This window comes from Gossypium raimondii, chromosome 4, assembly GCF_025698545.1.
Source record: "Gossypium raimondii isolate GPD5lz chromosome 4, ASM2569854v1, whole genome shotgun sequence".
NCBI lineage: Eukaryota > Viridiplantae > Streptophyta > Magnoliopsida > Malvales > Malvaceae > Gossypium > Gossypium raimondii.
Genome location: NC_068568.1, coordinates 47,573,499 through 47,637,317, shown reverse-complemented (window position 1 = coordinate 47,637,317; position 63,819 = coordinate 47,573,499). Strand labels below are relative to the sequence as shown.

At 31.6% G+C, this 63,819-nt stretch overlaps 5 protein-coding genes across 7 annotated transcripts; 4 read left to right on the top strand and 1 right to left on the bottom strand.

Moving 5' to 3' along the window:
* The first annotated feature begins 3,637 nt into the window (after positions 1 to 3,637).
* On the top strand, positions 3,638 to 4,918 carry LOC105779316 (UDP-glucose 4-epimerase 2). The gene has a single exon (XM_012603072.2). The coding sequence runs from the start codon at positions 3,690 to 3,692 to the stop codon at positions 4,767 to 4,769; it is 1,080 nt and encodes a 359-aa protein (XP_012458526.1). The 5' UTR covers positions 3,638 to 3,689; the 3' UTR covers positions 4,770 to 4,918.
* A 14,642-nt stretch (positions 4,919 to 19,560) lies between these two features.
* LOC105779315 (protein PSK SIMULATOR 1) lies at positions 19,561 to 23,107 on the bottom strand. 3 transcript variants are annotated; one of them, XR_008195400.1, is made up of 3 exons: positions 22,923 to 23,107; positions 20,432 to 22,389; positions 19,561 to 20,229 (listed from the first exon to the last, which is right to left on the bottom strand). XR_008195400.1 is itself a non-coding variant. In XM_012603069.2 (2 exons), exon 2 carries the CDS (start codon positions 22,369 to 22,371, stop codon positions 20,614 to 20,616), a length of 1,758 nt encoding a protein of 585 aa, XP_012458523.1. In that variant the 5' UTR covers positions 22,372 to 22,389; positions 22,923 to 23,107; the 3' UTR covers positions 19,561 to 20,613. The 3 variants fall into 3 exon arrangements, 1 of the variants encoding a protein (XP_012458523.1); XR_001128956.2 differs by having other exon boundaries at positions 19,561 to 20,152; XM_012603069.2 differs by having other exon boundaries at positions 19,561 to 22,389.
* Positions 23,108 to 28,309: 5,202 nt separating this feature from the next.
* On the top strand, positions 28,310 to 30,202 carry LOC128040610 (uncharacterized). Its single transcript, XM_052629759.1, has 3 exons — positions 28,310 to 28,677; positions 29,278 to 29,385; positions 29,850 to 30,202. Exons 1-3 carry the CDS (start codon positions 28,561 to 28,563, stop codon positions 29,997 to 29,999), a joined length of 375 nt encoding a protein of 124 aa, XP_052485719.1. The 5' UTR covers positions 28,310 to 28,560; the 3' UTR covers positions 30,000 to 30,202.
* Positions 30,203 to 33,698: 3,496 nt separating this feature from the next.
* LOC105779317 (uncharacterized) lies at positions 33,699 to 42,836 on the top strand. Its single transcript, XM_012603073.2, has 8 exons — positions 33,699 to 33,842; positions 33,928 to 34,260; positions 34,367 to 34,430; positions 35,660 to 35,806; positions 41,694 to 41,798; positions 41,877 to 41,984; positions 42,124 to 42,228; positions 42,423 to 42,836. Exons 2-8 carry the CDS (start codon positions 33,929 to 33,931, stop codon positions 42,543 to 42,545), a joined length of 984 nt encoding a protein of 327 aa, XP_012458527.1. The 5' UTR covers positions 33,699 to 33,842; position 33,928; the 3' UTR covers positions 42,546 to 42,836.
* Positions 42,837 to 47,008: 4,172 nt separating this feature from the next.
* LOC128040612 (intermembrane lipid transfer protein VPS13-like) lies at positions 47,009 to 48,154 on the top strand. The gene is made up of 2 exons (XM_052629760.1): positions 47,009 to 47,102; positions 47,206 to 48,154. The coding sequence occupies exon 2, from the start codon at positions 47,313 to 47,315 to the stop codon at positions 47,562 to 47,564; it is 252 nt and encodes an 83-aa protein (XP_052485720.1). The 5' UTR covers positions 47,009 to 47,102; positions 47,206 to 47,312; the 3' UTR covers positions 47,565 to 48,154.
* The last annotated feature ends 15,665 nt before the right edge of the window (positions 48,155 to 63,819 follow it).

The window sequence follows — 63,819 nt, the reverse complement described above, 5'->3', positions numbered from 1 at the left end:
CATGATAAACAAATTTGATTTTTTTTCCATTTTAACATCATATATTATTATTAATTCGTTTCAAACCACGCGTTTCATTATCTATTTTGTGTTATTTTTAAACACATATTTATATTTTAAATTTGTTCTTTCCACATGCATACGTGTGGGATAAAATTTTTAATTTACTGATTGATTTCCTATTAATTTATATACTAAATCATGGGCTATTTTATTAAAATAATCCAAAAAAATTAAATATTTACAAGAATGACCCGAGTTCAAAAACATTAACAAAAATGACCTGGAGGGAATAATGCACAGTGGTGTCGGCAACCCATGTGTATTTTTTTCACCTGTATTTTGTAAAATAAATCTTGTACCTAATTTTTTTATAAAAAAATTTGGGTGCCGGGTAACAGGTGGCCGACACCCATTTTTAGTAAAAAAAATTTTGATCCCGTGAACTCATTGGCCGACAATGGTACATATGGGTATCCCATGATTAAAAAACAAAAAGAAAAAATATGTAAACTCATCTTCTGCAGCTGGTTCTCCTTCACTATTGCTTCCGAAACTCCTTCCTTTTCATCATCTCTTGTTTCATAAAACTAAAAAGAAAAAAAGGAAAAAGAAAGACTTATGATAGTTTATCTGTTTAAGAAAATGAAAAATAAATACACATCGGTGTCTGCTATTGCACTGCCGACACCAATAAAAAATATTATTTTAATCCTTTCTGACATGGGTGTTGGCCACGGGGTTGCCAACACCACCGTGCACTGTTTCTTCCAAGTTATTTTCGTTAATGTTTTTAAATTTAGGTCATTCTTGTAAATATTTAATTTCTTAAGGTCATTTTAGTAAAATAACCTAAATCATGTTCTGAGTGGGCTGTTTTAGTCCTATTATATTAAGAGTTGAAGTATTGAAAAATAGAGTAGAAACACAAAGTGGTGTCCCATGACATCATCACTGACTTAACTTATAGTAACGTGATTCTCTTCTCTTTCAATATATATATATAATGATTAAATGAAAATGTTTTTATAAATATTTAAAATTTATTTTAAGATTAAATTCAAATAAAATATTTTTATATATAATATATTTGAATTAAATTAAATTTTAAAAAAACACATGTTCAAAAATATAATATATACCTTAAACACATTTTTATGTTAATTTAAAATAATGGTCAAATTGACAAAATTTGTAAGTCTTAAGACCTAACAAATTATTTTATTTTATTTATAAATGCCACGTGACTAACAACAACAAAAAAGTTCGACAGAGCGATTGATTGGAGTAAAATTTTAAATTTAAAAAGTATAAGTATCCCTTGCATATTTAACCCCAAAATAAATAAAAATAATGTCAAAATTTTCTAGTAGTCCTTATACTATCGTAAGGTATAGATTTAATCCCTTTACCATAATTATTTAATTTTAGTTAATTTACTTTTCAAATTTTGAAATTTTAGTCCTAGCAAAAGAAGAGTAGCAATTAAATCCTTTAGGTCAAATCTTGCTTATAGATACGTACTATGTGTAAGTTATGGATTTATTCCTTATTCTCCAATTTTATCATTTTAGTTTCTATACTTTTGAATGTTGAAATTTCGCCATGACTCAAATTGTAGCCATTAAATCCATTAATTAGTATTATTTGGAAATAGAAAGATGACATCGGATTACACATGTGATAATATGCTTGCCACATATGATTTTAAAAATAACAAATTTAGTTTAACGAATTTAGCACCTACCATTTGAGTCATAACTAAAATTTCAAAATTTTAAAAATATAAAAGTTAAAAATAGTAAAATTAGAGTATATAGATTAAATCCGTAACTTACACATTATACAAGGACTAGTAGCAAAATCTAAGGGAAAAAAACTAAATAGGGAGATGTGGAAGTTTGGTAGATAATTTCAAGTATAGACAATTAGACTTTTCAACATCAAATAATCTTGAACTAATTAATAACATAATAGAATTATTGTAGACATTTTAAAAGTCAAATAAACTAATGCATAATATTACAACTCGATAATAGGATTTGAATATAAAATTACTATTAAAACAATAATTAAAAAGATACAAGTAGAATTTCTTTTCTAATAACTATTTATTCTTGTTAATATTCAGAATCAATAAATCTAAACCTAAATGTATGAATAGTTTTTATGATGCAAACATATAGGCTAAATTAGTCATATATGTCGTTATTTTTTATTTAATTGGCTAAATAGGCCAATTTTTTGAAGATTCAGAGAAATACGTTGATTTTGGAAAGAGAGTATGAAAAGTGAGTCCAGCTGAACACGCTTTCTGCATAGTTGGAAGAAAAGCGCGTCTAGATGGGCGACCTTTTCACACAATTGTCAAGAAAGCTCGTCCAGCTACACCCAGTTGGTAGGAAAGCACGTCCAGCTGGATGTGTTTTCTTTGGAATTTTCAGAAAACGCTTCCAGCTAAGCACGCTTTCCTAACATGTTAGTAAAACCTTTCATACACTCTCTCCAAAATCAGACTATTTCCCTAAATCTTGAAAAAAAGGGCATATATACACAATTTAGCCCAATATATAACTATTAATTTTCTTTCAAAAAATAAAAACCACTTAAGTATTTTTTTTAGTGTCTAATATGTCAAACACAATATTCACAATAATCGCACTAATAACTTCAAAATAGAAATGCTAAATTTTGTAATAATGTTTAACAAATTCAAAATTATAAAACAACCAATCCTAATTTTTTTTATGATTTGTATTAATCAATTTCTAAAAATTATTACAAAATCAAGAGATTTGAAATTTCATATAAAATCAATATCCCTAAATTCAATTAATAAAAACTTAATATTATATAAAATCTTAATCTAACACAATCAAAGCAACAATCTTATTTTTCTAGAGATTAATTAATAAATGTTGAATACAAAACGTGTGTTAAGAAATTAGGAGATTTGTTTGAAAGTATAATTATTATTTATGTTTTAAATATTCTAGAGAGTGCATGAGAGAGAATGAATGAAATTTGGGGAAAGGTGATGAATGTTGAAAGAATAAAAGATTAGATTTTAAGATTTTTAGTTGGTAGAGATACTTAAAAGTTGTTTTATACATATATATATATATATATTATGTGATTAAGTAAGTTCATATTAAGATTCAGGCTGTATTTTAGTTATTTTACTCAAAAATAGATAAACTAGTCATCATCGTTAGATCAAAGAGTAAATTGGTTCTTTTGGTAAAATTTCTATTTATTTCTCTTTTAAAAAGCTGATCCCTATAGTTAACATGAGGTACATGTGAGATGTCATTGTTTGATTATTCTATCAGTTACGTTAGTTTTTAACAGTATAAAGGAATAAATTTTTAATAAAAAAACTAAATTACTCTTTAATCTAACATATAAAAATTAATTTATCTATTTTTAAAATAAAAATGACAAAATACAATTTGATTTATAGTCTGACTATCTATCCAAAATCACTATCTCCAATTGTGGCCGCCTGAAACTTCAACATCTGCCAAAATAGTCAAGCATAAATTCCTGTCCTGACATAATCTTTTTAAACCAAATACTGTGTATGTAACACGTATTTTGACTAGTAACATATTCTATCATATCCTCACCCAATAAAGTTATAAACCAAGCGTGACTCTCTTTTCAAGTCATTGAGACAAAAAGTGGCTATGGCAAAGAACATTTTGGTGACTGGTGGTGCTGGTTTTATTGGAAGCCACACTGTGCTAGAGCTACTACTGGGAGGCTACAATGCAGTGGTGGTGGACAATCTCAACAATTCCTCTGACGTTGCCATCACGAGAGTCAAAGAGCTCGCCGGCCAGTACGGCAACAACCTTTATTTTCACCAGCTTGACCTTCGAGACAAACCTGCGCTGCAAAATGTATTTACGGAAAGAAAAATCGATGCTGTCATACACTTTGCTGGATTGAAAGCCGTAGGTGAAAGCATGAAGAAACCATTGATGTATTACAGCAACAATATCGTTGGAGCAATCACGTTGTTGGAAGTAATGGAAGCCTATGGATGCAAAAATCTAGTATTTTCATCATCAGCTACCGTCTACGGTTGGCCAAAGGAGGTTCCATGTAGAGAAGAGTTCCCTGTGTCTGCTATCAATCCTTATGGAAGAACCAAGCCTATAATTGAAGAGATTTGTAGGGACATACAACATGCAGACCCAGAGTGGAAGATCATATCGCTGAGATACTTTAACCCTGTTGGTGCACATCAAAGTGGCTATATCGGAGAACATCCCCGTGGAACTCCAACCAATCTCATGCCTTACATGCAGCAAGTTGCAGTTGGGAAACGACCTGCCTTGACTATCTTCGGGAACGATTATTCCACCAAAGATGGCACTTGCATACGTGATTATATCCATGTTGTTGATTTAGCACAAGGTCATATCGCTGCACTGCGAAAACTATCTGATCCGAAACTAGCCTGTGAAGTCTACAACTTGGGAAGTGGGAAAGGAACATCAGTTTTGGAGATGGTTGCTGCATTTGAAAAGGCATGTGGGAAGAAAATTCCTCTTGTTATTGCTGCCAGGCGACCCGGTGATGCTGAAATACTTTATGCTTCTACTGAAAAGGCAGAGCGTGAGCTGAACTGGAAAGCCAAATACAGCATTGAGGACATGTGCAGGGATCAATGGAACTGGGCCAACAACAACCCTATTGGTTACCAATCTCCTGAGAAAAAAGCCCACAACATTACATGCTTAAATTCACCCAACTTCTAGGAGTCTGCAGCGACATCAATTTTAATATACCAATAGCATGTTTGTCCTGCCCAGCGATGATGGTCGAAAGACTATGCTTCTTTGTTTCAAAGGCTTCTTATCTATTAACTAAACATATAATCGCACCATATATGTTTGGTGTTATGTCATGATCTCAGTTGAAAAGTCTTATGCTTGCTGTGTATAAATATAGAAATAAATAACTAACAACTCAACATTCCCAACTCATACACAACACTTGCAGAATTGCTCATGATGTTGCATCACTCTATGCAACACTTCACGAGACACATTCAATGTTCTAACAATTTTCTTCTTTGACATTTTTTACCAATTCATGTAGCAAATACTCACCTAACACCCTACATATATAAAAGAATAAGAAAACCACATTTTAGTCTAGTTGCATTATCAATAATCATCGAGCAACATTAACCTTGAGCATATATAGTAGCAGAGTATTAGAGCATTTGGGCAAGATAAGAATGATTCCTTGAACCTTTGTACCAATGAGCCCTTAAATAGAGCAGACACCCTACCCTAGATGGTATAGGACAAGAGTGTTGGTATAACAATAAATATATATTACCAAAAAAAAAATTCATAAAAAATTTCTTTATCCCTTAATCATATGGTCAGGAGTTCGTTCACACTCATGGAAATTGAATCCATTTTATGACCATTCGTTTATCTCTTAAAAGAGCATATGTAGCGAGGAGACCAATCACTGCAATTGGTGATGAATACTCTGATTTCACCATTCAAATTAAAATATTATCACATGTCACATTAAAAAATAGAATCCCCAAGAAAATTTATCAAATTATTTCTATTCTATTCCTACTTTTATAATTAAATTATGAAATGAAATTTTAAAATAAATAATTCACAAAAATTAATCACATATTTAAAAAATTTGAAAGAAAAAATTCTCACCCTCCCAATTTTTGGGGCATGATTGAAAATTGCCAAACAAGAACTAATAATAATTTATGCAAAATAAGCAAATATGCGTCGAAAACAGAAAAGTTGAGAGGGGAGAAGAGGGGAGGCAGCTCCACTTTGTTCAATCCCCATTCCTGTCTTCTCCTCCATCACATTTCTTATTTCTTCTTTTCTTTTCTTTTTCCTGTTTTAAAATTTCTAATCCAATTCTTCCTTTTTAGGGTATTTGAACTCCATTAAAGCTTATCATCCCTCATCTTCTAGGACAAATTTTTTTTTTATGTAAAATCTGCCTTCCTCAATGGTTTTCTTGATGAGGAGATCTATGTTGAACAACCTGAAAGGTTTCAAAGTAGTAAGCAAGGAAGATAGTGTGTACAAGCTGAAGAAGGTCTTGTATTATAACACCCCTTACCCGACACCGTTGTCGGGGTCGAGCTCGAGGCATTACTTTACTTAACTTATTAGTTCGGGCATAAAAATTTGCTTTTAAAATTTATCTCACTATTTATGATAAAGCTGTCCACTCGTGCAGTAGTTAATAAATTATTTATAACTCGAGCTACGGAACTCGAAATTTAAATCCGTAAATTTTTCCTAAAACTAGACTCATATATCTTCTTACCATAAATTTTTCAGAATCTTTGGTTTAGCCAATTAGTACAGTTTATTAGTTAAAGTCTCCCCTGTTTCACCACTCGACTGTCCTGACCTCTTGCCACTAAAAATAAGTTTTATCATTATAGGATTTTCATATGGTGTTATCACTTGTTTCTAAATAAAATAGACTCAATAAGGAATCTATACATATAAATTACAACTCAGAAATATTTTTGTACAATTTTTAGTGATTTTCTAAACTCAGAACAGGGGATTCCAAAAACAGTTCTGACCCTGTCTCACTAAAATTCACATATCTCAAAATATAAAATTCCTTTTGCTAAATCTTTATTTTTACATGAAAATAGACTCAACAAGATTTCATTATATATATCATACACCCTTAATTCATTTTATACTATCCTAAGTGATTTTTCAAAATCACGTCACTGCTGCTGTTTGAAATCTGTTTCTTTGCAAATTATTACTCTTTCATGATTTCTATGCATAATTTATCACATAGACATGTATAACAACAAACACCTTCATACTTAGCCATTTTGACGACCATTCATCATTAGATATTTACACATCATTCTTTAGCAAAATCATAATACAACATTCAAAATAAGTAAGTCCCTATACATGCCATAGTTCAAACATAGTTCATCATAAAATACCGAGTCGTTGTGGTTGATAGTGTGGACGATCTCTGACGTCTTTAGGATCATCGACTTTGATTAATAATTCTATATAAAAAGAAAATAAACAAAGTAAGCATAATGCTTAGTAAGTTTACAAGTAAATAAATAGCAACATTAAACACAAATAATAATAACCAAGTAACATAATCTTTAATTTCCTCTTTACTTGATCTCTTACTCATTCACTTGCTTGTTTACTTAGATAACTCATAAATTATGACTTACTTTTCTCTTGTTGAAATGTTGATTCTCAATGGGTAACGTAATATACTCTTATCTCTTATAACTCACTTGAACTTACCATTTATGCTTTTAACTAAACTTTCATGGACATAAGTTATTTACTAGCCCGTTGAACCATATTGGAATAATAAGGATACTTGGGTCTCTTTCTGATAATAACATGCCAAAGCCATGTCCCAGACATGGTCTTACATGGGATGTTTCATGTACTGCCAATGTCATATCCCAGATATGGTCTTACATGGGAGTTCTCATATCGGTGCCCATGCCAGACATGGTGTTACAGGGGACCTCTCATCTCGGTGCCAACGCCATGTCCCAGACATGGTCTTACATGGGACCTCTCATGATCTCAAGGATGCCAATGCCATGTCCCAGACATGGTCTTACATGAGATCTCTTTACCCAAATATCATGACATTTGTATCCGATACATTCCTTATGTTTCAACAGGACTTTTTAACACTGATTCTCTGTCATCTCATACTTGAGTCAACATTAAATAAATTATAAAATAAATATATAATTGTTAGAAAATAAGAGCATTAATAATAATTATTAAAATACTGCATTTATTTACCGTAAACTTACCTCGGTAGCAAATATAGCCAAATTTATCAATTTAGTCTTCAACTTTATTCTTTCCTCGATCTAACCTCGAATTCCATTCTTATTGATCTCAAATTTAACTTATTTAATACTCACATTCATTAAAACAGCCTTCGACTCTAACTTTGGCAAAATTACAATTTTGCCCCTAAACTTTTACATAATTACGATTTTGCCCCAAAGTTCGGAAATTAAACTTCATCTCATATTATTATGTTATGTAACATGCTGAACATTTTTCTCTTCTATGACAACATCAAATTCTCACTCTAACACTTACTTATGTACATGAGGGATTTTTACCGATTATGTCAACTTACTCGTTTTCGCTTAAAATCGGCTAGCAAAAGTTGTTTAACATAATTTCTAGCTTCATATTCTATCATAAAACATCAAAATAAACACTTTTCACCTATGGGTATTTTACCAAATATAAACCCTAGGTTAAATTATTGCTAGAATAAGCTAAATTAAGCTACCGGGATCTCAAAAACGTAAAGAACATTAAAAACGGGGCTTGGAATCACTTACTATGAGCTTGAGAAAATGTGAAAATCCTAGCTATGGCGTCCTTCAAATTTTGGCAGCAAGCTTTTTGGAGAAGATGATATTTTTGCCATCTTTTTCCCTTTTTTATTCTTTTTTATTATTCAATGACTAAAATACATTTATTAAAACTTTAGTTATTTTTATCTATGCATGCCTATTTTTTGTCCATGGAAATTTTATGGTCTAATTACTATTTAAGGACCTATACTTTGATTATGCACTTCAAATAAATCATTTATCATCTAAAACTCATATTTACCCATTTTTGCAATTAAGTCCTAATAGGCAATTTAGGCATGCAATCAATAAAATTTCTTATCAATACTCTAATACTTATATCTAATCACTCAATAAATCATAAAAATTAATAAAAATTTTCTCTTTAAATCAGATTTGTGGTTACAAAACCACTATTCCGATAACCTTAAATTTGGGACATTACATGTATGGCTTGAAACAGGCACCAAGAGTCTGGTATGACAGAATCGACAGCTACCTAGCTAGCATGGGGTTCGAGAGAAGCACCAGTGGGCCAACCTTGTATGTGAAAAAGGAAGGTGAGGAAACTGTGCTCATAGTCTCATTTTATGTAGATGACCTGCTGGTAACTGGAGGAAATAAAGTCATGTTGACTGACTTCAAAGACAAGATGGAAAACATGTTCGAGATGTCTAACTTGGGAGAAATGTCATACTTCCTTGGCATGGAAGTATCTCAAACACAACATGGAATTTTGTTGAGGAAAAAGGCATTTGCCTTGAAAATTCTAAACAGATTTTCTATACAAAATTGCAAGGCAACAAGCATACCAGTTGCTGTTGGAGAAAAGTTGTCAAGCCAAGGAGATTTCAAAAAGGTGAATGAATCAACCTATAGAAGCTTGATGGGATGTTTGCTCTTTTTGACAGCCACAAGACCAAACATCATGTTTGCTGTAAGTCTCCTATCCAGGTTCATGTTGTTGCAATACAAGTCGGTTCAAGCTGCTAAAAGAATTCTCAGGTACATCAAAGGTACATTGAGTTTTGGAATCATGTTCACCAAGGTTGATAGCATGAAGCTTCTTGGTTATGCTGATAGTGATTGGATTGGATTGATAGATGATATGAAAAGTACTTTAGGGTATCTGTTTACCCTTGGTTCAGCTATTTTCTGTTGGAGTTCAAAGAAGCAAAGTGTTGTTGCTCAACCGAAAGATGAGGTAGAGTATGTGGCAGCTGTAGGAGCTGTTAACCAAACTATTTGGCTAAGAAAAATCATGGCAGATTTGAATCTACACCAAAGGAAAGCAACAAAGATCAAATGTGATAACCAATCTGCTGTTGCAATTACAAAGAATCCATTGTTCCATGGAAGAATTAAACATTTCAAGATAAAGTTTCATTTTGTTAGAAAAATAGAACAATCTCAAAAAGCTAAACTGATTCATTGCAGTTCTGAAGATCAGTTAGCTGACATCTTGACAAAGCCTCTTTGTGTGTCAAGGTTCAAAAATCTAAGAGCTAAGTTGGGAGTTTGCAGCATGCAAGCCAATGAGGAGTGTTGAAGTTGGCTTCCATGCAGCACAAGGAGCAGACCATGCAGCTAGAGCCATGCATGTTGCAGCTAGAGCCTATGCTACTAATTTTGTTACTTCAAGGAAATGTTTTGTTATTTAGTTAGATTTGAACTAAGTTGGTAACATATTTGATGTAATTAGGTGCTGATGGATTGATAAGTCAGCTTTACTATGTGTGCAAGTTCTATTTATCAATTTACTAGGTTACTTAGTGGTGTTAGGTAAATGTTTAGGTGACATTTTGCTTATTTTGACCAGCTTATTGACTGGTATATGTAATGGCTTTATGCCTCATTTCATTAATAATGAAATTCTTCAGAATATTCTTCTTCATTCTCTGGTTTTTACTCAAGTTCTTAAGCTGATTTTGAATGCTTTGCTTAGCAAGACATTGAGCCTTCTAGCTCAAGTTTCTATCAATTTCTCATTCTGTTTTCTTAGTTCCAACAAGAATTTGTTTTTATGATCTCAATGGTAAAAAAAGTACAAAAGTTAACAAGCAAGAAGGTTCAGCTTATCCTTACCAACAAGCCAAAATTGATATATGTTGATCCTGTAAAATTAGTGGTGAAAGCAAACATTATTTGGTCCGACAATTCTGATGACCTTAGCATCCAAGTCTCAAGTCCATCACACTTCAAGCTTTGCACAGTAAGACTCTTAGCTTCTCCTAATAGGATAGAAATCAATCCTCTCAACTGCATTTAAACTTGCTCTTTCTGATCTATATATTTGGTGTTGTAGCCAAAAAAAGGCATTTTGGTTTGAGGATGCAAAACAAAGAGCATCCCAGTGGAAAATTGCAATAGAGGGCCTTCAAAGCCGGTGAATTGAGCTATCTCCTGGTGCAGGCTTCTGCTGCTTCATATTAAGCTTTCACCCCCACTTCTTCCAATTCTTGCATCCAATGAATAAACAATCTGAAATGCAGTTTTAAGAGGGGGAAATAAGGATGAAGGTTTTTTGTTGTTAATTACTTATTTATGTATTGAAACTTATAAATAGATTCAATAATGGAAAAAATATTTCACTAGTTATATCATATAGTCTAGCATAAAAATTATAAATACATTCATTCTTATATCTTCTTTCCCTAATTATAAGCTCAAAGATGTACGGGTTACTTTAGATGAGTGGCTTTGATGCCAAATGAAAAACAATGTCTAGTAATAGGTTGCGTTTCGTTATATTAGAACACGACAACTTCTTTATACAAAGTAATCATTTAAGTCCAACCCCCAATCACTCATTAGAGTTTCACCCTAGTTCAATAAAATCAAACTCACTCTCACTACTGAACTTACCAATTGTAGGTGAACATACTCTAAAGTGAATAACAATTCCTTGCAATGAACATATTTGCTCGCTGAATTTAACACCTTTCCCATGAAATATATCATCTATAAATAGACTTTATTTCGAGTTCTTAAGCTTAGAGTCAACTCATGCAAAGTGAAGTAAAATGCTACTCAATATATTTTAATTTAAACGAAGTATCACAATCTCTATCTGTCTTCAAGAGTCATACTTCGACTAAGACTCTTCAATGCTACCGAATTTCCTTTTAAATTTAGTGATAAATTTCTATTTTAAAATACATACTAAGTTTTTTTTTTGCTTGTAAAACATACTTCTCTTAATGAAAATAACATAGTCAAAAACTAAATCCAATGCATGGGAAATTAACATCTTGTTTCTCAAGTCAGAACACCTCAAACAAGTTGAGCAACAATTGTGTGCATCAACAAGATTCAATGATATTAGTATAAAATTAAATTAGTTTAAAACATTTGTATAGCTTTTTATATATTTATATTTTCTTTAATCATTTGACTATTGAATTTAATAATACAATTATATTTATTGTTCACGTAAAATTTTGAATCGATCCTATATATTTATATCATATTGATTAAGAATACCTTTTGTTTATATATATTGAACAATTAAAAATTCCTTAAACAAATAGTTAATAAATTTTAATTTATTCAAAATTTCAACAAATAGACATTTTAATTTGTTAAAATTTGAATATGAGATTAATTATACACTCTTAAGCAAGAAATTTACAAACTCTTCCTTTTGAAGGTACATGGAATTCCCAAAATTTTAGATCTATTTGGACAGCAAAAGTAATTGGATGAGAGTGTAATTATTAGGTAGTAATTAAACTCTCTTATAATTATAAAGAATTGTAATTTCCTAAGCGTGTTTAGATGATAAAGTGTAATTACATCGTAATTCTCTAAGTCATGTTTGGTAGTAAACATTATAATTTATATTTTTAAAAATATTAATTACTATAAGAAATTGTCAATTACAATTAAAAATTTATAAGCGAGTAACCAAAATTAAAATGAAATAATCATGTGTAATATGTTAGTACAAGAAAGTAGTTCATAACAAGATTACTACTAAAAATAACAAGAAAAATATACATTATATGCATTTTTTTTCTAATGGCTCTAGCATTTCATATTTATTGGGCTATTACCTCTTCAACATTTAAAATATACTCATTGTCATCATTAGGGGTGTAACAAGCTGAGCTCGAATACTACAAGCTCAAACTCAACTCAAAATTTTGAGCTCGATACTCAGCTTGAGCTCAATTGAACATCTATTTTTAAGCTCGAGCTTAACTCGAGATATAATCGAGCTACTCAAGCCTAAGCTCGATTAAGCTCATTTACCAACTTTCAAGCTCGAACTTGACTCAATAATTAAGCTTAAGGTTAATAATTTATATTAAAGGCAATAACTTAATTTAATAATATACAAATATGAAAAGCTCAATAAGACTCACGAGTCATTTGAGTCAAGTATTACTGAGCTCGAATTCGATTCAATTGGTAAATTACCAAATTGAGTTCGATTATTTTTTAGTCGAACTAGAGTAGCTTGTGAGCACTAGTGTCTCATTTACATCCCTACTCTATTGGTCCTTGATTGAGTTCTTCATCATCTAAATCTAAATCTGTATCATTAAGATTATCCAGATTTCTTTCTTCCAAGTACTTTTCAAAGTATGGACCATTCCAATTCCACCTACGAATGAAGTTATAAAGTATGCAATATGTTAATATGATTCAACCTTGTTTTTTGATGCTATACTAAAGTAATGTTGTTAATATGATAAATCTTTTTTTTAGAATAGCAAATGTCCTCTCAACCACATTTTGAAACTTTGAATGTCTCAAATTAAAAAGTTTGTAAACCATCTCTTGTACTTGTATCTAACTCCATTCTTTCAAACAATATCATACCCTCGATATGGTGCAAAAATCTATTTGCATTTGCATAACTAACATCTACCACATAATATTTAGATTAACAATGTAAACAATCATAGTTTTGATTATAAGAACTTGTATAAACTAAATTTGGATAAAGACTTATACTAGATTATCAAAATTTGTTATAATACGTAAATTAGGTAAAAATAATATAAAATTATAATATATAAACTTTATAAAAGGATTTTATTAAGTGTCCAACATCTTTAATAACATTACTTATAAATAATATAATTTTTACCGTATCGAGAAAGTTATTTTTATAAATAAATTATGGTAAAAAAAGTATAACCCTTTTTTTTTGTAAATAAGTAATTTATTTATAATATATAGCATGGAACATATGCAACACCGCTCACCCGTCCCAACGTATGGTAGGAATGAAAGGTACTGCTAGAGAGTTGTTAACATGGCAAACACCTTTGATTTATATTAGAAATTTTAAACTTGAAAACATTTTGTAAAATTATAGAAAATATTTAAATTCTATACAAATAAGTTTTATGCTTTTTCAAAACAAAGTTAAAAATTCTTATAGTGCCCATTTGAAAGAAAAGAACTAAGTAATTTGCAAAGTATAGGAATGTTAATATGTTAAAGGTTACTCAAATTTATAAGGGATTTTTAAGAAATTAAATAATACCATCGTTAAGCTGCCGGCCAAGCAGCCAAAGCTCATGCCTAGGCAATACTGGAGTTGATATTTTTTTTGCTAAGGAGTCGTTAGGCGGCAGTGTAGTTAATACTAATATTGTTAAGCTTCTGCCTAGGCGGCATAAGCTGTCGCTCAGGCGGTACCGTAACCATTCATAATTTCATACTTCCATAAACATTGTCATATCATTTCAATGTGTTTCTAAACACTATAAATCAATTTCTAAGCTCATTTAAAACACAAAAATGCATGGTATACTTGCATATGAAATGAATGGCGAAATAAAACTACTCTAAGTCCTTATGTACATGCTAAAATTCTCATACTGTAACAAACATTATAAATACATAACAACCTTTAACAAAGGGTGATGCGAAGCTCCTAAGCTCATATCTTAAACTTCTCATCGAATCTTTTACCTACATGTTTTAAACCACTAACATGTTAAGCTCAAAGAGCTTATTAAATACTCAAGAAAGATACCCAACTTACCTTTGTCTCATGGAATGATTTATTCATATTAAAGACTTCTTGCTTTTATTACCAATTAAGTCTATCATTAACGCTATTAGAGACATAGTTTACCTACCAATTTGCATCTCCCTTGCACTCAATTTTTATTTTTAGCAAACAAACTAGCCTTTAGAATTCATTTCTTCTTCTTAAATTCATGTCTTTATTATTAACTTACTTTTAACATGGCCTGCCGTAATGTAAGCCTTAATCCCTTAGAGCTCATTTCATGCTTAAACTTGAATTTTATAATCTCTTATAAATTTGATTTTATTTACTTATAACTTATGGACTCTAGATTTCATTATAAAATACATACTCGATTCATTACTCACATACTTTTCTTTTTCATTTATTTCTACCGTATTTTACAAATTTTAAATTTATGCCCACTGTAATCTTAGTAAAATAGGAATCGGACACTATGGGACTCCACATACTCCTATAAACATATAGCGGAATGCCTGAAGGCAACAAAACTCTAGATCATATAAGCCCAATGGTCAGCAACAAATGCTCGATGTCACATCCCAAAAATAGGGCTAGAAGAAATAGGGATAAATTTTATATTTTTTTAAACATAGGGTAAAAGAACTTAGAATGCCTTAAAAATTAATTTTGTTAAGGAACTTTTACAAGAATAAGCCTGCTGGTTTAGTAGTAAAGCCTTAAATTTCCCTTAGATCCCAAGTTTGAAATCCTTTATGCACTTTTCAGCCAAAATATTTTATTTTCTTATTTTTACCCCATAAAGTACCGAATTTTCAAACTAGCCCAGCCCAAAAATTATTTTTTATTATTATTATTTTAGTCCTTAATTTAAATCAACTCTAATTCTAAACTAATTCCTAATCCTATTGCAATTAGGGAAGAAAATTTTTATAAATAGCCAATCTTTTCAAAACCTAGAATTCATATTTAGAAGATTTCTCAAGAAAAGCTCTCAAAATTCTCTCTTCTTCTTCTTCATTATCAAAACCTTCATTGCAATTAGGGTTTTTAAAAGATTTCAAGATTTTTCAATCACATCCCTCTCCTCCCAGTATATTGTCGAACCCTTCATCCAGTTAAGGTTTTTGTGTCTTCAAACCAGGTGTGAGATCTAAACTTAAATCATGGTGTATGATTAATGGAAATATTAAAAAGTAAGTAATTTGAATCATGTGAACCCCCTGTACGTGAGTCCATGTATGTGAACCCCTGTATGCGAACCACGATAGGCGAACCTCCTGTATGTGAACTCCCATATATGTGATCCCTTAGTGCATAGATATGAACCCTATATGTTTTATACATGCAAACTCTACAAGTTTTAGTATGTGAACCCCCATGTTATATAGTATGTGATTTAATATGTGAGAACCCATACATGCGAACCCTATATGTGTGAACCCTATATGTGCGAACCTTATATGTGAACCTGTTATGCATGTATTAGCCAAACTAAGCATGTTAATATCTCAACGTTAATTCACATGAAGAAACTGTATATGTGAAATTGTTTTAGTTCGCATAAAGTAATTGCATATGTGCAATTGATATGAATTAATTGCATAAATACATGCCAATGATTGTTAGTATGAAAATTCATACACCGTATTGAAAGGTAAATGTGCTTGCTAAGCATAGTAATCGATTATTGATTGATAAATAGCATGACATGTTAAATTTATGTGCATGATTACATGAATCAAGTATGGAGGATGGAGGAGTTCCTTAGGAGAAAGTGACAATTTAAGTCCACACTGAAAGTCAATATTGCACGAAGTAGGAGGCAATGTCATCGGGACTGAGTAAACCAAGATGATAGTTTAAAAAACCATCAAAACTGGGCAACCAGGATGATAAGTTATTGTAGTAAAAGTCATTGTCACAGATGACAAGTGAACAACCATCGTCACTAGGACATCTGGGATGGTCAGTTTTTGACATGTGTTTTGGTGTGTCGAGTAATGCTCGAGGGCGAATGGGATGGATGGGTGGGAATTTAAAACTAAAATTGCATCGCATCATGAATATAACATGTACATGCATTGATTTACTGAATGTTCCTTGCATTATGCTTAATTGCTATGTTGTTATAAATTGAATGATTTACTATTTATACGATCATATGTAGTTGTTTAAAAATTAGACTCACACTGAGTTATCATAAGCTCACTTCTCCTTTTTCCTTACCTCTCAGGTAACACAAGGAACTAGGACTCGGTACGGCATTGGAGGAACCTCAGAGTAGCAGCTCGTTATTTTATTATTATTTTAAAGTTTCCATTAAAGTTTTCCTTAATCGCTTTTAGGGTTGTAATTATTAATTATTTCTTGCTTTTATATCTTAGGTTTGGGATTGTTTAGCTTAGCATGATATTTAGTTAATACTCTGGTAATTGCATGCTATTTGGTTTAGAAAACTATTATTCTTAATAATGTTTTCTGTTGCTTTACAAATACTTTAAGTTTTGACAAGTCTTTTTAACTTTAACCGTTTTTCAAAACTTCATATTAATAATATTTTGATTGAATTGCTAAATGCTAAGTAAAGTCAGTTTAGTTAATGGATATTTTCCTTTAAAACAAAAGAGCAATTTTCATACAATCCAACTAAAAGTAAAAGAATGACTTTACAGGATCACTTTGGTAATCAATGTAATGCCTTCAACTTAGCCGAAACTCCTAGGTCGGGTCGAGGGTGTTACACTCAACCAAGGGTATCATAACGAAACTCCAAAAAATATATCACACAACTTTGAACCCCGTATATCACCAGTATAAAACTTCGATAAAAACCATAAGCATTTGACCCTAATTGGCATGTCAATCTTATAATAACATTTCTACCAAGCTTACATAGGCTTAGAAATAATTTAGATAAAACTTCACACGTTTGCATGATTCAATATTGCAAAAAAAAAAAAATTCATTAACCCATTTCTACGTAATAAAGGGTCTTTAAACCCTTCATATTCACATATCTCATTTTCAATACTCATTTTACATTTTCATAATCACATACATTTATTTGCATATGTTCTGCATACTCCTTACAACACTTAACCATACAAATCGTGACTTGTCATTTCACAATGTGACATAACATTTCATATTTTCAATCCGAGAGTTTGTACTCTCATGTACTCAAACTCAATAAAAAAATATTTCAAGACGTTGTTATAAAGGAATTCACTTATGTTTACATCTCAATATAGTTTTTCATAAAAGCTCTATAAGCACCAATCACCTCTCTACTTGAAGTTACATAATCCTTTAACATCTTATAACATATCTCACTAACCAAATTCTTATTATTACACAAGTTTATGCTTTAGTTTCTCCACTCTCTCTTTTATTCTCAGATCATTTATTTTAATTTCATACGACCAAGCCATTCATTGTCACATTACTATCAAAATACATAAATTCTCAATAACAATATTTTCATGTTTATTGAACTATTTCTATTACTTATTAACATTACATATTTCACCATTCAAATTCTAGGATTTTACCAATTTTAAACTCAACATGGTAAGGATGATTCCTTGAAACTTGCCTTCCTTTGTATGAGTCAAGCCACCCAAATCTTTTGTTTTACTAATCCAAAGCTCCTCTTTTCATACTCAAGCTTTACCACAACCAACTTCTCCAACATCATGTAACACCCATAATTATGTTCCTGTAAAGCTCATGCATTATAACCTTGAATAATTATACTAGAAAGAACAAAATCATTTTTTTTTACCTTATTGATCACTTTCTTACTCTAGCTCAAGCTTTCTATTTCTATTTCTAACTCATGAAAACCCATGCTTTCAATAATGAAGATGGTGGACACTAGCTTGAAAATGTGTTTTATTCAATGTTTTAACAAGAAAATAACTTGGGTTACATAAATTTTGGTGAGATTTGTGAGAAAATATTAATAAATGAGAAAAGAAATTCCCTCTTCTCAAATAATATAAAATTAATTATAAAATGAGACATGTTGTAAATTAATTAAGAAAATGGAGTGTTTGCAACAGTAACATGCTATAAAATAATATTTTAATAAAAAATATTTTAAAATTATGAAAAAAGTTATATTATTTATAAAGAGTGTGATGAAATTTTGAGACAATTTATAAAACTTTTTTATAAATGTTATATCTTAATAATTTTATATTATTATTTTTACTTAATTTATGAATTATAAAAAAGGATATAACTTAGCATAGTCTTTCTCCAAATTAAGTTTATATAAATTATTATAATTAAATCTACAGATTATTTGGACAATGAACACAAATATTATAAGGTCGATGCTAACTATGCAAATAGAAAATGTTTTCTTGCACAATATCGTGAGCTATGATACTATTTGAAAGAATTGTGCCAAACACAAGCATCATAGACAGCTTGCGAACTTTTTAATTCGAGACATTTAAGACTTCAAAATGTGGTAGAGAAGATATTTTTTTTAAAATATTTCTCATATTAACAACATTACCTTAGTATAGCATACAAAAATATTAGATCGTGCTAGCATGTTGTATATATCATAACTTCAATCAAGAACTGAGATGATTCATACTTTGTAAAATACATGTAATAATGAGACATTGATAATCTTAATTATGTAGATTCAAATTCAGATATGATGAACTCAATCAAGGATTAACAAATGATGACGAGGAACATATGTTAAATGTTAAAGTGAGAATAACCCAACAATTAGCACTAGAACAATTAGATAAAACGCATACAATATTTATTTTTCTTGCTATGTTTATTAGTAATCGTGATATCAACTACTTTTTAGACTAATATAATGCATATAATGATTTGATTTTAATTTTTATTACTTGTTAAGAACTTATTTTTATCATACTAATAATTTTTATAGTAATTAATATTTTAAAATACAAATTATATAACTATATAATTACAATTTGTACTATCAAACATGACATAGGGAATCAATTAGCTGTCATTCAACATTCTATTCTCCAATTACTGCATATATGAAGAACTAAAAAGACAAAGCAGGCAATTCATGCTGTCATGCTTATTCTTTTCAATTTTTTCGAACATAAACAAGCTCCAAATTATTAAAGATGTCAAAACGCAAATAAAATACTATTTACCCTGGCTAATAATGTTTAAAACGTCGTGTTTATTCATCTTAAATGCACAAATAACCTCAGCTCTAATGACCAACTGATATCTAGGAAAAACAATACATGATAAAGGGCAAGGGGTAAAACGAATGGCAATAGATGACAACATCAACAGGAGCTTTCCGGCCTCAAAGAATCTAACAATGCCACTCTCCCTAAGTTAATCTCTTCTTAAAGCAATACAAATCACACTATTTTTAAACCAGATGTTCATCAGCTATATCTACTCAGACTTCAGTGTATGTGTCCAACACGAATATGGTCAGATTTTTTTCAGTTTTCAATGTATTCAGAGGATCTTTGGAGATCATATCTTTATATCAATGTGTCAGACATGAGTGTTCGACATGGTACTTTAACAAAATTGAAGTCTGTCCATTCACTAAGAATTCTTCACCAAACATTATATTCAGTGAAATATACCATGTGAGATCATTTACGAAAACAATTCAAGCCTTTCTGTGATTTCATAGCGGGCAACTCCGTAAGGTGATAGCCTGTCTGTCAGAAGGTTATTTTCAAGCTCAGATTCTGGCCATGCAACCTGATTTACATCTGCTTCTGTTATCAAGGAATGCAAAACTCCATACGGTCATGTCAAACATCGGTCAACCAAAAGGTATCCGCAACATATAAATCTATGAATAAACATATATGGTCAACAAAACCAATTGAAAAAGCTATCACTAAAATAATATACACATTACATGGATAACAGCTTAACTTGAAAAGATATTTCATGGAAGATAATAAAGAACCAAGCTTCAAACCTTGGAAAAGATCACAAGCACTTCACCCAGGAATATATATATATAAATGACTTTAAAGCTCAAACTATACCTTTGACTCACAAAGAATGCTTTACGATGTCTTTCACGGTATATTGGATAATTCTTTCATCTTCGATCGACGTTGGCAAATAGAATGGACATAACCCCATTGCCTGCCGAAAATGGGAACTTGCCAACATTCAACCAATTCCATTCATCTATTGACATACTGCAATAGTGGTCCACTTATTTCTATAGATACAAACATTCATCAAAGTTTCTACTGCTTGCACACTCCTGTAGAGCCTTTGCATTGAGTTCTCTACCAAGTCTCCAAACATAATTCAGACCAACAAGAATCTCGATGATTGCTGCTTCAGTCTTTTCTCGGTTTGCAAAGTAGAGAGTCTGAACCAGAAGCGCATTAGTCCCAGAAACAAAGCTCTGCTGTTCAAAACTCCGCTCAGATTGCCATCTAATCATGTTATGAGCTAGTGGCGCCAACCACTCTAATATCGCAGCCATTGCCTCAGTCCAGTCTTCAGCAAGCTCTGTATCAAAAACTGATGAAGTTAAGCTCTTTGCATATGGTTTTAGCCTTGCCCTCAGTGCAGCTCTCACACTTGTAGGTAACATGTTGTACAGATCATCTCTAGCATCATTACCAATCAAGTGAGGAGATGCTGCTAACTTCTCAATGACGATGATAACATTTGCATAATGCAGTGCTAAAGCAGAAGCCGCAAGAGTTTCAGGTGGAGCATCCAACAACCTGCACTGAGATCTAAACACCGGCGAACTAGTTTGAACAGCATTTCCTTCAGGAGGATTAAGATTTCCAGCTTTGATTCCACTAAGAATTCCTGAATGAATAGCTTCATCTGCATCTATAATGCAGCCTTTGAAAGGTCCCACTTGAGTCAATCTATTGCTTTTCAAATGTGGTTTATTTCCATTAGCAGCGGAAGGGTGGTTGTTAGTCTGCCAAATCTTCTTGCTGATTTTATCCATGCCCAAAAGTTGCCCTGACTTCGCTGTAGACCTCTCAAGTGGACCTGAATGGAAGTTGAAATTTCCATTCTTTCGAGCAATAGAACCTGATTTTGTAGTTGAGCCACCAAGAGGCCCAGAATGGAAATAATTTGTTTTATTTGGTTTTGAAATTGGACCTGATTTTGTGCTAAACATTCCAAAGGGACCAGAAGAAAACCTGGTAAGGCTAGTATTATCAGTGCGATGAACAGAAGATTGCATCAAGGTGGAAACTGATTGGCTGCGATTTATAGAAGCTGCCCTCAAATCTCCATCATCTACATTTTGTTCAATTCCAAAGACATGTTTGATCCTAACAAAAACTGTGAATATTGATCTTGTTGTAAGTCGAATTGTATAATCATAAGTCCTACTCCAAAGAGACATCTCCCGAAGATTCTTCACTTCATGCTGCTTCCACATAACCTTCTTCTGAAATTCAAGCAAATTCTCTGGCTCCGCATCACTGGCTTTCATCCTCCTTAGAGTTTGCTCAAGATCCAGGAGCATTTCCATCTCTTGATACAAAGTTGCATTCACTGAAATGTACCGTTCCATCTTCTTCACTTTCTTGTCCATCTTCTTTAAGGAAAATATCCAACAATAAGGGTCAGCCCCAATCTGGACTAACTCAGTGAAAGCAAGTTCAAAACTCTTCAAACCCGGGTCACTACATTTCTTTGCAAGCCTAGCCACGGACTTCGCCACATGTGTAACAGTTTCAATCATTTCTGCACATATCAAGTGTCCAATGTAACCTTCATCTTCAGATACCAGCTTCTTAATCCCCACACAAGTCATAATCTCCTCTCTCAACCTACTAACCTGCTTATCACTTAGACACCGCCATAGATGCACGAGCTTAGACATCAAGCTTGCAACTTCAAATGCTAATACTCCAATTTCAACTCTCTCAGAACCTCCTTCATGCCTCCGTGGAATTTTCCAAAAACTACGAAACCAAGACTCTGCTACCATCTTTTTATACCAAAATGTCTACATAAAAACACAAAAATGAAGACAGAATAGAAAAAGGAAAAGAAGAGCAGGCCAAAAGATAAGCATCTCCATTAGATATTAAAATTCTAAAACAAGCTAAAGATAAACCATTCAAACTAAACCAACAAAGGGAAAAAAAAACTATATAATTTTAAAAATAATCTATCACTAGATATCATCTTAAAAAAGTAACAAATTTCATCTAAACTGATTTTCCTTTAAAATGTTTTCTTTTTTTCTTCTTTTAAGATTATAAACTCGATAGAATTATCCGATTACCATTTGCAGTGAAAAACTCAATTAAGGTATAACGTGAGAATGCCACAAACAGAGGCTTATCACGATTACCCACTTAACAAAAACTAATAAATTCAAAATCATCCACACTAAACGTAGAAAGAAAATACAATTATTGAATCCAACCATCCAAGCACAGTAACTCAGGGTTCCAGACAGAATAAAACCCAAAACCCAGAAAGAAAAACCAACAAAAAGTAAAGCAAACAACCATTGGAAAAAGAAAAACTTACTGATCACATGAAATGGCAAAAGGACTCACAGTTCCAAAGGCTGAAAAGGAAGCAAAATAAAAGGGAAATAGAGAAGATAGAGAGGAGAAGAAGTAGCTGGGAAGATGCAGTGAAGACTAGAGGAGCCACATGGGGGTTAATGTATGTATATGCTTCCCTTCAAGTAGTTTTCCTAAAACAAATATAGTATTGGAAAAGACACCAAATACAAAACCAAGCCAACATTAAAGTTTTATAAAGGTTCAATTCTATAAGAGCTCCCTATACTATGATTTCTTTTTGTGTACTTCATCCCATTATTATTATTTGATCATTTCTAGTCCTTCTACCTTTCCAAATGTGTATTTTCAGTCCACAAATCAATTTCTTTTGTTAAATTTTTCAAACAATTTGATATGACTTATTTTAAACATGATAAAAATGTGAAAATCAATTAAAAAAGTTAAGACTCTTAACTGAAAATATACATTTTGGAAACAACTAGAAATAATCAAGGACCAACTCTACCAAATTATATAGTATAAGGATCTTATATAAAATTTCATCTTATAAACACTTAATCATCTTTCCTCTTTTATATATTTAATTTTAATTATCATTTAAAAATAAATCAATTTTAACTCAACTGATATTATTATTGCAATAATTATTAAAACGATCTGAATTCAAAACATTACAATACATTTTTCTAGAAATATATTATTTTAATTCATTTCTAGTTAAAATTTAACAACTTTAAAGACAAATTTAAACATTTGTGAATTTTAGGCTTCCTGTAATCCTATACACAATGTAAAAATTAAAGTAGTTTTATACACTTTCATAATTATTTATATGATTAATATTTTAACAATCCAACTGTTGAATTTATCAATATGATTATACTTTTCATGCATGTAAATTTTCAAACAAATCTAATATATCTATCATATCGATCTAAAATATTCTATATAGTAATATATATTCAACAATTGAGTCTTCTTTACATCAATTAAATAGTTAGAAATTTTAAATTTACATCAAATTTGACATTATGATCTACTGTAGATCATAGACCATAAACTATAATAGTTGAACCTTTAATATATTAATCATATAAATAATTACAAAAGTGTGTAAAACTAATTTAATTTTTACACTGTAAATTGATTCTTCCCCGTATAAGAATATAGTCTTGTTATACTATACTTATATTTTTAAATTTATTTATTTATTTTTAAATAGTTTATTATTAGTAGTATTCTTCCACAATTAATACATTTCTTAAATATATATATATATATTTGCACTAAATTAAAATGCAATTAAAAGCATATTTTACTTAATTAAGGTATGTTATTTTCTTCTTATAATGTTATTATTATATATTTTATTTAATTGTGCTTTCATTTTCTTTTCATTTCTTAAGCATAACTTACACACTACTAAATTGTCACACATTTGGCCAATGGGTGAATGTTAAGGTTAAATATTTTATGTTTTTAAACAATGAAATATATAACATTTATAAGAGTTAAGTTAGTTGTCTAAGCTTAAAGTCATAATATGTATAAAGTTTGAATAAAATATTACGCTAAAGAATGTGTTTCGATAAAACTATTAAATTTATTTAAAAAATTTAACATCATAAGTTGAAAGTCCAATCCAACTCAATCAATTCTCAATTTTCTATATTATATATATATATATATATATATATATATATATAAATAACATTGTGCAATGCAAAGTAAAATATAATATTATAATATAAATATTGAAAAAATATTATAAAATTTAATAAAATAAATATATATATGTTTAATAAATCTTAAATAAAAATTAATATTTTCGAAAAAAGGTTATATAATCTGCCCTACACTAGGTAGAGATCAAACAAACATCTTTATTTCTATAAGCATGAATAGTACACAGTTCAAATATCATGATAAAGGTGTCCAATTCCACTTCAAATATTATAAATCATATCATATAAAAACCGCGGATTATAAAAAATATATATTTTAGATCATCTTCAATTGATTTAGATAACACCCAACTATGCATTTGACATGTCATACATGTGGTAAAGTTAAAAATCGTTAATTTTCATTCATATTAAGATAATTTAATTAAAAAATGTAAATTTAAATATTAAAAAGATCAAAATTAAATGAATGACGAAAAATTAAACGCAAAGTTTAGGGTGTGTGTGAAGCCTCTAGATTTTTGCTTTATTATAATTCATTTTCGATAAATTTTTAGATAAACATTCTCTTCTAAAGTTATTATGCAGCGGATTATATGTAAGGATCTGGAGTTTACATGCAGGGATTATATATGAGGATTTTATATAGCAAAAGGAGTGTTAGGATGTACCCTTTAGTCAATTGAGTATTGGATTTCACATTTATCATGAAAACCCTTCTGTTGAAAAAAAAGAATTGTAATTGTAGCAAACATGAGCCCTGCTTAATAGTTTATCATCAGGTTAAATAAGGAGTAGCCTTGTTAACGTTGCCATAACCTTTCTGTCTTGGTAATTTGTTTGAACAATCTTAAAGAGGTGAACATTTAGTAACTTGCCTGCCTCTATTGTTCTGTTCTCTGTTTTACTTTGCTACTCATCTTTATATATTTCAAATGGGGATGACTGATCAAGAGAAACTAACTGAGCAACTGAATCCTTTCCTAATACATGTGGAAGGAAAACTAGTGGGATTAACATTGGAAATGCAGAAAAGCGACCAAAAGATGGTAAGGATTGAATTTTGAGTTTCACAGAGCAAATTATGACCTGAAAATGCAAGCATGTATTGTCCACTAAGTTCTTTTCTATCATTTTAATGAATGATGCAAAAATGAAGTTCAATATTCAGTTATAACGATACTCTTCCACCAATTAAGTTTTTAATTAATGATATTATTGTAATAGTAAATAAATAAATAAAAGAAAGAAAAAACAATGATAGTTAATTAATTAATTAATTAATTTAATAATAATAACATAACAAAAATAGCAAAAAAAAGGATTAAATTAAACTCTAAAACAAAATTCGGGGGCAAATCAAAAATAAATAAAGGAGAAAGGACCAAATTGAACACACCGATAACGAGGAGGGACTAAATGGAAAATAATTCCCCACCCACCAAAACGCCAAGTTCTATTAGGGACCAATTGTAAGAGCAACAAATTGTGGGGTAAAATTGAAAAAATAAAAATACTTGATTAAAAAAAATTAAAAAGTGGAAGGGTTAAAGGTAAAATAAGCCTTTCTAAATAAAAACACGCAGATCCTGGCCTAGAGCGGGTCACGTCTCGGGTCGGCCCCAAAACGACACCGTTTTGGGTGTCTGAGTCCACTCCCAAAACGATGCTGTTTTGATAGTCTATAAATACCAAAAATTTTATGACAGCCGCTGGTCGCTGACGAGGTGCGCCGACATATACGATGGCTGGGAAATTGAAAAGTTTCCCCTTTTCTCCGGCTAAACCTCTTAGCCCCACGCACCCTCTGGCAACAGCGATAAGAGGTAAAAAAAAACTCCTTTTTTATTTTATATATTTCGAAATGAAAAAAAAAGAAAAAAAATGATGAAATAGAATAAAAAATAAAATGAAAAAAAAAATTAAAGTGTTGCTTCTTATTATGACTTTAAAATGCGACAATAAACTCAACTGCTCGACCTACTCAATGACCCTAACTACAAACCTCAAAACTTTTAACCCCAAATTTCCAGGGTTTTAAAACTCACCCCTCCTTAAAGAAATTTCGTCCCTAAAATTTTCCACTAACAGAGCATTCGTCAAATATCATCTGAATTCTGTACAGTGAGATAATTCATTTTAAGTGAAGAGAGGTCAGAGATGTTGAGTAGTGAAACAGGGGTGAGTTTAATGAATAAACTGTACTAATTGACCGAGCCAAAAATTCTGAAAATTTTATGGTAAGAAGATATGTGAGTCTAGTTTCGGGGAAAATTAACGGAACTTAGTTTGGAGCTCTGCAGCTCCGGATAAAAATAATTTAGTGACTGTAACTTGACTAGACAGCTTATTTGAAGTTGAATGGATAATGAAACTATAGAGTATGTTATTTCTAAAAGTGTTATGTACACTAAGGATGTGGGATGGAGAGGAGGAGGAGGAAAAATAAAATATACGAATGATTCGTGTATAATTGGCCATATGTTCGTTTATAATCGATAGACGCCGAATTCGTATCGGTATTGAATTTATTAATAGAAATTGTTGAAGTTTTGAATAATATGTTTAGTAATAAAAGAAAATGAGGTAAATATCGATATTGAATTGTTTGTGAGTTGAATGGGAACTATTATGGATATGATTTGAAATAAAAGAATTATTGTAGCATTAAAATGCAAATTGAATTGAGAAATTAATTTGAATTGTGAACACGAAGAGTTGTGAATTGAATGGAATTGAAATAAAACATTGAATTGTTATTACTTGTGAATTAGTCATGCTTTGTGAAATATCTGTAGTCATACGGATGATTATAAAGTATCTTGTTATTAGAATCATTTGGTTATGAGATGTTATAAAATTGTGAGATTTAATGGTTGTGTATACTAATTTTGGCATATGCTTGAGATATGTAATGTAGTAATATGCTGAAATTAATATGAAGAGATTTATGATTGTTATTAATGTTGATTTTGACATAATGTGGATTATTCAAGGTTGAAATAATTTAATGGATAAATTGAGTATACGAATGAGTTTGTATCGAGTTTTATAGGCTTTATTTATTATGAATATGATATTTCGTGGATAGGTTGTGAAGAATTTTAAAAGCACGTTAATAATTTAAAAAGTTTAATTTGGATGAAATTTTGTAACTCGGTTTAATATGTATGCAAGTGTATGTGATTTAGTAATGCCTCGTACCCTATTCCGGCATCGAATACGGGTAAGAGGTGTTACAAGAAGTAGGTGGGAAGATGCAGTGAAGACTAGAGGAGCTACATGATGTATATGCTTCCCTTCAAGTAGTTTTCCTAAAACAAATTAATATAGTATTGGAAAAGACACCACATACAAAACCGAGCCAACATTAAAGTTTTATAAAGGTTAAAAACTCTATAAGAGCTCCCTATACTATATATGATTTAAAAGGAAATTCTTTTTGTGTATTTAGTCCCATTATTATTATTTGATCATTTCTAGTCCTTCTACCTTTCCAAATGTGTATTTTTAGTCCAAAAATCAATTTCTTTTTGTTACATTTTTCAAACAAGCTGATATGGCTTATTTTAAACATGATAAAAAATGTCAAAATCAATTAAAAAAGCTAGACTCTTAACTGAAAATATACATTTTGGAAACAACTAGAAATAATCAAGGACTAACTCTACCAAATTATATAGTATAAGGATCTTATATCCACTTTTGTGCTAAACATTCCAAAGGGACCAGAAGAAAACCTGGTAAGGCTAGTATTATCAGTGCGATGAACAGAAGATTGCATCAAGGTGGAAACTGATTGGTATTTAGTGAAAACTCCGGAGGCGAGCCCAAGAAAAAGGGTCATCGATTCAATCCAGCCCATGTGCTGCGACACGTGCGAATAAATTGGCCTGTGAATAAGAAAGAATCTGTTACGTTTTGGGGACAGGCGCGCAAAACTTAAAATTCATGAGAAGAAGAAACAGAGCAAGAACAAGAACAAGAAGTCAAGAACATTTCTTCTTTAAAAAGGGGTCGACAGTTAGCAGAAGGGGAGACAAAAGCAAAGGTTTTTTCTCTGGGAAGGTAAGGAATCATCTCCCCTTGCTCTCGTTCGTTTTCTTTCTTCCTTTTTTCTTTTCTCTTATTTGAATGATTATTTGCCGAGAAAATGGATTATAATGACAGTATTTCGATTATACCAATGTTTTCTCTCTGCTTTATATATGTATATGTATATATATTTGTTAAATTCAGTAAATTTAAATTTATTATTATAATTTATTTCTGATAAATTTTTAAGTAAACATTCTCTTCTAAATTTATTATGCAGCGGATTATATATAAGGATCTGAAGTTTACATGCAGGGATTATATATGAGGATTTTATATAGCAGAAGGAGTGTTAGGATGTCCCCTTTTAGTCAATTGAGTATTAGATTTCACATTTATCATGAAAACCCTTCTGTTGAAAAAAAAAATTGTAATTGTAGCAAACATGAGCCCTGCTTAATAGTTTATCATCAGGTTAAATAAGGAGTAGCCTTGTTAACGTTGCCATAACCTTTCTGTCTTGGTAATTTGTTTGAACAATCTTAAAGAGGTGAACATTTAGTAACTTGCCTGCCTCTATTGCTCGGTTCTCTGTTTTACTTTGCTACTCATCTTTATATATTTCAAATGTAGATGACTGATCAAGAGAAACTAACTGAGCAATTGAACCCTTTCCTAATACATGTGGAAGGAAAACTAGTGGGATTAACATTGGAAATGCAAAAAAGCGACCAAAAGATGGTAAGGATTGAAATTTGAGTTTCACAGAGCAAATTATGACCTGAAAATGAAAGCATGTATTGTCCACTAAGTTCATTTCTATCATTTTAATGAATGATGCAAAAATGAAGTTCAACATTCAGTTATAACGATACTCTTCGACCAATTAAGTTTTTAACTCCTACTGGCATGTATGCAGAACTTGCCATCCCTTTAATTTCTTTAACGGGCCGTCTATTTTATCTTTTTCAAACTGTAGATTGAACCGTAAGAGAGATACTACATGAACACTTAAACTTCAAATAGTTATTTCTGACTGATCCCACATTTATGGTAAGATACCAAACCAAAACAAGAAATATCAGGTAGACACACACACAAATCCTGAGTAGGAAAGCTGTTATTTATTGTGTTATCATGTTGCAAAGTTTTTTTATTTTATCTGCTTAGTTTTGGACCAATATCTGATTCTGTTTTGCTTATAGGTTCCTCCAGCACATTTGAATCCCAAATCTTCTAATCATATGGATGCTTTGGCAAAAACTCGTGAAGCAAAGATAAAGAGATTGCAGGAAATTATCCTAGAAGCCAATCTGGAGTTGGCCAGGTTAAAGAAGAAACGACGGCTGGAGTAATTGCTGCTTCTCGTTATTTCGTTCCAGTAATAGCAGTCAAGAATGTTTTATTGGTTAATTGGGATGTTGATGTACTGATGGTGTTATTTCAGGGTTAAGACTTAATTAAACAGTAGTATTGAGTGGTATAGTTGATCTCACTGGTATTGGGATTCTTAATTTTCCTATCTAACCCTTCATATTCACATGTCTCATTTTCAATACTCATATTTGCACATTTTCATAATCACATACATTTATTTGCATATGTTCGCATACTCCTTACAACACTTAACCATACAAATAGTCACTTGTCATTTCACAATGTGACATTAACATTTCATATTTTCAATCCGAGAGTTTGTACTCTCATGTACTCAAATTCAATAAGAATTTTTTCTATATTAACAAGATGTTATAAATGAATTCACTTATCTCAATATAGTTTTTCATAAAAGCTCTATAAGCACCCAATCACCTTTCTACTTGAAGTTACCATAACGTAATTGATAATCCTTGACATTTTATAACATATCTCACTAATCAAATTCTTGTTATTACACAAGTTTATGCTTCAGTTTCTCCATTCTCTCTTTTATTCTCAAATCATTCATTTTAATTTCATATGACCATGCCATTCATGGTCACATTCCTATCAAAATACGTAAATTCTCAATAACAATGTTTTGGCCCAAGTTTATGTCACATTTATACTCATCACTATTTTCATGTTTGTTAAACTATTTATATTACTTATTAACATTACATATTTAATCTCGTACTAACATTCACCATTCAAATTCTTGGATTTTACCAATTTTAAACTCAACAAGGTAAGGATGATTCCTTGAAACTTACATTCCCTTGTATGAGTCAAGCGACCGAAATCACGCGGACACTAAGGTTGGAGCGGGTCGACCCCTAAACCGACGCCGTTTTGGGCGTCTGGGCTAATGAAACGGCGCCGTTTAGTAATGCTATTTAAGCAAAAAAAAAAAAATCAACAAACCCTCATTTTAGCCCTTTTTTTAAAAAAAAAAAAACTTTAAAAACTTCAAAGTTCTCTCAAACACCTCCCTCTCCCCTAAGATCCGGCCATTGCCTCAGTCCAGTCTTCAGCAAGCTCTGTATCAGAAACTGATGAAGTTAAGCTCTTTGCATATGGTTTTAGCCTTGCCCTCAGTGCAGCTCTCACACTTGCAGGTAACATGTTGTACAGATCATCTCTAGCATCATTACCAATCAAGTGAGGAGATGCTGCCAACCTCTCAATGACGATGATAACATTTGCATAGGGCAGTGCTAAAGCAGAAGCCGCAAGAGTTTCAGGCGGAGCATCCAACAACCTGCACTGAGATCTAAACACCGGCGAACTAGTTTGAACAGCATTTCCTTCAGGAGGATTAAGATTTCCAGCTTTGGTTCCACCAAGAATTCCTGAATGAATAGCATCATCTGCATCTATAATGCAGCCTCTGAAAGGTCCCACTTGAGTCAATCTATTGCTTTTTAAATGTGGTTTTTTTCCATTAGCAGGGGAAGGGTGGTTGTTAGTCTGCCAAACCATCAAATGTGGAATAGCTAATATTTGTGTAAACTCCAAATCTTTAAGTAGTTTAATCCCTCAATTACCTTCTTTGCATTCTGCATCACCCATTTTAAAACTTTAATTATAATTTTTTGTGAGAGTTCTGTATCATTTTTGTCATTGTAGAGACTAGGGATTTACCAACAAAGGTGTGAATCACTTGACACCACTGTTCACCCATACACTTCCTGCCCTTATGCGTGGGATGAACCCTGCTATCCCCACCGTGTTTCTATTGAGGTATGCCCACTTTACTTTTTGTTCCTTTTGAAGTGATGAACTGTAAGGCATTGCCTTTCTAATGAATCTTTGTTTGACATATAAAGGTACCAGGGGAGCGTATGGTGGGTTCTTTTGCTCTAGATGATTTGAAAGAATATATGCCTGTGCACCTACAGTCTACTTCTGAGGTACATCATATTGTTATTAGCTTTATTTCTTTAAGCAGGTCCTGACATAAGGCGCCTAAATAGATCAGCAAACTTTGTATCTGCTCTGAATTGGTGAAGGAGGGTTAGTAGTATATTTCAGTTGATATTCTTTGAGGATTGAACCCTCCTGCAGTAACTTGTCTAATAGGGTCAATTTACAGCATAAAAAGTTGCAAGCTAATACTATATCAATTTTTAGTTTCATGCTATATTTAATGAATATAGTAGCATTAGATGCTTACCTTGAATGTGAGCATTATTTTATGAATATTTCGGAGGCTAAAATTCTATAGAAAGCTCTTCTAATTTACCAAAGTTCAAGATAAGCCAATGTGCTATTGTACAACCTGCATGGCTGTGTTTGTCTTTAGAACTAGCATGGCCAAATACTAATAATTTTCAAACATTAAAAAATAAATAATTACACAAGTGTTGTAAATATGTGAACCTGATAATCTATTGATTATTGCTTAAAGAATAATTAAAATAACATAAATCCAATTACAATAGAATATATAAATTTAAAGAAAAAGGGGAGGAGAAGGAGAGAAGGAAATAAATTCTAGCCTTTTACCTAGTATCCTTTTGTTCTTTTCACTATTTTTTGTTTTGAATTAAGATCTATAATCCCGATTTTCTGCTGCAATGACTAATATCTGATAAAAATGAATCTTCAATTGCTGGGTTGTGACTAGAATCTCAAGGTATCACAGTAATCACCATCCTCTCATCACGGCCTTTGATTGTTTAAGCTTGGTGAATGAGTATGACACCAGCTTCTAAAAACACCATCTTCCTCTTCGTCATTACCTTGGATTCTTTTAAGTCTTGATAAATGAATATTACATTAGCTCCAGAAAACATTCTCCAAAGAAAATCCTTCACTCTCCCTTGTTCTTGAAAAATATTACTCACTATTGTTCTCTAAAGACATAAGGAATAGGAGATGGCTTGTTATATTATACTGCTGGAGTAATGTAGCATATGATTCTGTTGGCTCGTTTATAAATATTTATTTGAAATAGCTATTTCTTAAATATAAAAAAATTAGCTATTCAAGGTTATTATTTCCCCTCTACTCCTGTATCCTGGTTTTACATTAAATATTTATCTAATGCTAATCTGTCTACAGAAGATAGAAAGGATGTTGCTTTTATCCGCGCGTGCTGAGGGTGCAACAAAGGTACATTATCATAGTTAGGTGCTTTGAGCTGGATTTTTTTTGCATTTGTGTAGCTTAACAACTGAATTTCTTGTTTCAGGTGTTCACAATTATTGATTCAACATATCATGTTCTGAAAGACATGACAGATCAAAGTACCATTAGGTTCCAAGAAAAACAAAATCAAGAGAAACAAGGGAAACATGCTGAATACAAGGAGAAGTTTTCAGTTACTATTCCTTGCATTGGTATTTCTTTGGTTAATTCTTATCCACAGGTTAGCAGATACAAATTGCTAGAGTTTTGTTCTGATCTAAAGATATACTTCAAAATCTATTAAGCTTTCTCTTTATTTTGCAGGAATTGCTTTTTGCCTCTGCAAAAGATATAAAAATTGATCTATTTCAGAGTGTGGACCACCAAAAGCTTTCTTGCCATATATCTTCACTTCAAATAGATAATCAACTGCATAACACCCCCTATCCTGTCGTCCTTTCCTTTAATAGGGAATACAGAAGTAACCAAGTTGGCCAGATAAAGAAGGATGATAGCCCAAGATTTAAAGCTGAAAGGGGGTTACTGATTTCTTCAGATTCTTCGTTTGAACCTGTGTTTATCCTAGCTGTGGCAAAGTGAAGGAAGAAAGATATTTCATTGGTCTCTTTTGAATATATAAGCTTAAGGTGTCGTTTCAGATTCAAATGCATCTTAGTAATTGTTTGACTTGTAATAGTTTAAGTGCTTATTTTAGTATATATTTGCTTGCAGAATGGCAGATTTTTGCCTTGGGCTTGAACTGATTTTGAGCTTGCTTTACTTCTACAAAGCTGTCTCTCCAGGTTTACAGAGTCAAGCCTTGCCATTTTCTGATCCTAACTTCAATGTGGGTTTTATGCATGGTCAAACATCTGAGCATGTGAAAGTAAGAGAACAGCTACATAATACTGGTACTCCTGTGCTCAGTAGAATTGATGACACTGGTGGATTACCTTTAATAGTTCCAATAGGGGCTCCTTGGCAGCAAATTCACTGTTTGGCCAGAAGACAGAAGAAGATTTATGTGGAATCATTTGATTTGGCTCCTATAAAGTTTACTCTTAGGTAGAATAACTTTGTCTCTTGTGGAGTTGGTTTCTTTAAATTCAACTCAAGCTCTTATTTTATCACCTGTAAACTAACTAACAAATATAAGGTTTGGTTTGAACAGCTTTTCTAGTTCTCCTTGGATGCTTAGAAGCGGGGTTCTTACATCTGGAGAATCTGTTATCCATGTGAGTGGTTCTATTATCTAAACTCCTAGAACCATATAAGGTTGTGTATCATAGATGAGTATCTAAAAAATAAAAACTGGCATGATTATAAAAATTCAAACACTTCTAGCTTACCCAGGAAGTGGAGATTTCATTACTTGGCTAGTGAGGAAATAAATGAAAAATATGGCCAAATCTCATGTGGCTTCAGTGAACTGGTTAGCTTTTATTATTTTTTACCAAATATGATGGATTTGTGCTTCCTGCCTTGTACTAAGGACCAAACTTAACATATTTTCACATTTATTTTACATGCGCAGACATAGAGACTTGGTATATTTATTGGTACTCATATAGAATATATTGTTTCACTATTTTGACTGCAATTGGAATTGGCCACTATGCATTCAGGTGGATGCTACTTAATCTTGATTTGGTTAGTGCATATTTATAAGTTGTTTTGCTAGGATGAGATTTTCTTCTGCCTCAGTATATGGATGAAAATGACCTGAGCCATTCGCTCGCTATTTTAGGTGATGTCTTGATCCATCACATTATTATGCTTAGTACACGAGCTAAAGCTAATTCAGCCTACTTAGGATTCTCTAAGTTTTCATGGTTTCCTTGTGAGTTTGGCTTATTTTTGTCATTTTTTATGTTTGAATTTTTGCTAGAAGTTGAGACTATTTTAAAATTGTATTTGGTTGTCAAATACTAACTACTGCTTTTATAAGTTGAATAGAAACAGGGAGGGTGAAAAAAGGCTCAAACTAGCAGCAATGATCTTTTTCTCTTGTCCTTTTTCCCCAAATGTAATAATTGCATAACAGGAGCAAATGATATTTCCTACTCGTGAAGTTAAATTCAGAATGCTATTAAGTCTATTTCAGTTTTGTGTTTGCTAATTTGTTTATTGGTTTGGCATATGTTTCCCTTCTAATTGCCTCATCCTCCACAGAAATTGTAAACCACAAAAGCAAAAACATGATAATAATAAAATAAATGTAAGAGGGAATAGGGAAAACAATCATCATTCTCATTTCATCTTTTGATTCTTGGCCATGATTCTAATCATGCAGATGTTCTTGAGTCAATCATTAAATGCTCATTCCTTAATAAAAAATGTGCTTTTGTTTCACTACTTTTCTTTGCTTCATATTAATTCCATTGTTTTAGTAGAACTTTGAAAATTCCCTCGGGGTTCCTCTCCTGTAACGTACTAATCTTCTTGGTAAAATTATTCACTGCAGAGAGGTCTGATGGCTTTTGCTGATGTAGAGGGAGCACGAATTCATTTCAAAGAGTTGTCAATCATGCATCAAATGGCCAGTTGGGAATCTATTCAGGAGATCCTGATTAGGCACTATACTCGACAATTTCTCCATGAGATGTACAAGGTAAATATCAGATCGTCTTTGTTAAAATCATTGAACCCTATAGCATGGTGCTACCTATAAGGAAAATAGAATAGAAAGTGTGCTCCATTATTGAATTTTATCAAGCTATTTATACAAGTAATTCTCAACTTATTTTCCTTATAGCTAGAAGAAAAAATCTCAATAGCTCTAAGTATGTTAGAAAATATTTGAAAAACAAAGTTTTGGAACAAATAACAGAAAGCTAAAATGGAGTTAGATTCACGATAGTTGGTTCCTCTCTTTTACACCCTTGCAAGTTGGTGAAGACATTAACAACACCCAACTTGGAACATGCAACCTGATCTACAGTGTGTAAATGTTTGACTGCAACTTCTTTGTTTTCTACCTATTCACGAATGAAGTGGAAGTCGTTTGCACATGTTTCATTCAGTTATGGAAGACATGGCTTTCAGAAATGTATGTTGTGCTAACTTTATCACATATGATATGCTGGATGATATTGAGTGAAAAGCGTAGCTCACAGCAGAGATTGGCGAGCCAATATGTTTCTGTGACAGCAGCAACAAGAGCATGATATTCGACTTCAGTGTAAGATCAAGACACTGATCACTGCTTCTTGGAGGACCATAAAATAGTTCTTCCTAGATAAATCATGTAATTAGTAGTGGAAGTTTGATCAATCGGTTCACCAGCTCAATCAAAATTTGAATAAACTACCAGCATTGAGTCATGTTCACGAATTATGCGAATATCGTAGGATGTTCGATTAAAACATCGGAGCAACCATTTGATAGCCTTCCCACGGGACTAAAGTTTACTTTTGGCATATGGCTTCAGCCACTGATAGCATAACATCCAAATCTTATAGACTTATAATTTGGAGGTTCTTGGAATAAAATTTCATAGGGGCATGTTTTTTTTTTTAGACTTGGTGTGATTAACCTATTGATTGACAGCTTGATGATAGGCCAAAATCCAAAATATTGAGGGTAGTGAGGCTTTGTGTGAGAGTGTTTTAGCAGTTTAACAACATGTAGGTATCTGTGCTCTACTAGGGCCACTCTTTAGCTGTAGAGGAGGGGAAAATAATTGTTGGTGTACCGTGTGTTTTTAGGTAAGATAAACTTACAAATTCATTACCACCATCAATATAGAAAAGATTTTTGTTTGAAAACGTCGTTCAAGCAAGGGTCCATAAATCACTTTTATCAACTGACAACACTATGGAGGGCCCCATAAATCATTGTAAATTTTTTGTAATGGTCGTTGACTATGTAGGGGATTTTCAGCAAAAAGCAACCTATGCATTTTATTGAAGCAATAAGAATTACAAGCGGAAAGAGTTTTTGAATTTGAACAGAAAATTGATGCAAAATTTTATTTAGAATACGACAATTTGTTGTCTTAAGTGACGGTGCCATAGGTGAAGAGTAATGACCATATTGCATTGGGGATTAGTTGGACTGCTTGATGGCCCGTAGTAAAGTCCATCTCTATTCTGCCTGCTTACTAGAGGCGCTTCTGTATGACAGGAAAACCTCATAGATGTTTGTTTATTGTGGCAAAATTGAAAAACAAACATAAGGTTTCTTTTAATGGCGGGAGTACATAAAGTGTTAAGTAATTGAAAGTGAAGATTTGATGCACATTAATTGGTTTTTATTGATATGAGAAATTAGAATGGTGTTACCATTGCCTATTGAAAACTTTTTGGAACCATGGTAATCATGCACTTTTAGCATCTAAGACAATGTGATGAATGGCTCGGGAATCAACAACACAAAGCTCTGTTGTGCAGCAGCTGACTAGCAGGTTGGCATGAGCTTGGAGATTGTTATGAGATTGGGTTGATAAACTTTTGTCAGGTCACCCAGGCGATCATAGAGTTGACCGTAGCTCATTTCTTGTAGGTTGCTGTTGCTGGTTTCTTGTGGATCATCATTGCTCCCTGTTAAGTTGGGAATGCATTGGTTGACTATTTTGGAAAGCATTATACCCTTGACGGCGACTGCTTCTTTGTTTGTTGGGCTATACAAGGGTAATGGGAGGCTTTTGCAATTTTCTGGCTTCCTCATGTTTTAAAAGGGGCTCGTGGTTCATTTAACTACTCACGTTTTGAATTTTTGTTGAGATTTAAGATTAATTTCACTAGTGTTCTGATGTGAGAGTTGTGGTTCTTTGTTTAGTATTTAGGGCAATGATTTTGTAACAGGACCGGTGGTTTGATTAGATAAATTATTAGTTCATAAAAAAATAAAAAATAAAAGTATAACAGCCGGTTCAACTGGTTTGTACCGGTTCGCAGGTCAATTGGTTCAACCTCTTTCTCCAGACTGGTGTTCCGAGTGGTTTCAAGGTTTGGTTGGCCGGTCTGGTCCAATTCCAACAACCTTGATTAAGAGTTTAGTTTATTAAATATCTGCAAGTTTTGAGTTGTGAGAGCAGCGTTTGAATTAGTTAGTAAATTTAAAAGGGTTTAGTGGATGAAAAGCAGTATAGGATTTTTAACGATTGGTTGAAAAGGTTCCCTCAAATCCAAAACTGCAAATCTTGTCTACTGTGTTACCAGATTGATGTAGAACAAGCATTCTTAAACACAATAATAGCCTTAATAATCTCAATTGCATGAACTCAAATCTCATGTCTCATAGGTAAAAATCCCTAAATCAAAATATCAATCATCATAACTTAAATTCCAAGTTTTATTGAAACCTATATTTATGACTTCACAAACCTAGGTTTAAAAAGTGCATCACAATAAGGCCACCTAGCTATTAAGGAAGGTTTGGCAAAAACAATATTTATGTACAATAGAATGACCACATAAACAAAGCCACATGATAAATCTCCTCTATCAGTGGGCTTACTCACAGGCCTCAGATCAAATTTCAAGTCCTGCTGTTCCGTTGGTACGACAACTTGAATCTAGAATCTCAACCAAATCCCATACTTAACATTAAAGCCAGGGTGACTAATTTGTGAAAGATATCACCTTATATTTGATGTTTGTACTCTTGGGTGCCTCGGAACTCCATTTTTCATGATTCAGAAGTTATGCTTTGTGCAAGACCCAATTTATGCCCAGGCCCAAAATTACAACCCAAACTACAAACCCATGACCCAGGGCCCAATAAGCCCAAAACCTTAACTAGTTTCAGCAAAAAATCAGAAACCTAGAAACCCTAGTGCGCCGCATCTTGCTATGTACCCATGTGCCTCCAGCGTACTCGTCGCCCGAGGTCTACCACCGCCAGTCGGCCTTACACCAAAATGGCAAGCCACGCCTCTGCCTTCGCCAAGTACCTGCAAGCAACATGAAAGAAGAAACAAGCAGCACAAAAGAGCAGAGACAGTAAAAATAAATTTATTTTTTTCGGTTATATAAGCCGAAAATCAAACAATGTAAAAGGGGGGGATTTTATTTTTTTTCTTTTCTTTCTTCTCTTTCGGTTAAAACCAAATTTGCTGTAAAGAAGAACTTCCTCTTCCTTTTTACAACGATTAATAAAAAAAAAAGATCTAAAAAAATCAAACACTCAAGGTGACTTTTTCATTCGTTTTTTTATACGCATTAGCCTTTTTATTTTTATTTCTTTCTCTATCAGTGTAAAAGCATAAAAAATATAAAAAAAAATAAAATTTTTACCTTTTTGGAATTTACACGGTGGCGGCTCGGTGCCGGCGCGACGGAGGTGTGACAGGGCTGGCCGGGAACTGGTCTTGGTCCAGAGAGAAGTCCCCCCTCCTCCCTCTTCTTTTTTTTCTTTCTCCATGTTCAAATGAATTTTTTTTCTCAGAATTTGGTTTTTTATACCCTTATGGAACGGCGTCGTTTTGCCTTAAGGATTCCTACCCGTGCGTCGACCCGACCCGCAACCTAGGGTCCGCGTGTTTTTGTGCGGGTGGGTTATTTACAATCGTGGCCCTTCCACGTTTATGCCCTTTTTAATTTGCTCCCTTTTCTCTTTATTTTCATTTTCTTTTAATTCGGCCCCGCAATTTTGTTTGGATTCCAATCGGGTCCCTAACCCACTCACGCACTGAAAAGGGACACATTCGCCCAGTATTTTTATTTTATTTCGATTTAGTCTTTTTTTTAGTAGTTTTATTATGTTGCTCATTATTATTATTATTATTATTATTATTATTATTATTATTATTATTATTACTATCATTATATTTATACTTATATTTACTTATATAAATCTTAGATATATGTGACATATTATATTATTATTATATAATTGCTTACATATATATATACGTATATATTTTTTTACTTTTTAATACATATATAAATACTCATTTTATATCTATATTTATATATATGTATATTTATATTTATATTTTCTCACGAATATGTATATACTTACTTATATATATTTTATATAATGATTTTAAAATATGTACATATGTTTTTATTTTATAATTTCAAAGTATATATATATATACACATGCGAATATATTTACATAATATATTTATACGTACATAGTTCCTTTTTATAAAAGTATACATATATATACATACTGTTATATACACATGTTTTCATATATTTCAATAATTTTATGTATATACACATATATATCTTTTATATTTTTATAGTTTTATACATTTTCTTTTTTATTTACATTTTCATTAATTGGAATGAATGTTTTAATTTTATTACTTATGCTTGCGATTGTGTGTTATATTAGTTTGTCTTTATACTTATTTTACTTCGTAGCCTTTGCTTGTATTATTTTGCTTACATCATCATCATTTCATTACACCCATTTTTATTCAGATTTGTCAAAAAATGAAAATTTTAAAAATATAAGTAATATTCGGTATTTTAGATCTCCGAGAAAATCGAGCCCTAACGTGTTGGGTTCCGACTTTCTTCGTTGAATTTAAATAATCGAGATTACTCTTTTAAAAATGATAAAAAGCTCGTTATCAAGAATTCAATACGTCGTGTCATAACGCATTGGATGTGACACGTTATTTTTTCGAGACGAGGATTTTTCTAAAAAATAGTAAGACTATTTTGCGTTTGGAAATTCGAGGAAACGTGCCTTAATGTGCTGGGTTTCGATTTCTCGTTTAACCAAATAGCCAAATATCTTCTTAAACCTCAATCCATGTCGTTCAAGTTTTTAGGATCGTATTTTTTTTTAATTCTTTGAAGTTTTCAGTTTTTCGACACTAAGATATTAATTAATCAACCAAGTACCAATTTTGGGCGTATCGAGGGTGCTAATCCTTCCTCGTGCGTAACCGACTCCCGAACCTATTTTCTGAATTTCGTGGACCAAAATCGTTGTTTTAATAAAATTAAATTGTTTATTAAAAACAACCAGTTTTCAAGGTGATCCAATCACACCTTATTAAAAAGGATTGGTGGCGACTCTCACATTTGATTTCATTTTTCAAAACCTAAGTCGACCCCGTTTTTCATCCAAAAAATGGTGTCAACACTTTGATCTCCAGCTCCCTTAGAATCTGTTTGAAACAAATTAGTGCTCTGCACACTGCAGAGCTTGCCATGTATGAATTTCATTGCTGCTGACTCTGTTACCTCTGATGTGATTCATCATCTTCTCGGAACTATTGTGATAGTTGTGATATCTTGCATAATTATGTCATGATTTTAGGATTAATTAGCATAATATTAGGCATATCATAGCATATCTTTGACTTTCCTTATTTGTGTATCTAGTTATTATTATGAATAGGCTATGTAACTTATTGTAAGTAGACAAGCAATATATTCCACAAGTCTTTTCCCTATTTCTCTCTTCTTTTCTTCTCCTTATTTTTTTATTTATTTTTTTACGGCTGTTACGGCCAACAGTAGAGCTGCAACAGCAGCTGTTTTCTTTCTTCTTTCTCACTTGATTTCACAGAAACTAATGTAATCTGTAGGTGTTTGGCTCTGCTGGTGTTATCGGCAATCCCATGGGATTTGCTAGGAGTCTAGGTGTAGGAATTAGAGATTTCTTAGCAGTTCCTGCAAAGAGTATTTTGAAGGTAATTAAATTTTGTATTCTTTGTTAGCTTTAACTCTGTGTTAATGGCTGAGGGCTAAAATAGGAATGTTTCTTTTAGAGTCCCACTGGACTTTTCACAGGTATGCCTCAAGGTACTAGTCTTCTGAGCAATACGGTCTATGCACTAAGTGATGCTGCCACTCAATTTAGTAAAGCTGCACACAAGGTATCACTAGATGCAATTTGTTCTGATTAATTAAGGTTTTATTTTTTATTTTTTATTTCTTAATGTTATTATCTATGAGAAACTTGAATTATTCAGTTAAATATCATTGATTGACAGTGAAAAGCTATACTGCTTGCAGGGTATTGTTGCTTTCACATTTGATGAGCAGGCTGTTGCAAGAATGAAAAGGCGATTGAAAGGGGAGGCTTCACACAGTAAAGGCATAATTAACGAAGTTTTTGAGGTATGAACATCTTTTCTTCTTTTTATCTTTTCAGCTCTTTCTATTTGGATGGTAAATATTGCACCACAGCAGTAAACCCTCTGGAAAGAAATAAAGCTGCTTGTTAACAGTTGTCTTTTATGGGGAGCCTGTTTGGATAGAGATGTTACTGCGTGCCTTTTCAAGGTTGAATCTTATTTTCCTGTTAATTTCAGGGACTTACTGGCCTCCTTCAATCGCCAGTTAAAGAAGCAGAGAAACATGGTGATACGAGTCAAAAGGCCCAACCCAAGCTCAAGAATGTGATGGGCCCAATCAAGAAATTTATCCATACTTAGTTAAAAATTAGGCCAAATTATCAAAGTGGCCCAAGTTGTAAAGTTTTATTTTTATTTATTTATTTATTTATTTACTTAGTTTAAATTTTTATGTAAATATTCAGTCCAAGAGTCCCAGATAAAAAGACCTTTGACCGAATTTCCATATTAAAATAATTAGGAGTTTTTTTTTTATTTTAGTTTTCTAATTAGATTAGGACTAGTTATAAGGCCTATTTAAAGACATAGCTGTCCACCTTGTTATACACTTCTCAAATATATTAAAAATTTCAGATTTGTTTAAGTGCAGAATTCTCTTTGAGTTTTTCTCCAAGAATTCTCTCTTGAGTTTTCTTTAGAGATTGTTTAACAATCTCTTGATTGTGGGAGCTATCTTCAACCTTCTTCTTGCCATTTATATTCTTTGGAGGGGAGATTAGAGCCGTTTGAAGGGGGTTGTGAGATCTTTCGGGATTTCAAGGCTTCTTAGGACTTATCTTTTAATTTCTTGCTGTCAATTCTTTCTTTATTTCTGCTTGTGCCGAATATTTATCTAATTTATTTGCTGTTCTTATTGTGTTTCCAGTTTTTTTTCTATCTTAAAGAATCAGCCAAAAATCCCTAATTTCTAGGGTTCTTGCCGATTCCTCCATACTTTTTTTGGGTGAAATTAGATTGTCGAAATTTGGGGAAAACTATCTTGGTGTTCAATTGGGCAGAATCGCGATCTCCTTTAGGATTTCAAGAACCCTTATTAACACTTATTTCTATTCTCAATTTGATTCTTTGCTGATTTGGGGATTTTTAATTTCAGATCTGGAAATTCAAAGTTCTAACCTTTTAATTTTCTGTTTCGTTTCAGATCTGATTGTTTAGGGTTTTCGTAGGAGTTTCCCGTGACTTGGCAACTCGATCTTGGTCCGCGCGCAACCCTATATCATTTGGTATCAGATTTTGGGCGTTTTAGGTGTTTTTGGTTGATTTTTAAACTGATCTCTATTTTTTAAAGCACAAACAGCAGTTTTACCCAGAAAAATTGTTTGAAAAAAATTAATTTGAGTGGGTAAACGTTGTCCGATTGATCTGAAATTTTACATAGATATTTTTGGCACTGTGATTGAATATAAAAAAATTAATCCCACAAAAAAATCAGTCAAAAGAGTCAAAAAATCAAAAAAATATGAAATTCAATAAAAATTTTAAAAAATATTCAGCGGGTTGAATTTGGTGCCCAAACTTTCCAGATCAAAAATTAAATATATAAGGACATTCCAGATTTAATTTTGTGATTTTTGGAGATCGGGAACACCTCGAATGAAGTTGTCAAGTTACTCCGCAGTTTTCGGGTTTTTCTGTTTTCAGCAATTTTTATTGATTCTTAGCTGTAGGTTTTCATTTGTTTGCCTTTATTCTTCCTTTACGCTATCTAACACCTTCTTGTTTCTTGTGTTATTAGGATTTAAACGAGTGCACAACTTCTTCCTCGGTGCAACACAAATCAATTGGTGTCTCGTCAGTTTTTGGCATCCTAGTGCAAATTAGGATTCTTTGGTAGTTTGGTTCACACTCTCTAATTGGTTGATATAAACTTTGATAAAGAACTCACAAGATTGAATTCTACCTCATTGAGAATTTGAATTTTCTTTTTGAGTGATTTACGGTGAGGTTTGCTAACTTTTATTTTTGAGTGTTGAGTGTTTATTTTTTACAGGTTTTTGAAAATGTCTAAAGGTGATAATAATGATGACATATTTAAAAGATTCCAACAACAGTTGGACGAACAGGCTACTACACTTCGAGCTTTGAATACTACTTTGAATGAGGTACGATTGAATCAAGAACCTCAATATCGAGATCCAATCAAGGAAGATAGGGATAACCAGCCCCATAGGCGCGGCCCTCGACGTGTCCCTAGAATGGATGATGATTTTCATGATCGTGGGCAACCTTCTTTGGCAAAACCAAAGAGCGAGCAGCAACGAGAACATCTCTTTCATACTCGCTGCCATGTACAAGGTAAGCTTTGTAGAGTTATTATTGATGGTGAAAGTTGCTCGAACATAGCCAGCACGACGATGGTGGAAAAGCTTTGCTTAACCACTACCAAGCATCCACAACCTTATCAACTATAAGGGCTTAGCAACGAATGCCGATTTAAGGTCACTCAACAAGTGCGCATCGCCTTTTCTATCCGTAAGTATCAAGACGAAGTTGTGTGCGACGTAATGCCTATTCAAGCCTGCCATTTGTTGCTAGGAGAACCATGGCAACTGGATCGAAAGGCCACTCACGATGGTCGTACAAATAGGTATTCTTTCAAGCATCAAGAAAGGAAAATCACCTTAGTGCCGCTCACTCCGGAACAAGTCCATGAGGACCAAATCAAACTGAAAAATTCTGTTGTTAAAACAAGTGAGGAAAAAGAAAAACAGAATGAAAAAGAGCAAAAAGAGATTGAGAGTGAAAAGGAATGTGAAACAGAAAAGAAAATTGAAAAAGAAGTTGAAGAAAGAAGAGAAAATGAGTTAGAAAAAGAAACAAAAGAAAAAGATGAGGAAAGGGTAGTGAGGAATGTTTTCACTAACCAAGATATGAATTTTTCTTGTGTTGCTACTTTTCAGGTTCCCGAAGGACCGAAAGATAACTTTCAACTTCAATACCTCTCAAATGAAAGACGCTTTCGTAAGATCAACATAGGCAAAGATGAAATCACACTACATGAGCCCGAAGGTAAGCGAGGTAAGGAAATTTTAGCAACAAAGTCTCGTGCAGATTTGAAAATTATTGATAAAACTTTTGGTGACTTAGTTCTTAAAAGATCCCCTTATTTTGATCCAATTAATTGTTATTCTTCGATTGTGGTTGATAAAGTCATTACAAAAGGAAGCGTGAGTTGCTATTCTCTTGATTTGCCTTGTGTAAAATTCCCGAATTTGTGCAAACCTGTTTTGGTAAATAAGGTAACGAAATTTGTCAAATTTATTTTCAATTTATATTCGTGCCTTAAACAGTTTATGTGGTTGTACATGAAGTTTGAGTTCCATTTCACAAAGGTCAACTCAACAACGGAGCTTCGACTACACTATGCCCCCGATGAGCGAAGGTTTGTATTAACTGGAAAAGGTAAAATCGACCCTTATTCTTCTGCTTATAAAGGTACGATGCTTGAAACTTTTGAAACACTTCTGTACTCTTCCGATAGTGACAAAGATCGTGTTGATTTAGATCGATATGTGCTTGACTGTCCCATCTTGCTTATTGATGATCTATCTATTTTGATGGTTGATAAAAAAATTATTTTTTTTTATAATTTTTATGATGCATGCGTGAGTTAATATATAGTCCGTCAATTAATGCATGGTAATCTGAGTCTGTCCATTCGCATGCGTTATATCTGTTTTGTTATGCTCATGATTGGATTACAAACTTGTTTGCGTTGCTATTTACTATTTCATGGCTATTCTTTTCAGTGGACTCAATTGCCATTAGTCCCGTTCGATCGCGAAAAGTCGAGTCCATTTGACTTTTCAGATTCGAGGACGAATCTTTTTGAGGAAGAGGGGAATGATAGAGTCAAAAGGCCCAACCCAAGCTCAAGAATGTGATGGGCCCAATCAAGAAATCTATCCATACTTAGTTGAAAATCAGGCCAAATTGTCAAAGTGGCCCAAGTTGTAAAGTTTTATTTTTATTTATTTATTTATTTATTTACTTAGTTTAAATTTTTATGTAAATATTCAGTCAAAGAGTCCCAGATAAAAAGACCTTTGACCGAATTTCCATATTAAAATAATTAGGAGTTTTTTTTTATTTTAGTTTTCTAATTAGATTAGGACTAGTTATAAGGCCTATTTAAAGGCATGGCTGTCCACCTTGTTATACACTTCTCAAATATATTAAAAATTTCATATTTGTTTAAGTGCAGAATTCTCTTTGAGTTTTTCTCTAAGAATTCTCTCTTGAGTTTTCTTTAGAGATTGTTTTAACAATCTCTTGATTGTGGGAGCCATCTTCAACCTTCTTCTTGCCATTGATATTCTTTGGAGGGGAGATTAGAGCCGTTTGAAGGGAGTTGTGAGATCTTTCGGGATTTCAAGGCTTCTTAGGACTTATCTTTTAATTTCTTACTGTCAATTCTTTCTTTATTTCTGCTTGTGCCGAATATTTATCTAATTTATTTGTTGTTCTTATTGTGTTTCCAGTTTTTTTTTCTATCTTATAGAATCAGCCAAAAATCCCCAATTTCTAGAGTTCTTGCTGATTCCTCCATACTCCTTTTGGGTGAAATTAGATTGCCGAAATTTGGGGAAAACTATATTGGTGTTCAATTGGGCAGAATCGCGATCTCCTTTAGGGTAGAACCCTTATTAACACTTATTTCTATTCTCAATTTGATTCTTTGCTGATTTGGGGATTTTTAATTTCAGATCTGGAAATTCAAAGTTCGAACCTTTTAATTTTCTGTTTCGTTTCAGATCTGATTGTTTAGGGTTTTCGTAGGAGTTTTTCGTGACTTGGCAACTCGATCTTGGTCCGCGCGCAACCCTATATCACATGGCCTACCTGAGAGGATTCCAGGTAAACCACTGGTAGCTAGTTGGCTGCAGGTCTTATGAACCATGTTACTATCATAATCAACAAGGCATGCATCATCATCTGATTATTTTTGTGTTCCGTACAGGAATAGCTTTGGGAGTAACAGGACTAGTGGGAATACCAGCTGCTAGTATACTTGAGGTTACTGGAAAAACTGCACAGAGTATTAGAAACAGAAGCAGATTATACCAAATGGGTTCACAACGTTGTAGAGTTCGTTTGCCAAGGCCTTTAAGCAGAGAACTTCCTTTGAGGCCTTACTCTTGGGAAGAAGCTGTTGGAATATCGGTGCTTAAGGAAGCTGATGATGGCAAGCTCAAGGATGAAATCTATGTCATGTCCAAGGCACTCAAAAACCCCGGTAAATATGTCATCATGACAGAGAGACTTGTGTTGGTTGTTAATTGCCCGAGTCTTGTGGACTTGGGGAAACCTGAATTCTGAGGTGTTGCAGCTAATCAAGAGTGGGTGATAGAAACAGAAATTAGCCTGCATAGTGTAATCCACACTGATGCTGATGATGGGGTGGTACATATTGTTGGAAGCAGTTCAGATGCATTGTTAAGACAGAATCAGCAGATGTCGAGGAAGGGTGGTGGCGGTGGGACGAAGATGCGGTGGAATAGTCCATCAACTCCGCTTCCACTTTTTCAGACCAACTTGGAACTGGAATCAGAAGAAGACACAAAGCACTTTTTACGGGTTTTGCTTTCTACAATTGAACAGGGGAAAGAGCAAGGGGGAAGTGAATATCTATTGCAGAGAAGTAGTATCAGGTAGATTTCCTTTATTAGTTCCTTTTCTGTAAGCCTTTTTCACCCCCAGTAAGAACAGGAGAATATATATAGTTAAAAACAAAGGTCCCTAACATAGTTCACCAAAAAAAAAAAAAAGAAAAGAGAGGAAATAGCTAGATAGGAGTTGAGCTGGAAAGCATTTGGTTTTTACTCTTGCATTTATTCATTCTCGTGTATATAGTTTGTACAAAATTATATTTTACAATAATAGATATATACAAAAAGTTGGTTCTGCTAAGTATAAGTTCAAGACTTTATCCTTCAAGGATTAGAATTATTTATATATTCAAATACTGTTTATCTTTTTGGTTTTTTTCTCTCTGCAGAATGTTGTGTTGGGATTGTGTGTATTTGTTTTTTTTTTTTGAATAGCTACTTTGACATTCATGGATGTCAAGGTATGTGAGTGTTCAATTCTCTGCACTTTACTGTGCAGGGAAAAATACATATATAGGATCTTGATTCTTGACACCAATGTGTTGAGATCCTGTTGGAACATTTACTTTGTTTTCTAAATTCTAATCATGTTAAATGAGATTTATTTAGTGTTAGGCCTGTAAATGAACGAATAAACTTTTTTCCATGTTCGTTTGTTTATTTTTAAGTTTGTTTGTGTTGGTTAAGATTTCAATTTTTTGTTCATGTTCTTTTATTTAAAATTATGCGTTCATGTTTGTTTAATGTTGATGAACATGTACATTTAACTTAATCGAATATGTTCATGAACATATAATTGAAAATGTTCACGAACAATGTTCATAAATAATAGACAATAAATAAATACATACACATATTGTTTAGATATAAAATAGTCAAATATAAAATTAATAATTATATTATAAATGAAAAATACAAACTAATAAAATTTTATTAATATATATTAATAGAAGATTAAATGAGTTTTAAGATAATTTTATTAATATATACTAATGGAATTTTTATAAGAAAATATCATTGATAAATAAATGAATCATAATGAGTCAATAAACAAGCTTATAAACGAGCTTGTTTGTGAATATAAATGAATTGAATACACTTTTGTTCATGTTTATTCGTTTATTAAATAATCATAAAAATTTTGTTCATACTCGTTTATTTAGCTTAATAAATGAACGTAACGAATATTATACGAACTATTCATCGAGTGTTCTATTCATTTACATCTCTGTTTAGTATGTTATTCCAAACATTGAAAAAAAGGCTAACAAATATAGGAAAGTTTTATTATCACATCTAGAGGTGTCCATGGGCCGGGCGGCCCGGCCCGGCCCGGCCCGATGACCCACCCAAAATATGAGAGGGTTCGGGTAAAAATATAGGCCCGAAATATGGGTTTGGGCAAAAAATGAGGCCCGTTTAGAAAACGGGCCAGGCCTCGGTCACCACTTTTTTGGCCCGGGCCCGGCCTGGCCCGGCCCAAATTTAATAAATAAATAATTTTTATTTTTAAATTTTAAATTTTAAAATATTTTTAAAATACTTTTATTTTTATTTTTTTATTTTTAAAATATTTTTTGGTGTTTATTAAAAAATGGGTCGAGCTGGGCCAGGCTCGGGCATAGGATTTTATTCTCGGGCCGGGCCTGGAAATAATTTTAGGCCCATATTTTGGGCCGGGCTGGGCTCGGGCCTAGGAGTCGAGTCGGATTTTTTTATGGGCCCAGCCCGGCCCATGGACACCATCATATTATATTTTGCAAACAACATATTCAAAATAGTTTAATTTTATAAAAACTAATTATATAATAACGAAATATTACATTTCATTATATATTAAATAATCATTTGTGAAGGGTTTTGAATTATTGGCTGCTCCTGCTGGGTTTGTTGGATCTTCATCAAATGCATTATCTATAATCTGGTTTGGAGTGGCTTTTGTTGTCTCGCTTAGTAACCATGAAGTAACCATTTTTGAAGGTTTTGGGTTTTACATCTCTGGGTCTTTTTGAAGGCAAACCGTAGCCGATCAATGCTGACTAATTTTCTATAAGAACCAAGATTGAAAGCTTAATGGTGGTTCTCTAGTTATCCGTTTTTCTAAAGAACAGTCAACTGATCATATAAGACTTTGGGATATAAACTGAAAAAAGATTAAGAAAATATGCCATGATTTTTCATTAAAGAAAATGACATAAAAGTTTTTGCCAAATGGATGCATGCTAAATTGAAAAGGAAAGTATAACTGTGAGTGCTAAATGAAATTTTAAGCAAAACTTAAATTTGTTTTTCAAACCAAAGAGGCTTGAAACTACGATGCAATATTAACCACGTAACCGTAAACTTATTGTCCGAGGATTTGGAGGTTCACCCTTGTAATTTGTCTTTTAGAAAATACTTTTGTTGCCAAGTCTTAGTAGGGATTCCAAATCAGATTGAACCATTGCCTTACGCAAAACTACTGGAAATTCTAACTTTTAGGTTTTGGTTAAGATTATTTCACTTTTCTAATGCAAAAAATGAAAACAAAAATCAACCCCTTGCTTTCGATGATAAGTATATTATGTTTAGTCATAATTCATAGTTTTTTAAGTGTCTTCCACTAGTATCATGATTGAACCTGCCTTTTGATAAATTGTTCTGATTGATGTCTAAAATTATGACTGTTGACACCATTTTTTTGATGAAAAACAGGTCGACTTGGATTTTGAAAATGAAAACGGGAGTCGCCACCAATCCTTTTTAATGAGGTGTGATTGGATCACCTCGAAAAGTGGTGTTTTTAATAAACGGTTTGATTTTATTAAAACAACGATTTTGGTCCACGAAATTCAGAAATCGGGTTCTAGAGTTGGTTACGTACGAGGAAGGATTAGCACCCTCGTAACGCCCAAAATTGGTACCTAGTTGATTAGTTAATGTCTTAATGTCGAAAATTGAAAACTTTGAAGAATTTAAAAATACGATTCTTGTATAAAAATGTTGAAAATTTTTGGGTAAAGGGGGCATATTTCACGTTAATCGAGAAGAAAGAATCATATCCAGTAAGTTAGGACACAATGTCTCGAATTCCCGAAACGCGAAAGAATGCTAAAAATTTGCTTATTTAAAAGGTATTTAGCTATCTCGGATTTAAGAAAGGGATCACGACCAGTAAGTTAGGACGCGATATTTTCTTAATTTCCGAGGTCGTTTAAAACTTAGGTTTAAAAAAACTCGTGTACTTAGATTTATCGTGAAAATCGAAACCCAGTAAGTTAGGGTACGGCCTTCTTGAATCTAAATGCAAAATACCGCATTTATTATTTTTTAGAAAAAAAAATCCTCATCTCGGAAAAACAACGTGTCATATCCAATGCGTTAGGACACAACGTATTGAATTCCCGATAATGAGCTTTTTATTATTTTAAAAAGAGTAATCTCGATTATTTAGGTTCAACGAAGAAAATCGGAACCCAATATGTTCGGGCTCGATTCTCTCAAAGATCCCAAATACCGAGTATTACTTATATTTTTAAAATTTCTTTTTTGAAATCTAAATAAAAATGGGTGTAATGGAATGATGATGATAATGTAAGTAAAATAATCACGAGCAAAACAAAATATAAATAAGTAATAAGACTAATATAAAAACAATCGTGCGACATCATGACAAATACTAAACAGACAAAACTAAAGCAAGATAAAATAACAATAACAGATATATACATAAATAATGAAGAAAATAAATAAAAGATATATGTATGAATTATAAAATATGAAAATATAAGTATTTACATATATATATTTATATATATAAATAGATTATAAAATACAAAAATATATAAAATATAAGTATGTACATTATAAGGACGTGTGTATGTACATAAATATAAAAATTCTAAGATAAAACAATGTGCATATATATATATATTCTTATACAAATTTAAAAAATATACATATACATATATTATAAAACTTATTCACATATATATACATACTTGAAATTGTAAAATAATGACAAAAATATGTACATATAAACATATATGAAACATGGGATGTACGCATGCATGTGTACTAAAATAATTGTATGTATGTATATACATATAACATAACTTGAAGTAAAAGGTATTTAATAATATTAATAATAATAAGGCTAATAATAATAATAATTATTATAATAGCTTTAATAATAATATATAATAATAATAATAATAAATAGTAGCACATATTAAAATAACGTATACACATATATATAAGATAAATGAAAATATAAACAAAATAGAAATTAATAGTTAAAAGAAATAAAATAAAAATTGAAGGGATTAAATCGAAATCAGGAATAAATTTAAGGGCTCAAATTATAAATAAAAGAGGGGTAATTAAAACACGCTACAATAGAATGAGGATCAAACACGAAATATTCCCACGTCACTGAAACGGCGCCGTTCTAGCGGAATCCAAGCGCATGGTCTAGGGACCAAATCAAAATAGAAGCAAAATCATGTGGCCAAAATCAAAAATAAGAAGAGATCGCATCGAACACGCCACAAAAAGAGGGGGGCCTATGGCGCAAATATCCCCCTAAAGCAAAACGCGTTGACCCTCCGGGTCGAATCAGGTCGACGCGCGGATCTGGGGGCCAAAACCGGTGCCGTTTACTTTCCCTATTTAATGGCCTCACATGCGTGGGTTATTTAATTCGATTAATATCTCCTTTGACGGAGGTCCAACCGGCCATTAACCACTTGGTCAGGCCAAATTGTTCGCAAGAACTCGAATGTGGCAGACGTCCCAAATGTATGTCAAACAACTCCAACCCAATACACGATTTTTGAGTTGGAATTGAATTAACTTTATGGGACGATTGTGACTATCCCATATACCAAAGAGATAATGAATACTATGTTGTAATGTTTTAGTGTGGGTTTATATCTCATGATTTTTTATCGGAATGACAACCAACCTAAAGCTGAAGGGGGATTAGTTGAGTATGAAATTTATCATATTTTATTATTGAATTTTGTGATTATTGTCTAACATGTATCATTTTAAATAAACAAATTTTAAAAGAAAAAAATTAAGCAAATCTGAGTATAAATTTTAACCAACATGTAAACAAAATTTCCAGACTAATCCTTTTAAATCTTCATTAAAGATTTTATTAGATTAAATGCAAATTTTAAATCCACCCATCTCAACCAATTACTTTAAATACTAATTTTAACTTTGTTTCCTTATTAGATTAAATACAATATTTTCGCAAATTTCAATTGACTCTTTGATTAACATGTATATCAATCCTTTAAAATTTTAATAAAAAATAAAAGAATATTTTTTAGTTATTTTCTTGAGTAGGTCAAATACATATACTAAATCAAAATTTTAATTACTCCGTATCACAATCTCTTTAAATAAATTATTTAAAAATAACAATGATTAATAAAGTAGTTTTAAATTTATTTTAGATGAATACAGTATGGTTCCTAAATAAGGGTGTGTTTGGTAAGCTAAATTTTTTTTAAGAATGTTTCCCAATCCATAAATTCGAACCCACATCCTCCTTTATGGACAACAATGCTCATGCCAATTAAGTTAAAACTCAATCAGCATAAGTATTGATTAGTAAATATAAATGCAAAATATAATTATATTGGTTGATAAAAGTAAATATTGATTTTTGAAAGATAATATATTTTTAAAATTTTAATCTTATTAATATAATATTCTATATTATTTTGGATAGTTTTGAGCAAAAGATAATTATGGTAATTTGAGTATCTATTTTTAAAAGGATAGTTTATTTCAATTTATTAATAAAATAAAATCAATTTATTATTTTCTGCATTAAGTGACAAGTAACTAACAATCTATATATCTTATTCAACATTTTTTTTGAAAATTTTCATTTTAATGAGATTAAAATTTTAATGGTTTATCAAACACACCTAAATTATCTTTTAAAATACTATTAGAAAGTAAAGTACAAAACTAAAAGAAAGTAATCTAAAATTAAAAAGTAATGCTACGCTCGATCAACTAAAAATTTAAGTGCCGAAAAAAACAAGTGTAGAATTTAACTTATAAATTTTTTGGTATATTACTTAAAATTACATACCGATATAATTAGATTGTTTGATAAATGATAATATAATTCTAAATGAAATAGAAAAAATAAAAATTTTAAATTTATTCTCTACTAAGTGATAAGTAGGTCCCTCTCTACTTATCATTTTTCACATTTTTTGAAGAAAAAATTCTATTCAATAATTTTCATGGTAGGTTATCAAACGTATTTAAAAATTAAATTATCGAAAACATTAATTTTCTATTGATTATGTAATACCGAAAATTTCTACAAGAAGAAAGTAAGATAATATCTATGATATAGTAAAATAAGGAAATAAAGTGATAAAAGGGTAATTTTGAGTTATGTCAACATTGGGAAGTATATTATGACATATTAATTCAAGAAAGGATTAAATCGCAAAAGTGAGAAAAGTTTTGTGTCCAAGAGTAAATACTTAAAATTTGAGGGGTTAAAGTGTAAATATGAAAAAGTTGAAGGACCAAAGGTGTAAATATTTTAAGGGTGGAATAATCTAGAAACTAAGGAAAATGGATGGACTAGGACCAAATTGAAAATGTGAATAATTTTGAGGGACTAAATTACAATTTTACCAAATTAAGTGATGAATCAAGAATGAAATTTTAAAAGTTCATAAAGGGCAAAATGGTCAATTAGAAGAGAGAGAAATCTAGAAGATAATGATGATGTTGGAGATATTTTAGATTAAATTAAATAAATATTTTAATTTGATTTTTAAATGATATTATTATTTTATTATTATTTTATTTAGTATATATATAAGAAAAAGGAAGATGAAGAATCATCATCAACCTCCCATGCATTCCAACGTATGGGGAGAAAAGAAAGAAAGAAACTTTCTTTTCTTTACAATTTGGTCCTTCCACCAAAAAAATTCACCATTTTCACCTAGAAATCAAAAGAATTTTCATATCCCTCAAGAGAGAAAGATAACAAGGAGACTATGGGGAGCTAAAATATCAAGTTAGATTCAAGAAATAGAAGCTGGAGGAGAGAGAAAATCAAGTTAAAGATTGAAATCGATATGACAAGGTAAGAACATCAAGATTTCAATATATTTTTAAGTTTGATATTATTGAAAAAGCATGGAAATGATGTTATAGTAGAGTTTTCTTATATAAGGTCTTATGTTCTTGATATATTAGTGAAGGAAATAAGTGAAAGTGATGAGAAATATTATAGAGAAAGGGAATAAGAAAGTTATAAACTTAGTAATCAACATCTTACACTAAAACAGTTTTGGACAGCAGCAGTAGGTTAAATTTGAAAAATCACCATAAATTGTGGAAATTGAATTAGAGGATGAGAAAAATATATAATTAAATATTATTGAGTCTAGTTTCTCATAGAAGAAACAGTGTAAGTAATGGAATTATAAGTCATGAGATATAATAAATTTTGTGAGACAAGGTCAGAATGAATTCGGGTTCCCCTGTTCTGAGTTTGGCAAATCATAAAAAAATTGGATAAAAATAATTAGGAGCTTAAATTTATATTCTTAAATCCTTGATGAGTTTATTTTCAATAGAAACAAACGGCAACATCATTCGAATTCTGTACGAGGAGATAATTAATTTTTACTGAAGAAGGGTCGGAACTGTTAGACAGAAGAATAGAGGTTACTTTAAAGAATAAAATGTACTTATTGGCCAAATAAAAAATTATGAAAAGTTTATGGTAAGAATATATGTGAGTCTAGTTCCAGATAAAATTTACGGATCTCAATTCGGAGTTTTGTAGCTTAAGATATAATTAATTTAGTGACTATGACTCAAGTGAATAGCTTGTTATGAGTAAACAAGTAAATAGTGGTATTATGTATATATCAAGGATGTGGAATAGAGTGGAGGAGGAGGAAAATATATGTAAATATTCAGCTAATATGAGTTTATCTTAAAATAGCTAATTTACATGTTATAGGTTCGTGGACTAAATTGAATAAAAGTAAATTTTAGGGTAATTTTGTAAAATGTCAAAATGACCAAATTGCATGAAATGAATTGTTTTATTATTTAAGTTAATAAATTGAATGAAATATTAACTTAGATCAAGATCGGTAGAAAATCGAGGGAAATGGAAAATTATCAAAATGTCCTTGTATCTTGGTATTTCTGCAAATTAACCTGGTAAGTTCGTATGAACTATATTTTGTACAATTTTGATTAAAGTGAATGTTATTTGGTTATGAATAATATATATGTGTTAGTATTGAACTGAATTTAGTAAACTGAATTGAATAAGAAATATGTGTTAGCACTGAATTGAATTGTGAAGTTACTGAATATTGTTATGTGTACTGCATTGAACTGTGAAATTATTGAAATAATGAATTGCTGCAGTACTGTGAAACTGATTGAAATAAGGAATTTATAATTGATACTGAACTAAGATGGAAATTGTACTGAAAAGTGAATTAAATACCCTATTAACTAGTCGGGCTAGTCGGATATAGTTGGCATGCCATAGGATATGGAAGAGTACGGGTTTTTGCCGCTTCGATCGAGCAATTATGTGCCGACTCATCATTCTTTATCTTGATTCGATACTTTGTGTGTCGAATACGGTTACTGTTACTGTTATCGATTCGGCACTTTGTGTGTCGAATATTGTTACTGTTACTGTTACCGATTCGGCACTTTGTGTGTCGAATACTATTATCGTTATCATTCTTCGATTCGGCACTTTGTGTGTCGAATCATCGTTATCATTCTCATTATGATTCAACTCTTTGTGTGTTGAATCTTTATTCTTTATCATATCGCTACCATTATCGACATTGATCGGTACTATGTACCGTTTAGGCACAATGTGCCGTACTGGTGTCTTGGTTGGATCCGTGTATCCGCCAAAGCCCGAGTCTGTTAATAGGGGTAATTAAATGAAAGTTAAATCAAACGAAATGAAACAGTTGAGCTATTAAAAGAAAACCTGATTGTAGATTATTATTGGTATTGATCTAAAATAAAGGTAACAATTGATATTTAAATGATATAACGGGTAAAGTTCTGAAGTGAGATAATATGAGTTTGAAATGAACTATTACTGGTATGTACGCGAAATTCATGAAAATGATGGTATATGATGGTTTATGAAATATCGAAATAATGAAATGAATGATATATGCCAATGAAGAAACGACAAGAGAATGATATGTATCATGACATGTAAATGTATGATTATCTTTAATAGGTTGATACAAGAAAATTTTGCATGATGAGTTTGTATGTAATGTGTGCAAGTACACTAACTAGTGTTGTTGCTTGATGCTTAGGCAAGTGCCAAGCTATTGGTTGAATGGTATTACGATTATTTATATAATGCATTGAATTCGTAAGTCAAATAGTTCTTCAAAGTCAAATAGTTCTATATGGATCCTCTTATTTTGCCACTATATTTATTTCTTCAACAAATGACGGGATTCGGGTCACACAATCTTTAACAATAAAAAATAAAAGAAAATTAACACATCACTCAACCATTAATTCATGGAAATCAATAAAGTCATTCATTCAATTAGTAAAAGAAAATGAACAAGAATCAATATGTGTTAATTTTAAAACCCTAGGAAAGAATTCAACCATTATTTAATATATGATTATTTCATAAATTTTATTATTAAATAATTAATGATAAAAGTGTTGTATAAGAATTGCAAACTTTTAAAATTTTAAAACATGATTGATGACAATATAATTAGACCACCAATTACATTTAATTATTTTTTCCAAGTTTGTTTTAGCATGAAATCTCGAATTTCTTATTTATTTAATATTAAAATTAAAAATATTTTTATATATTATAATCAAATTTAAATAATTAATATTTTTGACTGAATAAAAACAAAACAATTTCTTTTATTATTATTTTTTTTCTTTATAGCTTTTTGAAATTGAGATGAAATTTCTCGGAGAAAAGGTCATGATAACAGGCATGAATTAATGGAATTTGTTAGTTTTTATTTTTAATTATTAAGGTTAAAGGTAGTGGTGCTGTGAGAAAATTTGTTGGGGCGAAATTAAATTGTATATTTTATAATAGTAAAAATAAAATTTCACCATTTTAATATTCTATATCTTTATAATTTTAAAATATTAAATTAAATTTTATTATTTTTAGGAGTCAAAGTGCAATTATAAATTATAAATGAATTAAATGAAAAAATTCTATTTTAAGGGACCGAAACCTTTGCCAGCCTTAGTTAAAGGGTGATAATAACTCAAAGAAGTGGGAAAATATTGGACATAAATGAACAATTCATGTTAATTTTTGCTTGTTTTGAACTCAAAAAGATCAACTTTAAACCACCCTTTCTTCCTTTTTCCAAAAAGTTGCGACTGCAATTTGGTAGCAATTGGACTTGAAGCCTCATCTATAAAGATTTTCAACTCTACTATTTATGATTAGGAGTTACCCACTTGGTTGTTTTGCTTTATATATTAACATCATATGCAAAATTCTAATAGGTCCTCAAAAATTTTAAAAAATATCAATTAAGTCCTTCTTAATTTTTACATTAAATTGACTATAAATTTACAAAATAATCAACACTTTAAATGAAGTTGACTGTTAGTTTCTATGGAATCATTGATGTGATTGTTAGCGACTGCTGAAAGATGTTGGTTTGGTAGTACAAAATAAATAAAAATTAAAAATTTATGCTTAAAAAGTAACTCAGCTTTTGTCATACTTTACCATTTTCCTCCATGAGCTTTGCGAACCTATATATATAAAAAATGATAATGAATTGCATTCACAATAATAATTAAGGTAGTGTTTAATGCTTTCTCATGTTATGATTTCAATGGAGTTATTTCGTGTTTAATAATTTTATTATAAAGACACGACATATTACAAGTTTACTATATTGATAAACTTAGATTCTCAAATAATACATTATAGTTTATTTTAGGTATAATGATAAAAAAGCCCTTAATGTTTGCACTTTTTAGCAAATTGGCCCTTATTTTTTTTAAAGCATTACTTTTTGTTTTTTTTTCAAAATTGAAACAAAATTGCTTAAAGCAAATTTGCTCAAAAGTGCAAATGCTAAGGGCCTTTTGTGTCATTATACATTTATATTATTATGCACTATAAAATAAGAAACTTATAACAAATGAAACAACTATACAGTTTTGAATAATGGAAAAATTCTATGTTTGTGAAAAACTTGACATTCAATTTTTATTAGTAGCATGATTATACTTTAAAGTAGGCTTGATTATGAGTCAGGTTTGTAATAGGCCAATTTAGCCCGAGTTCATAAAAAAAAACTCAAAATAATAAAATAAAGTCCAAGTCAAGTCTAAAATTATATCATCTGGCCCGATAATTATATCATAAGGTCCTTGAAGGGGAGATCAAGATGGTGCCAAATACAAATTTTAGATAAAAACCAAAATTATCATTTAAGAGATATTTTCTTTGGAAGATTCTTGAATATATATAATAAAGAAATAGGATATTTTCTAGAAGATTAGATATTATACATGAACATTCTAGTTATTAGATATTTGTGAAATCAAGGGTAAGGATGTTGATATGTGTCAACAATCCAACGATCACTAAATTCTATAAATAGGTGTAAGAGCTTTCATTCATGTGCAGAGGCGAATCCAAGGGGCTAGCAAAGGCCTCAACCCCCTTAAAATGGAAAATTATTATTTTGCCCCTTTAAAAAATTTTAAAATTTTCAATTAGTAAAGCTAAAATTACACTTTACCCCCCTAAAATTATGAAAATTTAATTTAATCATTTAAAAATTATAATATATAAACTATTAAAAATTAAAATTTCATTTTGGCCCCATTTAAAAATTATACTAATGTTCTTTCTCTAATGTTCTTTTTTTTGAATTCTCAAAGTATTGGTAGGCATTCCCATTGATTGAATCATTATGGAGTTAGTTCCAAACCAAAACAATACCAGTGAGTTCGGTGACATAGGTATGATCTTTGAAGAGTTGTGTTGACTGTTGATTGATGGAATTTTCGTTAGAAAATGGACTAATGGTGGATTTGTTAGGCATGGGGGTTGATTTTGAAGACTTTGAGGCCTGTAGCAGTTGACTCAACTCTCCAGCCGTCACTCACAGTCACGGATACCAAGTTCACCCTCAAAGTTTTGGGGCCCTGAACAACATTTTCCAAAACCATCCACAGTTTGCCGAGAACTTTCAACTGAAGCATCCAGAGTTTCAGAACAACTTTCTGAAGGCAGTTGATGACATTCATCAGAAACTAGAAAGTGATCTCTCTGAGCTTGGAGTAACTGGGATAGATGATATGTTGTTAAAGGTGAGAGATGCAGAGTTCACTGGTCTAGAACTCTTGTGGATGAAGGAAAAATTGACAAACAGTCGCAAAAAAATATTGAAGCATGAAACCAAGATCAAGATGCTGGAAGAAACCATAAGACAAGCCAATCTCAAGTTGGCAAGGTTAAGGAAGAAACCACGACTGGAATAGCATAAATCGAGACAATGATTTTATCCTATGCTGGAAGGATGATCCATTTTATTTGCAATCCCATCATTTGAATTGCACTCAGAACCATGCATAAGATGTTTTTCTCACCTCTGTTAATCATCAGAAACTTCATATAATGGCTTCTACTTTTGCTATAAATTGACTCAATTATCTAGCCATATAGAGGTTCATCCACAGAATGTTGAGGCACTGAACAAAATCTTTTAAAATCATCCTCACTTTGCTAACAAATTTTTAATAAAATCATGTTTAAATCCGTATTATCTAAATTGAATTAAACTGTTTATTGGGAGATATAAAATTGATTGACTTGTTTTATATTTTAATATTTTATATTTTAATTTTTTTCTTTAAATTATTTAAACATGATTCAATTTTAAAAAGTTTGAGGAGTTTTTTGGTTTTAAATTCTGGGCTAGGTTTAATTTTGCACATTTGTGTGGCATAATTAGTTATTGGGTAAACTATCAAAATGGTCACTTTTGTTTCTCTCAGGTTATATTTTAGTCATTTATATTTGAAATGTTACATTTTGGTCACTTACTTTAACATGTTGTAACATTTTAGTCACTGAGCCGTTAATTTCCGTTAAGGTTAACTATAAATTGATATGACACGTTAAATCATCATTTCAAATAAAAATTTTAGGTAAAATTATACAATTGGTCCCCATTTTTTTTTCGTTTCAAGCAACTTAAATTTTTTCTTTTATGTACTTATCACTTTCCCTCTTTTTTCTTCTTTAATTCTCTTCTGCTTCTCCCTCTATTTTCCTCACTTCTCTTTCTATTTTAATGTAAAAGAAAAAAATAAATTCTAAATTTTGGAAGAGTATAGGGACTTATGACAAAATTTAACCATGTTAAATTGGCTTGTGAATTATAACACAAGGGAGCCTTAAAAATAAAAGAAGAAAAATAAAGAATTTGTGGACATTTTGGGGACAGAATGCTTCAACTACGCATTTTGCAATTGACAAAATGCACTCGTGTGCGAAGCTTAAATTTCATTTCAAGAAATGAGAAAAAGAACAAGAAAAAGAAAAGAAAAGAAAATTTCTTCTTTAAATAAGGGTTGACAGGTTAGCACAAGGGGGAGGCTAAACAAGTGTGGAATAAGCAAATTTTTTTTTTCTGTAAAGGTAAGGAATCAAATATCCCTTTGCTCTTGTTCTCTTTGCTTTAACAGAAAAGAACCAAGGAGGATATTCATCTTCTTTGAAATTTATTAGGATTGGTTTTTTCTTTTGCTATAGTTTCAACTGGTTTCTAGTTTAGATCTAATTATCTTTTTTTATTGTAGGTTTTTCTTTCTCTAATTTATCATTTTCTATTCTTTTTCTTGAATTCTCAGAGTATTAGTCATAATACGAAAGTAAAAGAGGCATTTCGATTGATTGAATCGATTATGGAGCCGTCAGAAAAATTCAGTTCCACACCAAGACTATACAAATGATATTAATGACATAGGTATGATCTTTGAAGAGATATTACGTGTTGATTAATGGCATTTTCATTAGAAAATGATAGTTAATCCAAAAATAATGCTAGATTTGTTAGGTATGGGTGTTTTGGGGGACTTCTCCTTTGACGTTGGAGATTTTGAGACCGGAGGCAATTGGTTCAACTATCCAACCATACATAGGCGAATCTAGGGGGCTGGCAAGGGCCCATTTCCCCAAAAAAATGGAAAATAATTGATTTGGCCATTTACAAAATTTTAAAATTTTAAATTAGTAAATGTAAAATTGCACTTTGCCCCCTAAATTTATGAAAATTTAACTTAATCCTTTAAAAATATATGATATAGACTATTAAAAATTAAAATTTCATTTTGGCCCCCCTTAAAAAAAATTTCTGGCTTCGCCCTTGCAACCATAGAATACCCAAGTAATGGCTACAAGCTACTCACAACAGCCGTCAATAATGGATATGAGGTTCATCCATAGAATGTTGAGGCGCTGAACAAAATCTTTCAAAATCATCCTCACTTTGCTAACAATTTTTTAATGAAATCATGTTTAAATTAGTATTATATAATTCGAATTAAATTGATTGTCGGGAGATATAAAATTGATTGACTTGTTTTATATTTTAATATTTTGTATTTAAAAAAATATTTTATTTAAATCATTTAAACATGATTCAACTTCAAAAAGTTTGGGGAGTTTTTTGGGTCAAATTTTGGGTTAGGGTTCATTTTGTACCTTTGTGTGGCATAATTAGTTATTAGGTAAACTATCAAAATGGTCACTTTCGTTTCTCTTAGGTTATATTTTAGTCATTTATATTTGAAATGTTACGTTTTGGTCACTTACGTTAACATGTTGTAACATTTTAGTCACTGAGCCGTAAATTTCTGTTAATGGTGTAACTATAAACTGATATGACATGTTAAATCATCATTTCAAACAAAAAATTTAGGTTAAATTATACAATTGATCCCTATATTTTTTTCGTTTCGAGCAATTTAATTTTTCTTCTTTTATGTTCTTTTAACTTTCCTTTTTTTTCTTCTTTTTATTCAATTCTCTTCTACTTCTCCCTCTATTTTCGTCAAATTTCCATCTCTTTTAATGTAAAAGAAAAAAAATTAAATTCTAAATTTCGGAAGAGTATAGGGATTTATGACAAAATTTAACCATGTTAAATTGGCTTGTGAATTATAAGACAAAGGAACCTTAAAAATAAAAGGAGAAAAATAAAGAATCTCTGGACGTTTTTGGGATAGAATGCTTCGACTGCGCATTTTGCAACTGACAGAATGCACTCGTGCGAAGCTTAAATTTCATTTCAAGAATTGAGAACAAGAACAAGAAAAAGAAAAATTCTTCTTTAAATAGGTGTTGACAAGTTAGCACAAAGGAGAGGCTAAACATGTGGGGATTAAGCAAAGTTTTTTGTTTTTTTTTTTCTGGAAAGATAAGGAATCAAATCTCCCTTTGCTCTTGTTCTCTTTGCTTTAACAGAAAAGAACCAAGGAGGATATTCATCTTCTTTGAAATTTATTAGGATTGATTTTTTCTTTTGCTATAGTTTCAACTGGTTTCTAGTTTAGATCTAATTGTCCTTTTTTTTGTAGGTTTTTCTCTCTCTAATTTATCATTTTCTATTCTTTTTCTTGAATTCTCAGAGTATTAGTCATAATACGAAAGTAAAAGAGACATTGATTGATTGAATCAAATATGGAGCCATCAGAAAATTCAGTTCCAAACCAAGACTATACAAATGAGATTAATGACATAGTATGATCTTTAAAGAGATATTACGTGTTGATTAATGGCATTTTCATTAGAAAATGATAGTTAATCCAAAAATAATGCTGGATTTGTTAGGTATGAGCATTTTGGGGGACTTCTCCTTTGACGTCGGAGATTTTGAGACTTGGGGCAG

Bases quoted from the DNA above. Each gene is read 5' to 3' on its own strand.
- LOC128040612 (XM_052629760.1), top strand. From the start codon at position 47,313: ATGGGTTCACAACGTTGTAGAGTTCGTTTGCCAAGGCCTTTAAGCAGA.
- LOC105779317 (XM_012603073.2), top strand. From the start codon at position 33,929: ATGGCAGATTTTTGCCTTGGGCTTGAACTGATTTTGAGCTTGCTTTAC. The intron at 34,261-34,366 runs GTAGAATAACTT...TGGTTTGAACAG, and splicing joins CCTATAAAGTTTACTCTTAG to CTTTTCTAGTTCTCCTTGGA. The intron at 34,431-35,659 runs GTGAGTGGTTCT...TATTCACTGCAG, and splicing joins CTGGAGAATCTGTTATCCAT to AGAGGTCTGATGGCTTTTGC.
- LOC105779315 (XM_012603069.2), bottom strand. From the start codon at position 22,371: ATGGTAGCAGAGTCTTGGTTTCGTAGTTTTTGGAAAATTCCACGGAGG.
- LOC128040610 (XM_052629759.1), top strand. From the start codon at position 28,561: ATGAGAAGAAGAAACAGAGCAAGAACAAGAACAAGAAGTCAAGAACAT. The intron at 28,678-29,277 runs GTAAGGAATCAT...TTTCAAATGTAG, and splicing joins AAGGTTTTTTCTCTGGGAAG to ATGACTGATCAAGAGAAACT. The intron at 29,386-29,849 runs GTAAGGATTGAA...TTTTGCTTATAG, and splicing joins AAAAAAGCGACCAAAAGATG to GTTCCTCCAGCACATTTGAA.
- LOC105779316 (XM_012603072.2), top strand. From the start codon at position 3,690: ATGGCAAAGAACATTTTGGTGACTGGTGGTGCTGGTTTTATTGGAAGC.